Raw genomic sequence first — 72,089 nt, 5'->3', positions numbered from 1 at the left:
TTTACCCGCCATCCAAGTGTCATTTGACCCATAGTGCAAACGTGACCCATTTGCACCATTAACTCTAACACTAGGTCGGGATTATGTCAAGCCCTTATCATAAATTCGATCATGGTCTTAATACACCTTTTAACACAAGGTCATCGTATTCTCGCACACATTAACCCATTTAGGTCATTAAAGACTCATTTCAAGGTTAACACACTCATTTCGGTCACCATCATACCCAAATACACCCATTCAATTTAACCATTAAGTGTGCTAGTGATTTACTAAACATTTAAGACCCGTAAATTCGTTCATCATTTCAAAACCCTAGGTTTGACATCTTTGAGTCCTCATGACTCAATCTTACCCAAAAACCCCCAAATCGCTATCAAATGGGTTTTATGTTCATCACTTACCTAAACCCTAACCCTTATTACTAATCAAGCAAAGAAATTAGGTTTAGAACTTACCACCACAATCACCACATAGCTAGTGACTAGATGAACAACTTTAAAACTCGAGCTTAGACCCGAAACAAGCTCCTTCCTTCTCGATTTGAGCTTTCTCACATAAGGAATCTCTCTCTCTCTCTAACTTGAAGTGGAAAAGGATAAGGTAGATGGAAATGGAGTAAAGGCACCCACCAACTGATCTTTGGGGCCTTAAAGTCGTCCTCCATGTTAAATTACCAATTCGCCCCTTTAAAATATCTAAAATCCAACAGCTGGCCCGTCAGTACATCTGGACGGCGTCCAGCAATTTGGACGGCGTCCAGTCTTACACAATGGGACGGCGTCCCACCCCTTTGGACGGCGTCTTGTACAACTGGAAAACAGGGTCTTACATATAGCTTCCTTTACCCATATTTTTTATTTTGTGAATTTGATTCTAAAACTATGATTTATTGTTAAGTTGTGTATGATACATATTTTGGTTATATATATATATATATATATATATATATATATATATATATATATATATATATATATATATATATATATATATATATATATATTTTGGATTCTCTCAAGATTTAAAGTTTATAACTCTCATTCTTTACAATCTCCATTATTACAAGGCAAATGTGTGAATTTCATTACGTGTGTTAGAATTCGATGAATTCGCAATCGAACGCAACAAACGCAGCAGAAAAGATAGGAAGGAGGTTGAATCAAATGATTTAACCCTAATCCATCTTCCAAATATTAAAATCGTGATGATAAAACCATGAATTCCAAAAGAAGAAAAATCCTAGTTATCTTTAATATCAGTCAGCTTACTCAAAATACCGTCAACTACCGTAAATTGTTGCCATAGTTTTTGTAATTTGTTTAAAACAGAAGTTGGGGTTTATCTTGTCAGTCAGCTCACTCAAAATACCATCAGCTACCGTAAATTGTTTTCATAATTTTTGTAATTTGTTAAAAACATAAGTTGAGGGATTGTTATTATAAAGTTTAAAGTCTCTGGCCTCACAAAATTAGATTTTGACGTTCATTTTCCACATTACAGAGTCTTTTTTTCTGTCAAAGCATTTGTTTTTTTTTTTTTTGGACATCAGTTTGGGTCACCCGGGGGACTACACCACCAATATGTTCATCTCCCGTAGTTGCATAACCCACCCCCAACTACTGCCCTGGAGAAAACATGGACCAATCCGAGAACATGGCAGGTAAAATACTCCCTCCCCGCTGCCCTCGCACTAAGCGAAAGGCGACCTGTGTGGATACTTCATGTCACGGATAACATTGAGTGCAATGTTACAGCTTAGCAGAGTCGAACTCGTGACTTATTGCTAAGAGAGGTAGGCTACTACTAGTTAAGCTATAACTAAATGTTAGCGAAAGGCGACATGGTTGATATTTCAGGCCAAAGGATTTGTATTTGTATTACTATAATAATATATACAAATGTACATGTGGATACCACCGGCCTTCCAGCTGAGTGGTATCGAGTCTTAGTAGGGCGAGACCGCTATTAGTGCCATGCAATCCGGGTTCGATTCCGAGGAGGGGGAGGTTTCTTCAGGATTCTCGCGATTCAAGCAACCTGAGACCCGCAACTAGTTGCCAAGAAACCCGAGATCGATCCTTGGAGTTTTCTACCTTGCGGGCATGGGTGCAAATGAGAGCATTCGATGACTCTCAAACCGTTAAAAAAAACATGTGGATCAGGATATGGATTGAGGGGTAGCACATAGTTAGTTAGTTGCTGCTCAACCAAAACATATTACAACGAAAATTAGCTTGAGACGACACAATTGAAAAACATTTTAGGCAAAAAATTTAACGCGACATTATATGGGTTTTTTTGCCACAATCACGTCATCATGGGGCAACATGGTGGCGTGATGGAAGCAAAATTTTGCTGGCGCGATCGCTCCATCTCACACAGAAGATAAGCGTGAAGGTAGATGCGGCCAATTCTTATTCATTTAAAACATTTTTAACCGTTGAAAAAAAAAATCCTAATGGCTAGTTTAATAATAAATTTAATTTATTAAATATAAAATATAAACGTTTATACACAATTTATACATTTCTCACCACTCTCTCTACATTTTATTAACCATCTCATAAACATTCTATAATTTTCTCATCATTCTTTTTATCACCATGGATCCGATTAATGTTTCGGTCGACGCACATTACGGAGGTAAATCAGCGTCCGACTGAAGACATATGTTGGCAGTGAAAAAAACATTTGATGTTTCGACATTACTGACTTTGATATATCAAAGTTGAACAGTTTCCTCGAAAAAGAAATACCGATCGAATTTTAGGATATTGTGTATTTCGACGACGACAAAAAAATTGTTGTTCCTGTTTGCGGATATTGTATGTGATGCTCAAAAGGAACGAGGCAAGGCATACTAGTCGAATTCAGTTGTATCTTTTACAAATGGGACAATCGAGTTATAATCGAGTCACTTCAACCTATAACACACTACAAAGCCTTCAAATAGTCGAACTTCTAAAGTGAAAAAGTCGAAAAGTGGTATTTTAAAAAAGGAGAGAAATAATATACTCAAATTCTTTATTTCTGTTTTTAATTATTGTATCTTTTATTCAGTTATATCTTTTATGTAATCGTCGTAATTTTTATGTTTTTAATTATTGTAATCTTCTATTTTTAAGACGTTTTAATATTTCTATTTTTAAGACTTTATTAAATTTTAGTCATTAGAAATGGGATTACATTAGCCGGGTTCGATCAGATTGATTAGTTATTGATGCCAATCTAGCCGAATTTTCTTCAACCTATAACACACTACAAAGCCTTGAAATAGTCTAACTTTTAAAGTGAAAAAAGTCACTATTTTAAAAAAGGAGAGAAATAATATACTCAAATTTTTTATTTCTTCCTTTATTTTCTTCATCGTCAACCTTGGATTGAGCTATATAAGGTTTTCATTTGATTGTTGTGATTGTGAAAAGTTATATCTATGTCTTTCGATAAATTTGGTATAAATTGTTACTAGTGTTAATGGAATAAGATTAAAAGGGCACTATTAGAGTGAGGAAATAACCTAACTTAAAAGAGCCTTTACACAAATTTGTTGATATTTTTTTTATGTAAAATTTGAACTGACAAAGTTATTTCATAAGTAAACTTGTTATGAATATTTGGTAAAACGAAATAATTAAATTGTATGTACTTTTTATGAAATGAAGAGGACTCGTGAACTAATAAGTGAAATTAAGAGCAAAATGGTGAACGAAGTAAGTTGAAGAAAGTCCTACTCCCTCCGTCCCAAATCTATTGTCCCCAGACAAAAAACACGCAGTTTTAGAAAATTCCAGTAACTTCATTCTCCACCAATAATATATCTTATCTCTCCAGATTAATCTCTTTTAATTGGTTGAAAAGGAATCTGGACAATTAATTTGGGACATCCCAAAATGGAAAAATAGACAATAGATTTGGGACGGAGGGAGTATAAGTTTTGATAACTATCAATTGATACATAAAAGTGGTTAGTGGTGTAGGAGGTTTGACTTTAAAAGTCACTTCATCCTAAAGTATTTCTCTCCTAGTTCACTTCTTTCCCGCCCATCTCCCCCGACTAGATTTACTGTCTTCGGTCACTGGCATTAGCTAGTGGCCGGGGTCTATCCTTCCTCACTTCTTTTCAGTCCGACCCTTACTTTTCATCTTCTTTTTTCTATCGTGTTTTTAAGTTTTTTCTGTTGTATTTTGTATTTATTAGCTACCATCATCTATAAGGTGTGCCAAATTTCAATCTCTAGTTGGTTTTTTCCGTTATTTTCTTGTTTGCTTGCTTCCTTTGTTAATTCGTTATCCGTTTAGTGTTCATTGAAAGCTTTTGAAACGTCTTTTCTTTTTTCCGATGCCGGTTAATAGGTGGAGAGTGCTCTTTTGCACTATGGTGAGCCGTGTGGTGGAGTTGGTGGTTGTCACATTACTTTTGGTGTATGTTGGTTGATTTTTGCGGTTTTTAGTTTTTCTGGTCGGTTATGACTCACCAGAATTCTTTTATAGCATGTTTCGTGATGGGGAACCTTTTTCTTTGAACAATTTGTATATATGTTTCATGTAGTGGTAGTGGTAGTGGTAGTGGTAGTGGTAGTGGTGTATGCGAGTTTGTCTTTTAAAAAAACAAGGTAAATATTCATGATTGTCGAGTTTATTGCTTTGGACAAATCATGTGATGCCCCGTACAAAACCATCGTGTACGAATCATCAACAACAGGATCATTACAAGGTTAAGTACTATATGCTGTAATTATAGAAGTTGCATTCACGATAAAAAGGTGATGTCATAACCGACATCAAATGTTTTACATTTCAAAAGCATGCTTCACTAAGTAGAAGCAAATAAATAAGTGTACGTGACCCCAAAGGTCGTTACATAACATAGTTTCAAAAGTAAATAAGTTTGAATGCAAGATAAGTAGTCATGCGATAACAACTCTAAGCAGCGGGTTCTACAGCACGACAAGTAAGACAGCGGAAGCAACCTCAAGCACCTGAGAAATACATGCTTAAAAACGTCAACACAACGGTTGGTGAGCTATAGTTTAAGTATAACAGTATGTAAGGTAGGCCACGAGATTTCAGTGCTACAAAGAGCGTTTCAAAACAGTATGATAAAGTATATGATAACCGTGGGCACTTGGTAACTAACTTAACGTTTAAAATACCCCCTGAAAGTACACTTGGCGAGTGCGTATGTTTACGAAGTATTAAACACTCGTTGACTGCTAGCGCGACTAGCCCGAGTGGGGATGTCAAACCCTATGGATCCATATCTAAGATTCGCGTTCACGGTTCATAAACCAATGATTAAACGTTACCGAGCTAAAGGGAATCTTTATGCCGTTGTATAACCCACACATATATAAGTTTAAGTACTCGTGCCTAGTATGTAAACATAAAATCCGCATGTATTCTCAGTTCCCAAAATAAGTCAAAGTAAAAACGGAATGCTATAACTCACAATGATATGTAGCGGTAAAGTAGTAGTCGGGAAAGGTGTGCAAGTAAATGGTCCGAAGTCCTCAACCTAAGTCAAATAGTACTAAGTCAGTAAATCGTCTTAATAGGTTTAAAAGTATGTATTTAAGGTCTTAAGGGTCATCATCAATCATCATTAAACAAAAGGCGTAAAGTAAGTTTCGTTTATGAAAGTAGTTTTCAATAAAGTCTGACTTCAGTCAGTCACCACGGCCTCTACCCTTACTGAATTAAGGTGAGACCAGTGGCCATGGCTCCGTCTATGAGTCCCTTAAGTGTGGTAAAATTTACAGAAGCAAACTCGTCTTGTTTTGACCGTGGCGACGGTCTAAGTGCGAGTAGGTCAGAAATTTCTGCACAACGTTAAAGGACATAGTGACGATCGGAGGGCCATAAATCCTAAACCGTAACTCGGATTAAGACGAGTCCTATATGAAAAGTTATCTACACGAACTGAGCTATCTGAAAATCAAGGTTACAGTAGCCCAGGTGTACTGGTCTGTTACAGAAACCAGAAAAACAGAAACTGTACACAGAAAACAGAAAAGTAAATGGACATAGTGACGCTCGGAGGGCCGTAGACTCTAAACCGTAACTCGGATTAAGACGAGTCTTATATGAAAAGTTATCTACTCGAAAAGTTCTATCTAAAAATCAAGGTTAGAACAGCCCAGGTCTACTGGTATGTTCCATAAGCATCAGGTCAGTAGGTTTTGGACAGAACAGTGAGTTTTTAAGGGTTCCGGTGGTCTTGGTGCTTGATGTTCATCATGGCTCTCATCCTTGATGCATATAGCTTCAAGTGTACAACTCATTGATGTATCTACATCATCTTAACCAAGTCTTGACCATCATAACTGATGTTATGCGAGGTGTATACGAAATAGTTTATATTTTACTAGGAAAAACTATTAAATACGATACAATTTTACACAAGATATTTATTTATTTATAGAATGGATATACTTAAACCTTGCTACAACACTTATAGGTAGTGTACCTAATCGTAAAGTAGTGTAGTTTTTAGTAAGTCCGGTTCGTTCCACAGGGAAATCTTTAAACAAAGCTTAACGCTATATTAGTTTACTTTTATAAAAATACAAACATATATATAAGTAATATTATTATTATAAAGGGGGGTTTTTACCGTTTAATGACCGGTTTGTCGATTTTAAGACTTTAGTCGCAGTTAAAACCTAATGTAAAATATAAAATAAATACAAGACTTAAATTAAAGCGTAAAGTAAATAAAGATAATGAAATTGCGAATAATAAAAGTGCGATAAAATAAACTTGCGATAATTAAAAAGTACGATAATTAAAAGTGCGATTAAATAACAATAAATAAAAGTGCGATAATTAGAAGTGCAATTAAATATAAAATAAAGGAAATTAAATATGAAATAAAATAATTATGCTTATTTAAACTTCCGTAATCATGATGTTTGACGTGTTGATTTTAGTTTTATGCCCATGGGTTAATTGTCCTTTGTCCTGAATTATTTAATATGTCCGTCTGGTTTTTGTCCATAACAGTCCATCAGTCATAAATATAAAGTGCGAGTGTCCTCGTCAAATTATTATTATACCCGAAGTTAAATATTCCAACTAATTGGGGATTCGAATTGTAACAAGGTTTTAATACTTTGTTTAATGAATACACCAGGTTATCGACTGCGTGTAAACCAAGGTTTTACTACTTTGTTAACAATTACACCAATTACCCTTGAATGTAATTTCACCCCTGTTTTAATTATTCTAGTGGCTATTAATCCATTCCCGTGTCCGGTTAAATGAACGATTATTCGTACATATAAATACCCCGCCCATCGTGTCCGATCGAGTGTATATGGTAATTTATAGGGACGCCCAATTGTAAATCTTTATATTAACATTAACAAACTATCATTTAGTTAAATAAATATAAAGCCCTTTAATAGCCCATAGTCTAATTTCCACAAGTGTCGTTCTTTTGTCCAAACCCCAATTATGGTACAAAGCCCAATTACCCAATTTTAGTAATTAGCCCAACATCATGATTACTTCGTTTTAAATAAGCATAATAATAACTTAGCTACGAGACATTAATGTAAAAAGGTTGAACATAACTTACAATGATTAAAAATAGCGTAGCGTTACACGGACAGAATTTCGACTTACACCCTTACAATATTCGCTAACATACCCTTATTATTAGAATTAAAATTAAATTTAAAATATAAATTATATATATATATATATCGTTTACGTATGATCAGAGAAGAAAAAGATTATCAATTGTGATCAGAATTCGGTTGGCTTTATAGGGATTTTCGAAATTTGGGGCTCCGCGACTCGCGGTGAATTTTGCCTTCAAACTCCGCGAGTCGCGGAGGTTACTTTTACAGCTCAGAGGAGTTTGGCTCTTTGTTTACCGACGGTTTATAATATATATATAATATATATATAATTAATATAATTAATTATATATTATATTATATTTATATACATAGTTAACTTGTAATTTTTAGTCCGTTGCGTCGAGCGTTAAGAGTTGACTCTGGTCCCGGTTCCGGATTTTCGAACGTCCTTGCGTACAATTTTATATTTTGTACTTTGCGTTTTGAATCTTGTACTTTTGTAATTTCGAGACGTTTCTTATCAATAATTGGAACCTCTTTGATTGTCTTTTGTACTTTTGAGCTTTTTGGTCGTTTGCGTCTTCAATTCGTCGAATCTGTCTTTTGTCTTCACCTTTTATTATTTAAACGAATATCACTTGTAAATAGAACAATTGCAACTAAAAGCTTGTCTTTCTTGAGGAATAATGCTATGAAATATATGTTCGTTTTTAGCATTATCAAATATTCCCACACTTGAGCGTTGCTTGTCCTCAAGCAATATCGTCTTGAAATACTAGAATCACTTCTTTATTCTTCACACTTTGTACATCAGTGATTTTCTATACGGCGGTATAAACAATGGTAGTAACGATATGGTTTACAGTCCCACATGACTATAAAAATTTAGATCCATTAAGGAAATTGGATCTTTATGAAAACATTTGATCTTTTGAAATCTAGTTTTTACCCTAGATAAGTTTTCCGGAACAACCCTTTACCGGTATTTGCAAAATATTTTTGTGGGTTTGGTGGGTTTCAGATTTGAAAATTTTAGCTCAACACTTATGGTTTTGTGTTACCCACTTGCTAACCTTGTATTTGGAAAGCAACACGTCCAGTTTACTTGTCCCGTATATTACCTTTCGGTAAACTACCGTCCGGTTGTAAAGGAAAGCGTTGAACAAGCAACTGTTAAGGCAATGTCCCCTGACATGCTTTTAATTATGGTCTATAACGTGTCGGACGCAATTACTATCCTTGGTAGGAGCAATAGTAAAGCTCACCCTTATAATTTTTCGGTCTGGCACAAGGTCCTGTCTTTGACCACTATGCAACCACCGTTCTTACGGTTGACACCTGATTTAGTTCAGGTGACCTAATGAATTCCAGGTGAATTCCTAGGATTTTACGTTCAATGGTAATGAACGCATTGAAAATAGGGTTTTCAGAAAACAAATCGATTTGTAATTTTGATCAAAATATTTTCTCGTTCAAGCTCGAGTTTAGATATCATTGAATCCCATGAGTTTGAATTCTCAATCTTTAAGGTCAATCTCTAGGATTGAGTAATATCAGTCTTAAAAGCTGATTTTTAATCTTTAAGGAGATTATCCTTTCTGGGGATCTGATTCATTAGTCTTATCCAGCTAATTTGCATGGTGCCCCCTCATTGTACAAGATAAATCCTTCTCATGGTTAGGATAAATCTGACCACATGGCGACCCTGTTTAATGCTTAGGTCCGTGGATTTCCTGCTGATTTTAGTGATGACTTTTCTAGATTTTTCGTCAACCTACAGCTGGTCTGGACGACAACTTCATGACCTAAATCAAGAAGCGCGTGTCTTTTTCGGAAGACTTTACTTCCTTTTAATGATGGAATTGATTCATCGTGTAGATCCATCTCTTCTTTTCTTTCATTGGGTAAAACAGTTTAGTTTAGTCCAAAGTAAAAGTATTTTCAGTTATTTGTTACAGATATATGTGACATATGTTTAAGATAACTTGGTAAATTTTCCCACACTTGGCTTTTATTTTCCTTTTTATCGTCCTCTATTCCATTTTAAATGAATTTTAACATTTTAGTTTGTTTCTCAATTTATGTTCTTTCTGAGGTAACAATAATTTCGGTGTTAAAACCTAGTTTTATCGTTCATAAATATGTATAAACATGATTTTGAATTCATTTAATTGAAAATTTTGAAAAATTTTACTAGAATTGGGTAGTCAGTATATAAGACTAGGGCTGTTCTTTTTTATCAGAGAGCACTAGATTCTAATACAACTACTGCTTTACTAGTATTTTTAATTGTAACCAAGTGTATAAAGTAAAAAATTTTAAAATCCGAAAGAATTTAACCCCTTCCCACACTTAAGATCTTGCAATGCCCTCATTTGCAAGAAATCAGTAACAATTTAAATTATTGAGGGTGATTTGTGTGAAAATGATTAAATTTTTACCAAAGTTTCCAAATATATTGGCGTTTGTTTGCTGAATGATAAATGGTGCACATCATTTGTTCATTCCGTCTTGTTGTTATTTCACATATATTTTGCATCTTGTCGTCAAAATTAGTTGCTTTTGCTGAACTTAATGCCAGTCTTTGAAAATGCGTTGTTTTACCCTGTTGTGTACATAAGATAAACTGCAAACATATATACATATTTTTGAAGTTTGGTATATTACCCCACATTCAAAAATTATTAAAATCTAAGAATAAAAGTTGGATAATTATAAAAATGATTACAATATTAACAAAAGTATTAAACGTATCAATAATTACAAATTACAAAATAATAAAAAATAATAAGTAAACTAAGGATGATATTGGTACCAATAGGGGTTCCAGGCATAACCATAGGTGCTATAGAATGCTTCGGCAGGGTCATACGTAGGATATGGTGGCTGCATCTCTATAGACCAAGGAGGGAAGATGGGTTTCGGTGTAGGAATATAGTTTCTACCTATATGTTGGCAATGAGCTATGATCTGGTTCTGATGAACTTGCCAATCTTCAAATGCTCTCTGTCTAGCATTTTCGTATTCCTGAGAAGCTATAAACCTATGCATTTGTTGCATCTCATTCCCCCCTCCTACATTACCTTGTTGCTGGTTTCTCTCCACCTGTGGATGTCTACCATGGTATCGTACTGCGGCGTTATTTCGCCTCTTCAAAACTTTCGCACCATGGTATACATTTAAACCTATAGTATCGCGGGGTTCCGGCTCTTCTAGTAATAAACCCCCCCGACTTATATCCACACCGAGATATTCACCAATCAAAGTAATAAAAATACCACCTCCTATTATGCTATGTGGTCGCATCCCCCGAACCATAGCTGATAAATAATAACCCACACAATATGGTATACTTACAGCGCTTTGTGGGTCTCGAATACACATATGGTAAAACAAATCTTGTTCATTTACCGTTTCTTTGTTTTTACCCCTTTGTGTAATCGAATTAGCTAAAAACCTATGTATCACTCTTAATTCGGCTCTATCTATATCCAAATAAGAGTAATTTCCCCCTTTGAAACGGTGATGGCTTGTCATTTGACTCCACACACCGTGTGTATCAAAATTTTCATCTATCTTTCTACCGTTTAGTATCAATCCTCTACAATCGGCAGACGCTAACTCCTCAGGCGTATATATACGTAAAGCCTGAGCCATGTCCAGTAAAGACATGTGGCGCATCGAACCGCCTAACAAAAATCTAATAAAAGAACGATCGGTTAAACTAGCTACCCGATCATTCAACTCTATACTACATAACAATTCTTCACACCATACTTTATATACAGGTCTACGTATGGTGAATAAATGTACCCAGTCATTAAAAGAAGAATTACCATACCTCTGTACAAGTAATTCCCTAATTGGCCCGGCCAATTCTACAGCTTCTAAGGGTCCCCATTCTATGACCCTCGGTACCTCAACAACCTTAGAATGAAGAGTATGCAAACCCCGTTGATATTTTGGATAATCTATCCAAAGTCTGTCAAATCTCAGGTTCGGGTGCAAGTCTTCCAAGTGCATATCGGAAAAGGTCATGACTGGATGAGGTATATCCTGCTTGTAGTAGTTATCCACCTCCTGTTGTTCCAAATTCTCAGCAGGAGCATTGCGGGCTTGGGATGAAGATTCACCCCTTTCATTCTGCAAAACACATCAAACACAATTTTTGTGCATCCAAATATGCATTAGTGTCAGCAAAATCATCAATAAAAATAATTACAATGACATTATCAATTTATATCAAACTTAAGCTCATTTTCACATTTTTATCAAATCTACACTTTTTCAAATAAGCATATACGAAAATGTTCGCCAAGTTCATAAGCATTCAACTCAAATAACATGTCAAAATAATCATTACTAGCAATTAAACAAGTCTCAAATGGCATTATCTTTCAAAAATCAAGTTCATGAATTTTAGACTTGAAAAAGTCCACTTTAATTCTCAAAATCATGTTTAGGCTCAAAGTTTGGATCATTTAACTACCTAGACATGTTACACTACTCAATTTAGCAACAATTCATGACAAAAATCGGCCATAACCTGTTTATATCAAAAAGCCCCAAATTTGCTCAAGAACACAAACCCTAGATTACTCAAAATTTGAAGTTCAAGGCTTCTAATCATGTTAAACAGCATCAATCTAGGTTATACAAGCATAATATATAAACAATTTAAGCATAATTACACTAAAAAGCATCAAAATCAAATTGGGAAAAAAATTGCTCAAGAACATCAAATTTCGAATTAAATGGTGTTTAGGTGTAGAAATTTACCGTTTTTCTTGAGTAATTCTTAGATAGCATCCTTCTCAACATGATTTTAGCAAAAAATTTGGTGATTAACGGTTAAAAATTGGGATTTTTGGGGGTGTTTTTCGGGTTTTTCGGAGTATTTCGCAGCAGTTTTTTTTGAGTTTGTGGAGTGTGAAACTGAGCTGTTGCAGCTCTTATTTTTTTTCTGTAATCCGGTCCTCCCGCGAGTCGCGGCGAAATGCACTCCAAACTCCGCGACTCGCGGAGTTTGGTAATTTTTTTTTTTTTTTTTATAATCATTAACTTATTAAAACAATTAAGTAATTAATTTTAAAATTTTGTTTCCCTTGTTATTTAGGACGAGGTTGTTTCGGATCGATGTCCTAGTCCGTCCCTCGACAAAATTTTAAAATTTGTCTTTTTGTAGCGATTGTTTTAAAAGCTAAGATTTTTGGGGTTTTTCAATTTTTTTTGGCATACTTTAATTCAATAAGATTAAAAATAATGATATTAAAAGTTCTCGTCCCTTCCTTGGGTAAAGCAATTTCGGTTCAAAGACCTAGTCTTCAACTTACGACGAATTTTAAAAATCATATTCTTAACTTAATGAGATAAAGTAAATTTTTGTTTTTAAATTCACACAACTTAAATATAAAATTCAAAATTTATATTAAAAATTCACACCAAAATTAAAATTTAAAATGCATAAAATTAAAAATTTATATTTTAAAAATTAAAAGTTCACACCAATCTTAATTTAAAAATTCATATTATAAATTCACACCAAACTTATATTAATTTTTCAAATATTTACAATTTTAAATATATTGTTTCTACAAAGTTTACAATATTAATTTAAGATTTAAATATTAATTTTAAAAACATGGTAAAAATAAATTTAAAAATCTTTTTTTTTTATCCCACTTTAATCAATCAAATATTATCAAAAATATGCGCCCCTCTTTTCGGTAAAGTAATTTCGGTTCCAAGACCTAATTTAACTCATGACGAATTTTTGAAATATTTTGGTTTGATTGATTAAAGATATTTATACCTTAAGAATAAACGTTAAATTTCGCAGTGATGTAATAAATTTTTGAATGATATCAATAATTTCGGTCGCCAAACCTAATTTTATTCAATACCAATTTAATACTTTTTAGCGAACAAATTAGCGTTTATTATCAAAAGGTTAAAAATAAAAATAAAAATAAAAACTGTACAGACATACCTGTGAAATAGATTTCTTAGTTATATGATCTATCCCATTCATAAGATAGTCGGTTTAATTGGTTTTCCATGGCTACATAGGCGTAACCTCGAGCATTCAGTGTCTTTTCTTCTAAACATATGAACGGTCCGTCTCTGCATAAAGTAACAAATTCGGTATTTGAATAGGTTTGATTATTTGAACATTTACCTCCATGTGACCATTTTCCGCATTTGTGACATCTTTCTAGGTGTCGTGCTCTTCTTTTCGCTGCGGATTTTGATTTTCCTTTACCAAATTGTAACTTATTATCTTCGCATCTGGATTCTTTTCTAACTCCGTCCATTCTTTCTCTGATTACTGATACTATTTCACTCGGGAGTATGTCATTATTACGTTTAGTGATCAAAGCGTGTAGCATTAGACCATGGTTTAGTTCACAGGCAGTCTTCATTTTGTAAAAACCTAAAAAAAATAAAAATTCAGAATGGGGGGAGAAGACTAGTTCTTTAGGGTCTGCTAGGGAAAGACCATTCGGGTTCCATTTTCGAGAACTACACGAAAACAGACAATCTAACTCTAACATAAATACATATTATCCTTTAAAGACTTGATTCTCCCCACACTTAGTTAGCTGTGGTGTCGAAATTGTGATTAACTTCGTTGTCGACTTCCATCGGACCATGTATGTAATGTTTAACTCTGTGACCATTAACTTTAAATTCAATCCCATTTGAATTTATTAATTCTATCGTTCCGTATGGGAAAACTCTTTTGACTATGAATGGTCCAGACCATCTTGATTTCAATTTTCCAGGAAATAGCTTGAATCGTGAATTGAAAAGAAGAACTCTGTCTCCTTCTTTAAATTCTTTTGAACTTCTGATTCTTTTATCATGCCATTTCTTCGTTCTTTCTTTATAGATTAACGAATTTTCGTATGCTTCATGTCTTAATTCTTCTAATTCGTTTAGTTGACTTAATCGTAGACGTCCGGCTTCATGTAAATCAAGATTACATGTCTTCAAAGCCCAAAATGCTTTGTGTTCAATTTCTACTGGAAGATGACATGCTTTTCCATAAACAAGTCTAAAAGGTGTGGTTCCAATTGGAGTTTTGTAGGCTGTTCTAAAAGCCCAGAGTGCATCCTCCAATTTAATGGACCATTCCTTCGGATTTGATCCTACGGTTTTCTCTAGAATACGTTTTAAAGCTCGGTTGGTATTTTCAACTTGTCCACTTGTTTGTGGATGATATGCGGTGGAGATTTTATGAGTTACTCCATATCTTTTAAGAACTTTCTCAAGTTGATTATTACAGAAATGAGTACCCCGATCACTTATTAAAGCTTTCGGTGTTCCAAACCTTGCAAAAAGACGTTTTAAAAAGTTGACTACAACTCGTGCATCGTTAGTTGGGAGAGCTTGTGCTTCCGCCCATTTAGATACATAATCAATGGCTACGAGTATATATAGATTATTATTAGATTTTGGAAATGGACCCATAAAGTTAATACCCCAAATGTCAAATACTTCACATACTTGGATGACATTTTGTGGCATTTCATCACGTTGACTTATTTTTCCGGCCCTTTGACATGCATCACAGGATTTGCAAAGAAGGTATGCGTCTTTGTAAATTGTAGGCCAATAGAATCCAGCTTCATAAACTTTTCTTGCTGTTAGTTGAGGCCCATAATGCCCTCCTGTTGGTCCTGTGTGACAATGGTTTAAAATTTTACTAGCTTCATCTCCAAATACACATCGGCGTATTATTCCATCGGGACAACTTTTAAACAGATGTGGATCTTCCCAGAAATAGTGTTTTATATCACTGAAGAATTTCTTTCGTCTTTGGTACGATAATCCTTTTTCAAGGAATCCACAAACTAAGTAGTTTGCATAGTCTGCAAACCATGGGATTTCTTTATAATCTATCTTCAATAGATATTCATCAGGGAAGTTGTCTTGTATGGCCGATTCATTCAGAACTTCTAATTCGGGATTTTCAAGACGAGAAAGATGATCAGCGGCGAGATTTTCTGCTCCTCTTTTATCTCGGATTTCAATATCAAACTCTTGTAAGAGTAAGATCCAACGGATTAATCTTGGTTTAGCATCTTGTTTTGAAAATAGGTATCTAAGAGCAGAATGGTCGGTATAGACCACCGTTTTTGCTAGAACGAGATATGAACGAAATTTGTCAAAAGCAAAGACAATAGCAAGGAGTTCTTTTTCAGTAGTTGTATAGTTCGTTTGTGCTCCTTGTAACGTCTTACTAGCATAATATATAGGTTGAAATCGTTTTTCAATCCTTTGTCCTAAAACGGCTCCCATTGCAAAATCACTTGCATCGCACATTAGTTCAAATGGTAGATTCCAATTTGGTGTTATCATGATTGGTGCATTAGTGAGTTTCTCTTTAAGAATATTAAAAGATTTGATACACTCATCTGAAAAGATGAATGGCGCATCCTTTTCTAGGAGTTTATTCATAGGAGTGGCAATTTTTGAAAAATCTTTTATGAAACGTCGGTAAAAACCGGCATGCCCTAGAAAACTCCTAACTCCTCTAACATTGGTGGGATGTGGAAGTTTAGCAATTACATCTACTTTAGCTCTATCCACTTCAATTCCTTCTTTTGAAATTTTATGTCCAAGAACGATGCCTTCTTTAACCATGAAATGGCATTTCTCCAAATTAAGTATTAGATTTGATTTTTCGCATCTAATTAGCATTCGTTCCAGATTAACTAGACATGATTTAAATGTATCACCGAAGACTGAAAAGTCATCCATGAAAACTTCCATGCATTCTTCTATCATGTCGTGAAAAATCGCCATCATACACCTTTGAAAGGTTGCAGGGGCGTTGCAAAGTCCAAATGGCATGCGTTTGTAAGCAAAAGTACCATAAGGGCACGTGAATGTGGTTTTCTCTTGGTCCTCGGGTGCTATTGGAATTTGAAAATATCCGGAAAATCCATCTAGAAAACAATAGTAACTATTTCCGGCTAATCTTTCCAACATTTGATCTATGAAAGGTAAGGGAAAGTGATCTTTTCTGGTGGCGTCATTTAATTTTCTATAATCAATACATACACGCCATCCTGTTACAGTCCTAGTAGGAATAAGCTCATTTTTCTCATTTGTAATGACAGTCATGCCACCTTTCTTAGGTACGCATTGAACTGGGCTTACCCATGGACTATCAGAAATTGGATATATCAAACCTGCATCTAGCAGTTTAATAATCTCTTTCTTAACTACATCTTGTATATTAGGATTTAGTCTTCGTTGGCGTTGCACATACGTTTTATGACCTTCTTCCATAAGGATTTTATGTGTGCAATACGAAGGACTTATTCCTTTAATATCATGAATCTTCCATGCAATGGCTGGTTTATGAGCTTTCAACACAGAAATGAGTTGTGATTTCTCATTTTCAGTAAGAGAAGACGATATTATTACAGGTAATTCAGATTCACCATGTAAATAAGCGTATTCCAAATGGTTTGGAAGTGGCTTTAACTCTAATTTCGGAGGTTCTTCTATCGATGATTTATATCGATATCTGTCTTCTTCTTTTAGCATTTGAATTTCTTCTGTTGTTGGTTCATATCCATTAGCTATAAGTGTAGCTAACATTTCAGCTTCATCAATTGGTTCATTACCTTCTCCTAAAGAACATTCTCCTGTTCCTTGTAATTCTAGAAATTCTTTTAATAATTCTGCATGTGCATCTATAGTTTGAATATAATAACATGTATCATCTGCAGATTGTGGTTGTTGCATTGCTCTATCAACTGAAAAGGTAACACTCTCATCCTCTATACTTAGGGTCAGTTTCTTACCGAACACGTCTATCATTGCTTTAGCCGTGTTTAAGAATGGTCTTCCTAATATGAGAGGAACTTGAGAATCTTCTTCCATGTCCAAAACAACAAAATCTACTGGAAATACTAAATTACCAACTTTAACTAGCATGTTCTCCATTATCCCTCTAGGATATTTTATTGATCTATCGGCTAGTTGTATGCTTATTCTGGTTGGTTTCAATTCTCCAAGGTCTAGTTTAGCGTATAGTGAATACGGCATTAGATTTATACTAGCACCTAAGTCTGCCAATGCTTCTATTGAACTAAGACTACCCAGAAAACATGGAATTGTGAAACTTCCTGGATCAGATAGTTTTTCTGGTATCTTATTCAACAGCACTACTGAACAATTAGCATTCATAGTAACAGCCGAGAGTTCTTCCATTTTCTTTCTATTTGAGATTAGATCTTTGAAGAATTTAGCATATCTTGGCATTCCTGAAATCACATCAATGAAAGGAAGATTTACATTTATCTGTTTAAACATATCCAAAAATTTGGAGTGCTCGGCTTCAAGTTTCTCTTTCTTCATTTTACTCGGGTAAGGAAGTGGTGGTTGATATGGTTTAACATAAGGTTTATCCTTAACTGTGTTATCTTCATTAACCTTTTCAACTACCGGTTCTTTTTCCTTATCTTGATCAGGTTGTGGTTCTTGTGGAGTAGGAATAGTTTCATCAGAAGTTACAGGTATTTCAGGTGGTTTAAGTGTTGTACCACTTCTTGTGGTAATGGCTTTAGCTGTTTCATTCCGGGGGTTAGCATTTGTATCACTAGGTAGACTTCCCGGTTTTCTTTCACCTATTAACCTTGCTAGGTTACTCACTTCTTGTTCCAGATTTTGAATAGAAGCTTGTTGATTTCTAAATGCTTGAGCATTTTGTTCATTAGTTTGTTTTTGAGATGTGAAAAACTGCGTTTGAGTTTCAACTAGCTTCGTCATCATATCTTCTAAATTCGGCTTTTTATCATCGGTTTGTTGTGGTGGTTTGTTTTGAAAATTTGGTCTTTGCTGATTATAAGTATTATTGAATACTTGTTGATTGCTAGGACCTTGTTGGTTGTTGTATGGAATATTTCGGTTATAATTCTGGTTTTGATTGTAAATCGGTCTTGGCGGTTGATAATTATTCTGATAATTATTTCCAGGCCTTTGGTTTATGTATGAAATATTCTCTCTTTGTTCCATTGTTAATTCAATACTGAGACAATCTTTTGTCAAATGTGGTCCTCCACACTGCTCACAACTAATTCGTATTGAGTGAATATCTTTAGTCATCTTTTCCATTCGTCTCTCCACAGCATCTATCTTTGCGGAAATGGAATCTAAGTCATGGCTAGAATCGGCTCTAGCTGCTTTAGATGATCTAATGATATCTTTTTCTTGGTGCCACTCATGTGAGTGGGAAGCAGTATTATCAATAATTTTGTAAGCATCAGTTTCGGTTTTCTTCATAATAGAACCACCAGCTGCTATATCTATGTCTTTCCTTATAGTGATGTCGCATCCTTGGTAGAATATTTGTACTATTTGACAGGTGTCTAAACCATGTTGCGGACATCCTCTTAATAACTTTCCATATCTTGTCCACGCCTCATATAGAGTTTCATTTGGCTTCTGTGTGAACGTAACAATTTCTGCTTGAAGTCTTACGGCTTTAGATGCAGGAAAGAATTGTTTAAGAAATTTGTCAACTAAAACGTCCCATGTATCGATCGCCCCTTCAGGTAACGATTCCAACCAATCTTTGGCTTCTCCCTTTAAAGTCCAGGGAAATAACATGATATATATCTGTTCATCCTCCACTTCTCGGATTTTAAATAGTGTGCAGATCCTATTAAAGATACGTAGATGTTCATTTGGATCTTCCTTAGGCGCACCACTAAATTGGCATTGATTAGTCACCATGTGTAGAATTTGTCCTTTGATTTCATAATCTGGCGCATTAATGTCTGGATGAGTAATTGCGTGACCTTGGCCAGTGCGTTTAGCTCTCATTCGGTCTTCCATACTTAAAGGTTCCAGATTCTCCATAATTGAATTTGTTGAATCGGTATCACTAGATGATTCTGATTTAATGGTTCGTTCCTCAACAATCTCTGTTTGAATGATTGGTGGCTCCGGAGGAAAGTTTAATGGTTCAGGATCTACGAACCGTTCCTGAATATTCTCCGGATTCTCAATTGTGAGGTCGGGTTCAAAAAATGGATTATCGGAAATTTGAACTGAAGTACTTGGTCGACTGGATGACGATTCTAAAGAAAAATCAACGGCGGTTATATTTGCTAAATGTCTTGATCTAGTTACAGGTGGTGAACGTACAAAAGGTGATGAACGTCTTGCTCGGTGCATTCACTGAATATCCTATTAGTTTTTAAAAGGAAAGAAAAATTATAATAAGTTATCCAATCAATAGACTTTTCTGATTTTGCCCACGTTTCGAATAGCCAAAAGATGCAGCAGAGGGGCAGGATTCGTTTGGTCTCAATATAATTGAGGACTGTTTGGCTCCAATAACCCGGTCCACGTACAAATCCAACTATTACTACGAACCAGAAAATTTTGATGTCTATTAATTTAACCACTTAAAATAAATTTTCGTAATTTTAAGAAATTTAGATAAGAAGTAGAATAAAAATCTATGTCCTAAAAACTAGAATAGCGAGAAAAAGAGAGAAAAAGAGTTCGTCGAAAAAGGTCGAAAAAGAAAAAATGGTTGAAAAATAAAAGGTGACGGAAAAATAAAAGAAACTTATAAAAACTTAAAAATACTTGACTAACCTAACCTTATTACTACAACTAACTTAAAATTATAATTGCAAATTGAAATTACTAATTGGAATGATAATTGATACATAGTAAAAGGTCTAAAAATATTAAAGCTTACAGGAAAAACTAAATCCCAAATGGAAATAACTTAAAAAGAAACTAAAACTTAAAAAGGCGTCGCAAAATTCTAAAGCACCTAAATCTTAGTCTAAAGAAAAAGCACTTAAGGAATTCTACGGCAAAGCCTAAAAATCTAGGAGTAAAAATGACTATAGCAAAAACTAAGTTTAAAATTAAATATGAGCTAAAAATACAAAAGTTACGCTAAAACGATTAAAAAGGAACAAAATATAAAAATATACAAAAAGTTGTAAAAAGTACAATTTTTATAAAAATATTATTTTTATATTATTTATTTTATTAAACTATTAATTTTACAATTTAACTAAACTAATTTAACTAAAATATATAAATTAAATAAAAAGTAAAAGTAATTATAATAATAATAATTAGTTAGGGTTTAATAATAATTAATTAATAATTACCGTAATAAATGCTGAATTAGGGCTTCTGTCCGTGTGTCAGGTACCCTCCGCGAGTCGCGGTAATTTAATAAGAAAACCCCGCGAGTCGCGGGGTTCAGAATTTCAGATCTGGAGCAGTTTGAAATTTTACGCGTTTTTTTTTTCTTTATTTATTTATTTTTTTTTATTTTCTGTTTTCTGTTTTTTCTATAAATAAAAGATATTTAATAAAACTTATATTTTTATAAATTAAAATAAAAATAAAGAAACTTATAAAACTTAAATATTTAACAAAATCTTAAAAAAAATACTTATATTTTTGTTTTTCTTTTTATATTTTTGAATAATTAAAACGTATTTTTACAAAAGCGACTTTTAATAGAAGTAAACTAAAATTTTTTTTTTTTTTTTTTTTTATTATTAGCGTTGCGCTTCCGGCGTTTAGAAATTTCCCCGGCAGCGGCGCCACAAATACTTGATGTTATGCGAGGTGTATACGAAATAGTTTATATTTTACTAGGAAAAACTATTAAATACGATACAATTTTACACAAGATATTTATTTATTTATAGAATGGATATACTTAAACCTTGCTACAACACTTATAGGCAGTGTACCTAATCGTAAAGTAGTGTAGTTTTTAGTAAGTCCGGTTCGTTCCACAGGGAAATCTTTAAACAAAGCTTAACGCTATATTAGTTTACTTTTATAAAAATACAAACATATATATAAGTAATATTATTATTATAAAGGGGGGTTTTTACCGTTTAATGACCGGTTTGTCGATTTTAAGACTTTAGTCGCAGTTAAAACCTAATGTAAAATATAAAATAAATACAAGACTTAAATTAAAGCGTAAAGTAAATAAAGATAATGAAATTGCGAATAATAAAAGTGCGATAAAATAAACTTGCGATAATTAAAAAGTACGATAATTAAAAGTGCGATTAAATAACAATAAATAAAAGTGCGATAATTAGAAGTGCAATTAAATATAAAATAAAGGAAATTAAATATGAAATAAAAGAATTATGCTTATTTAAACTTCCGTAATCATGATGTTTGACGTGTTGATTTTAGTTTTATGCCCATGGGTTAATTGTCCTTTGTCCTGGATTATTTAATATGTCCGTCTGGTTTTTGTCCATAACAGTCCATCAGTCATAAATATAAAGTGCGAGTGTCCTCGTCAAATTATTATTATACCCGAAGTTAAATATTCCAACTAATTGGGGATTCGAATTGTAACAAGGTTTTAATACTTTGTTTAATGAATACACCAGGTTATCGACTGCGTGTAAACCAAGGTTTTACTACTTTGTTAACAATTACACCAATTACCCTTGAATGTAATTTCACCCCTGTTTTAATTATTCTAGTGGCTATTAATCCATTCCCGTGTCCGGTTAAATGAACGATTATTCGTACATATAAATACCCCGCCCATCGTGTCCGATCGAGTGTATATGGTAATTTATAGGGACGCCCAATTGTAAATCTTTATATTAACATTAACAAACTATCATTTAGTTAAATAAATATAAAGCCCTTTAATAGCCCATAGTCTAATTTCCACAAGTGTCGTTCTTTTGTCCAAACCCCAATTACCCAATTTTAGTAATTAGCCCAACATCATGATTACTTCGTTTTAAATAAGCATAATAATAACTTAGCTACGAGACATTAATGTAAAAAGGTTGAACATAACTTACAATGATTAAAAATAGCGTAGCGTTACACGGACAGAATTTTGACTTACACCCTTACAATATTCGCTAACATACCCTTATTATTAGAATTAAAATTAAATTTAAAATATAAATTATATATATATATATCGTTTACGTATGATCAGAGAAGAAAAAGATTATCAATTGTGATCAGAATTCGGTTGGCTTTATAGGGATTTTCGAAATTTGGGGCTCCGCGACTCGCGGTGAATTTTGCCTTCAAACTCCGCGAGTCGCGGAGGTTACTTTTACAGCTCAGAGGAGTTTGGCTCTTTGTTTACCGACGGTTTATAATATATATATAATATATATATAATTAATATAATTAATTATATATTATATTATATTTATATACATAGTTAACTTGTAATTTTTAGTCCGTTGCGTCGAGCGTTAAGAGTTGACTCTGGTCCCGGTTCCGGATTTTCGAACGTCCTTGCGTACAATTTTATATTTTGTACTTTGCGTTTTGAATCTTGTACTTTTGTAATTTCGAGACGTTTCTTATCAATAATTGGAACCTCTTTGATTGTCTTTTGTTCTTTTGAGCTTTTTGGTCGTTTGCGTCTTCAATTCGTCGAATCTGTCTTTTGTCTTCACCTTTTATTATTTAAACGAATATCACTTGTAAATAGAACAATTGCAACTAAAAGCTTGTCTTTCTTGAGGAATAATGCTATGAAATATATGTTCGTTTTTAGCATTATCAATAACCCATGTGCAAGTCTAAGACATGAAGCACAACTCACTTAAGAGTTGTATGAAGTTTGATGAACCAAAGTTACATCAAAGTCTTAGATCTAACACATACATGAACTATAAACTTGAAAGTTAACTAACTAATCAAGATCATAAGTAGTAGAACATAGTTCTTAGTTTGATCTTGAAGATCCAAGACTCAAAAGTCTAGATCCAAAGTTACATTTAAAGAAAACTTGTTTGTGTGTTCTTGAACTTCCAAGGTTAACTTGATTTGTTCAAGAGATATGAGATCAAGACTAACTTGTAGTACTTGACCATATAAACTAACTACATGAAATTAAAGTGTATAAAATAAAGAAACAAGTTAATTAAACAAGTAATTAGTTCAAGGGTTGCTCATACTTTAAAGATTCAACCAAAGTTGATCTTTAAGTAAAGTAAACTTTAAGTTTACTTCCATGACTTACAAGCATGATTTCAACAACAATGAACTTATAATCTTTGAAACATTATATGTAGAACCTAAACTAGAGAGTTTAGTTCTTGATTGTTCTTGTTAAAACAAGATAAAGGATGAATCAAACTAGAAAGTTAGATTCTTGAAACATGTAAGTAAATAACAACAAGTAATTAACTAATCAAAGACTAGTAACAATAAACAAAAGATGATGATGATTATGTTCATGTAGAAATCAGTTTTTACCAACAAAAGAAAAGAAGAAAAGAAGTTGTTTCAAACACTTACAAGTATGAGAGAAAAGAGAAGAAAGTTTGAGGGAATTTGCAAGTAAAGTGTGTGTGTTTTTGAGAGAGCATACAAGTGAGAGTAATGAAGGAAAAATGAAATCAAAACACCACTAATATGACACCATGGTTTCGGCATTCAGCAGAAAAAGAAGGGGGGATGGGTTGGTTCATTGGTTACTAGCTTGTAAAGATGACAAAAGTTGGATATTAAGGTGTTAGTGCATGGGGATGATGTGTAACAAGATTCCAAGTCTTCCTAAACTAACTAGTTGCATGTTAAATGGTATTTACAAGTTGCAAGAGTGGGCTAAAGGTTCATTAATAAATGTAGGGTGGGCTTATAAGCCCAAGCTCAAGAGTCCATTAGCTTAAAACACGCCCAAGTTCCAATTATAACAAGTTAAGCCAAATAAAGCCCAAGTTACTAACTAATAGCCTTAGTTAAATAAAATGATTAATAAATTTAATCATGAATGTAAATAATATCTAAAAATATTATTCGTGAAAGTTCCGGGTGTCACGAAGACGTTTCAGGCCCTTAAAAGTTAAGTACGGGCAATCATGGCAACATGTAAATGTAATAACGTACATTCGTTTAAACACGCGTATTAATAATAGCAATTATTAATAAATAAATGTTGGAAATTCCAGGGTCGTTACATTACCCACCTGTTAAAGAAAATTTCGTCCCGAAATTTAAGCTGAGGTAGATGGAGGAGTCGGGAAAAGGTGAGGATACTTTCGCATCATTTGATCCTCTCGTTCCCAAGTAAACTCAGGTCCTCGTTTGGCATTCCATCGTACCCGTACAATCGGAATCTTGTTGCGTTTCAAAGTTTTGATCTCACGATCCATAATTTCGACAGGTTCTTCCACAAAGTGGAGTTTGTCGTCAATAGTAAGTTCTTCCAATGGTATGATAAGTTCAGGTGCAGCAAGACACTTCTTCAAGTTTGACACATGGAAGGTAGGATGAACTGAGCTCAATTGTGCTGGTAGATCCAAACGGTATGCAACGGGTCCAACACGTTCCAATATTTCAAAAGGACCAATGTATCGTGGGTTTAACTTTCCACGTTTTCCAAAACGTATCACACCTTTCCAAGGTGCAACCTTCAACATTACACGATCACCAACGTTGAATTCAAAGTCTTTACGTTTAAGATCGGCATAACTCTTTTGGCGATCACGGGCAGTCTTAAGTCTAGCTTGGATCTGAGCAATCTTCTCCGTGGTTTCGTGGACTACCTCGGGTCCGGTGATTTGCTTTTCGCCTACTTCGGCCCAACAAATAGGAGATCGGCACTTACGACCATACAATGCTTCAAAAGGTGCAGCATTAATGCTAGAGTGATAACTGTTGTTGTACGAGAATTCGGCGAGTGGCAAATGCCTTTCCCAGGCCTTTCCAAAATCAATGACACATGCACGCAGCATGTCCTCCAAGGTCTGAATCGTTCGTTCACTTTGCCCGTCAGTCTGAGGATGATAAGCAGTACTCATGTCAAGACGAGTCCCCATGGCTTCTTGCAAAGAACGCCAAAATCTGGAAGCAAAACGGGGATCGCGATCGGAGATGATCGATAAAGGTACACCATGGCGAGATACAACCTCTTTGATGTACAGCTGAGCAAGTCTTTCCATTGTATCAGTTTCCTTCATCGCTAGGAAGTGTGCAGATTTGGTGAGGCGGTCAACAATAACCCAAATAGTATCGCATCCGCCCACCGTCTTCGGCAGCTTAGTAATGAAATCCATTGTGATCCTTTCCCACTTCCATTGTGGGATTTCCGGCTGTTGAAGTAACCCAGAAGGTCTCTGATGTTCGGCCTTAACTTTCGAACAAGTCAAACACTTCCCAACATAAGTTGCAACGTCCTTCTTAAGATTCGGCCACCAATACTGTTCTTTAAGGTTGTGGTACATTTTACCCGCTCCAGGATGAATCGAATATCTCGACTTGTGTGCTTCATCAAGTATCAGGTTCCGTAGATCTCCATAAAGAGGTACCCAAATTCTTCCGGCATAACATCGGAGTCCAGACTCCCTAACCTCGAATCGAGAGACAAGTATGTTCAAATGTTCGTGAGATATGTTCTCCTCTTTGAGAGCCTCATCTTGGGCTACTCTGATCTGGCTGTTGAGGTTCGAATGGATGGTGATGTTCAGAGCCCTAACACGGAGAGGTGTCGTCCTCTCCTTTCGGCTTAAAGCGTCAGCTACAACATTGGCCTTGCCAGGGTGATAACGGAGTTCACAATCGTAGTCGTTGAGCGTCTCGATCCATCGACGCTGTCTCATATTCAGTTGCTTCTGATCAAAGATGTGCTGGAGACTCTTGTGGTCGGTGAAGATAGTGCTCTTAGTTCCATATAAATAATGTCTCCACAATTTGAGTGCAAAGACAACGGCTCCAAGTTCAAGATCATGTGTAGTGTAGTTCCGCTCGTGAATCTTCAATTGGCGGGAGGCATAGGCAATAACCTTTGATCGTTGCATCAGTACACAACCAAAACCACTCTTCGATGCATCGCAATAAACAACAAAGTCGTCACTGCCTTCAGGAAGTGATAGGATAGGTGCGGAGGTTAACTTCTTCTTCAAAGTTTGGAATGCTGATTCGTGTGCGGGTTCCCAAATGAACTTCTTGCCCTTGTGAGTCAGTGCGGTCAAAGGACGCGCAATCAGAGAAAATCCTTCGATAAACCTTCGATAATAACCGGCGAGACCTAGGAATTGGCGAATATGCGTTGGAGTAGTGGGGGTCTCCCACTTGCTGATGGCTTCAATCTTGGCGGGATCAACTTTGATACCCTGGTCGCTCACAACATGACCCAAAAACTGTACTTCCTTCAACCAAAATTCGCACTTGGAGAATTTGGCGTAAAGTTTCTCTTGTCTTAAGAGTTCAAGCACTAATCGGAGGTGTTGCTCATGTTCTTCTTCACTCTTAGAGTAGATGAGGATATCATCTATGAAGACGATAACAAACTTGTTCAAGTAAGGCTTGCAGACACGATTCATGAGGTCCATGAACACGGCAGGTGCATTTGTCAAACCGAATGGCATCACGAGAAACTCATAATGACCATAACGGGTTCTGAATGCAGTTTTCATCACGTCACTTTCCTTCACCCTCAACTGGTGATAACCGGATCGCAAATCGATCTTTGAGTAGACACTCGATCCTTGTAGTTGGTCAAAAAGATCGTCAATTCGTGGAAGGGGATACCGATTCTTGATAGTCAGTTTGTTGAGTTCACGGTAGTCGATACACATACGAAAGGATCCATCCTTCTTCTTCACAAACAGAACAGGTGCGCCCCAAGGCGAGAAACTTGGTTGGATAAATCCTCGGTCAAGTAGCTCTTGTAGTTGACTCTGTAATTCTTGCATCTCGGAAGGTGCAAGTCTATAAGGTGCGCGAGCTACAGGTGCAGCTCCTGGCACTAAGTCAATCTGAAACTCTACGGCTCTCTGCGGCGACAATCCAGACAATTCCTCTGGGAAGACATCGGAAAATTCGTTCACAATTCGAACGTCGTTCACGCTCTTCATCTCAGTTTCTACCGCTTTCACATGTGCTAGAACAGCAAAGCGTATTCTTCATAATCTTTTGCGCTTTCACGCAACTAATGAGGTTCAACTTCGAGGTACATCTCTCTCCATAGATAACCAATGGTTCGCCATCTCCTTGTGGTATGCGAAGTGCTTTATCTCCACAGATAACATCGGCCTTTATCTTGCTCAACCAATCCATACCGATGATCACGTCAAAACTTCCCAGTTTGATAGGTATCAAATCAATTTCGAAATCTGCACCAGCTATGTTGATAATAGCTCCACGACTAATATGGTCAACCTTTTCAAGTTTTCCATTGGCGACCTCGACAAGCATACTCTCTTTTAACGGGACTAATGACCAATTAATCTTATCGCAAAAATGTCTACATACATAACTTCTATCCGCACCAGTATCAAACAAGACAGAAGCTAAAAGATTATTGATTGTGAATATACCTGTCACCAAGTCGGGGTTATCGCGTGCATCCCTTGCATTAACATTAAAAGCTCTAGCACGCGGTGGTCCGCCATCCTTTCGTTTGTTCGGGCACTCGTTTCTGAAATGGCCCGTCTGCCCGCATTCGTAACACTTTTTCGGCCCGTTGGTGTTCGGCCTCCCTGTCATCGTGGTAGTCTTGCAGTCTCTACCGATGTGCCCGCTCTTCTTGCACTTCTCACAAACAGCATTACAATACCCGGTGTGGTGCTTGTAGCACCTCTTGCATTGTGGTAGCGTGCCCTTGTAGTTCGGGTTGGAGTTGTTGTTGTTGGGGTTGGGGTTGTTGTTGTTTTGCCTGAACCCTTCATGTCGCTTCGCCGGGTTTTGATCATAGTTTCTACCCCTGTTGTTGTTATTGTTGTTGTGGTTGTTGTGGTTGTTGTGGTTGTTATCCCATTTCCTCTTTTTGCTACTACCAGCTTCAAACTTAGCCTTCTTCGGCTCATCAATAAGGATCTGATTCATGAGAGTATGTGCCATGCGCATTGCTTCGGGAACATTCGGTGGTTTGGATGAGGTGACATTTCCTTTGATGGACTTAGGAAGTCCCGAGAAGTATTTCTCCATGCGCTTGAATTCGGGGGTGACCATGGTCGGACACATAAGTGCCAACTCCAAAAACCTACGGTTGTAACTGTTAAGGTCGTTCCTACGGCCTTTAACTGCATAAATTCGATTTCCATCTTCTGAATTTCAGTTCTTGGACAATACTCATCAATCATAGCACACTTAAACTCTTCCCAAGGCGTAGCATACGCCTCATCAATCCCTTTTACTTGAGCTAACGTGTTCCACCACGTTAGCGCGCCGTCAGATAGCGTGCAAGATGCAAATTTGGTCTTATTATCCTCCGAACAGTTGCTAACTCGGAATACTGATTCAAGTTTCTCGAACCATCTGGTGAGACCAACTGGTCCCTCGGTGCCGCTGAAGTTATGCGGTTTGCAGCTCTGGAATTCCTTGTATGTACACCCATTTCGAACGGGTGGGATAACTGGTGGTGGTGGCGGTGGAGCTTGGAGATTTCTTTCTGCTAGGGCTGCAGCGACCCGTTCGCTGATCATGTCCTCAATCTGGGCGGCGGTAGGTGTGGTTCTTCCGTTAGCCATGGTATTCTAAACAAAAATTTTGACCCAAGTCAAAATCCAGCATGCAAGTAGTAATAATACAGTATATAGTGACCAATCATGGAATCAAACATCACATGTTATTAAATAATGCATCTAGGTACAAATACCACAGAATCATCGTACAGCAATGTAAATAGAACATCGTGCAAGAATTAAATAACGCAAAGTTCCATTCATTAATAATAATAAGTTTCATACATCTGAATAAGTTCGTACAATACATATGAAATACATGAAACTATATCTAGATTACATCATGAAATCTAAATACAAAGTCCTACGGTGAAGGCGGGTGAACTGCTCCTCGAGCTAACTGCTCCTCGAGCTCAGTGACTCGAGCTCGGAGAGTCTCAATCTCCCTCATCAGTTCCTCGTAAGAGGGAGCTGGTGGGGCAGGCGGTGCAGGTGGGGCGGGTGGTGCGGGTGGTGCCGGTGGTGCTGATGTAGATGGTCCGGCTCCGGATGTAGACGGTACGTCCCTAGATGTAAGTGGTCCGTATCTAAATCTAGGTGGTACGGTTCCAGAAATAGTCAATACGTAACGGGGAACCTTACGTATCTGTGGGTCGGCAGGGTATGGCACAACTCGTTTACGAGCAGTAACCCTACGTCGATGGCCAAAAGCATCAGTAAAAGCACGACCTCCATTCACCCCTGGAATGACGGTGCCGTCGGAACGGTACCGCTTCTTCGGCGGGGTGGAGGGTGCCTGAATAGGTCTATCAGCAGGATCCTCATCATCGCTGGAGTCGTCTGATGATGAAGAATCGGCGGATGATGAGTCATCTGAATCGTGTGGTGGTGACACTGGTGGCTGAGCTGGTAATCCAAAGCGTCCGAAGGCGGCCAACATCTGTCGGTGTCTGCCTGGAGGAATCACGACTAAACGTCCGTCGGGAGTGCGTCGGCAAGGCGTGCGCATGTGGTTACGAAACGGCCCTTCCCCGAACTCCGCGGGGATCTCAATACCACCAATGCGGGGCTGTGACCTCGAGGGTCCGGGAGCAGAAACTGGGGCAGGTGCACTAGTGCCATCTCCGGAAGTGGAAGCGCCGGGATCACTAGTGGGTGTCGGGGCCGGTGTATCGGCAGTAGCAGCAGCAGGTGTAGCAGTAGGTAGGGCAACGGGGTCTGAGTCTGTACTGCCCAAAATGCCAGCAGGTGGAACATCCGACATCTGAACAAGGAAAAATAAATTTTCCATGTCAGTATGTCATAAAGCAAGCAAATAATAGGCCAACAGTTTAAATCATGTATAACAATAAGTAGCATGGCAATATCAGTAATCGTACGAAACTAGCATGCAATCGAAAGCAAGTAATAGCATGCAGTAGTGAAATCACGTAGTAGCACACGGCATATAGCAGTCACAGTAAGCAGCAGCATGCAGTAAGTTCAGCAGAAACATGTAAATTAGCAAGTTGTAGATTAGTCCTATTAGTGAATCCTACTCGGGTCGGTCTTAGACTCACTAATGCAACCTAATTCCCTACAACCAATGCTCTGATACCAAATGTGATGCCCCGTACAAAACCATCGTGTGCTAATCATCAACAACAGGATCATTACAAGGTTAAGTACTATATGCTGTAATTATAGAAGTTGCATTCACGATAAAAAGGTGATGTCATAACCGACATCAAATGTTTTACATTTCAAAAGCATGCTTCACTAAGTAGAAGCAAATAAATAAGTGTACGTGACCCCAAAGGTCGTTACATAACATAGTTTCAAAAGTAAATAAGTTTGAATGCAAGATAAGTAGTCATGCGATAACAACTCTAAGCAGCGGGTTCTACAGCACGACAAGTAAGACAGCGGAAGCAACCTCAAGCACCTGAGAAATACATGCTTAAAAATGTCAACACAACGGTTGGTGAGCTATAATTTAAGTATAACAGTATGTAAGGTAGGCCACGAGATTTCAGTGCTACAAAGAGCGTTTCAAAACAGTATGATAAAGTATATGATAACCGTGGGCACTTGGTAACTAACTTAACGTTTAAAATACCCCCTGAAAGTACACTTGGCGAGTGCGTATGTTTACTAAGTATTAAACACTCGTTGACTGCTAGCGCGACTAGGCCGAGTGGGGATGTCAAACCCTATGGATCCATATCTAAGATTCGCGTTCACGGTTCATAAACCAATGATTAAACGTTACCGAGCTAAAGGGAATCTTTATGCCGTTGTATAACCCACACATATATAAGTTTAAGTACTCGTGCCTAGTATGTAAAACATAAAATCCGCATGTATTCTCAGTTCCCAAAATAAGTCAAAGTAAAAAGGGAATGCTATAACTCACAATGATATGTAGCGGTAAAGTAGTAGTCGGGAAAGGTGTGCAAGTAAATGGTCCGAAGTCCTCAAACTAAGTCAAATAGTACTAAGTCAGTAAATCGTCTTAATAGGTTTAAAAGTATGTATTTAAGGTCTTAAGGGTCATCATCAATCATCATTAAACAAAAGGCGTAAAGTAAGTTTCGTTTATGAAAGTAGTTTTCAATAAAGTCTGACTTCAGTCAGTCACCACGGCCTCTACCCTTACTGAATTAAGGTGAGACCAGTGGCCATGGCTCCGTCTATGAGTCCATTAAGTGTGGTAAAATTTACAGAAGCAAACTCGTCTTGGTTTGACCGTGGCGACGGTCTAAGTGCGAGTAGGTCAGAAATTTCTGCACAACGTTAAAGGACATAGTGACGATCGGAGGGCCATAAATCCTAAACCGTAACTCGGATTAAGACGAGTCCTATATGAAAAGTTATCTACACGAACTGAGCTATCTGAAAATCAAGGTTACAGTAGCCCAGGTGTACTGGTCTGTTACAGAAACCAGAAAAACAGAAACTGTACACAGAAAACAGAAAAGTAAATGGACATAGTGACGCTCGGAGGGCCGTAGACTCTAAACCGTAACTCGGATTAAGACGAGTCTTATATGAAAAGTTATCTACTCGAAAAGTTCTATCTAAAAATAAAGGTTAGAACAGCCCAGGTCTACTGGTCTGTTCCAGAAGCATCAGGTCAGTAGGTTTTGGACAGAACAGTGAGTTTTTAAGGGTTCCGGTGGTCTTGGTGCTTGATGTTCATCATGGCTCTCATCCTTGATGCATATAGCTTCAAGTGTACAACTCATTGATGTATCTACATCATCTTAACCAAGTCTTGACCATCATAACCCATGTGCAAGTCTAAGACATGAAGCACAACTCACTTAAGAGTTGTATGAAGTTTGATGAACCAAAGTTACATCAAAGTCTTAGATCTAACATATACATGAACTATAAACTTGAAAGTTAACTAACTAATCAAGATCATAAGTAGTAGAACATAGTTCTTAGTTTGATCTTGAAGATCCAAGACTCAAAAGTCTAGATCCAAAGTTACATTTAAAGAAAACTTGTTTGTGTGTTCTTGAACTTCCAAGGTTAACTTGATTTGTTCAAGAGATATGAGATCAAGACTAACTTGTAGTACTTGACCATATAAACTAACTACATGAAATTAAAGTGTATAAAATAAAGAAACAAGTTAATTAAACAAGTAATTAGTTCAAGGGTTGCTCATACTTTAAAGATTCAACCAAAGTTGATCTTTAAGTAAAGTAAACTTTAAGTTTACTTCCATGACTTACAAGCATGATTTCAACAACAATGAACTTATAATCTTTGAAACATTATATGTAGAACCTAAACTAGAGAGTTTAGTTCTTGATTGTTCTTGTTAAAACAAGATAAAGGATGAATCAAACTAGAAAGTTAGATTCTTGAAACATGTAAGTAAATAACAACAAGTAATTAACTAATCAAAGACTAGTAACAATAAACAAAAGATGATGATGATTATGTTCATGTAGAAATCAGTTTTTACCAACAAAAGAAAAGAAGAAAAGAAGTTGTTTCAAACACTTACAAGTATGAGAGAAAAGAGAAGAAAGTTTGAGGGAATTTGCAAGTAAAGTGTGTGTGTTTTTGAGAGAGCATACAAGTGAGAGTAATGAAGGAAAAATGAAATCAAAACACCACTAATATGACACCATGCATTCAGCAGAAAAAGAAGGGGGGGGGGGGATGGGTTGGTTCATTGGTTACTAGCTTGTAAAGATGACAAAAGTTGGATATTAAGGTGTTAGTGCATTGGGATGATGTGTAACAAGATTCCAAGTCTTCCTAAACTAACTAGTTGCATGTTAAATGGTATTTACAAGTTGCAAGAGTGGGCTAAAGGTTCATTAATAAATGTAGGGTGGGCTTATAAGCCCAAGCTCAAGAGTCCATTAGCTTAAAACAAGCCCAAGTTCCAATTATAACAAGTTAAGCCAAATAAAGCCCAAATTACTAACTAATAGCCTTAGTTAAATAAAATGATTAATAAATTTAATCATGAATGTAAATAATATCTAAAAATATTATTCGTGAAAGTTCCGGGTGTCACAAAGACGTTTCGGGCCCTTAAAAGTCAAGTACGGGCAATCATGGCAACATGTAAATGTAATAACGTACATTCGTTTAAACACGCGTATTAATAATAGTAATTATTAATAAATAAATGTTGGAAATTCCAGAGTCGTTACAAATCATATTATTTTACTCTTATCTATAGTTCCTATTAAAATGTTATAATGAAGATGTCATTATTAGCCTAATTTATTTGTTAAAAAAAATTAAAAAATAAAAGAAAAAAAAAATCTAAGCAGGGTGGGTGATGTCATTAATTTAAATAATTTTAAATTAAAATTAAAATCTTATTAATTTATTATTATTATTAAATCTTATTAATAATTATTTTAATTATTAAAATTAAATAAATTTGAATTATTTTAATTAATTGTTTTGAATTGAGTACGAGAAAGTATAAAAGCTAGATAGAATGAAACCAATTCTAAATTTATATTTTAATTTATACTAATAAAATAAAATGACAACCAATATTATCTCATGATTGGATGTGGATTGTTTAATATGCATTTTATGTGTTTGATGAAATGTTCAGCTGACGAGTTTCTTAGTCGGACTCTCTGGTTCCACGGGTCGTCAAACTAAATGACTTTAGCATTTACGTTCACTTAATACCTAAAATATATCATTAAACTGTTTCATTTAAACAAACTCGTGGTTCCACGGGTCATTTCAGTAGTTTTAATTAGAGGACAACTTTTTTAAATCAGTTATTCTGGAAGGACTGAAATTGCTTATTTGACAAACACACTATCCAGTGACTAGTTTTTAAGCATTATTTTTGCTTTAGGGTTTCGCTCCTCCGTTCAATCAATCCTCTGCTATGGCAAACCAGCTGTACGGATCAAACAGCTACGGTTACGCCGCAGCTTCCAACCCGGCAAGCATCTTCACATCTAGATCCGTTGTCGATCAGTACGTTCCGACGGACCCCGCGTACCTCAGTTCGTCAAGGTATTACGGTGCAGATCCGTTGTACAGTTACGCATCTATTGGCGCCGGTGGTTACTCTGCAGCTGGTGGTTCGACAGCGTGGTCTGGACCGCCCGGTGTTGAAGGTGATGCTAATGCGGCTTACGCCGGTTTGAAGCGGCCATCCGCTGAAGGTATAATCATTCAAATTGTTAGTCTACTATTTAAAATTAGGGATTCTAGAATTAACATATGTGGAGTTTGTGGATTGCTATTACTTTTACCTTAAGTGAAGGATGACAACTAATCAGATATGAGATCAGAGCCATTTTTAGCATTTATTAAGAATTTGAAAAATGAATTTGATAGTTCTTTGCTCAATAAGTTGTTGGCCATGGTTTATATCTTCTTTGCGAATATCTATTTAACTTCTACAGTTTAAATAACTATATAACTTTCATAACTTAGTAGGGGCTTCTATTTTTTTTTCCTAGCGTCAAGTTTTATACTTTGATAATTCAATTCGAAGTCTCGATCTCTGAAAGTTTGTTTTTTTATGTTACCTTTAATAGTTGAATTTGTCTGTCATCTTTATAGACAGTGATCACCAGTCTCTCATTAGCCGTGCACTGTCTTTCACGTATCATACACGTTAAATATATCTGGTTGTGCATTTCTTACATAATTTAATTAAGTTGGTACCCGTTTTTGTCGGATATGTGTAAGTGGGTTAATTTATTACGTAGTAATATTGATTATATAGGATCGTGTAATATTGCTATTACTATATTACGTAGTACTATATAGCAATGACTGATATATATAGGTTTAGAATGCCAATTTAGGTACCTATGTTCGATATCCAAAGGTGTAAATGAATACAACAAAGACTTAGTATATTATATATTAACTGCATAAGATTTATCATGCTTTTGTTAGTCTCATAAGAATTATCATGCTTTTGTTACTCGCTATTCTCTTGTTCCGCTGCTGTAGTTTGGAATAATATGGACATATTAGTAGAAGTAAAAGCTTGTTAAGACTTGAGTTTTGATGTGCAGTTACTATACCTTTTTATATACTAAGTATGAAATAACTTATTAAATATTATTGGTTTAGTCACAGGTCTGTATCAATTCTCGTATATATACTATGAGTGTACTGCACATCATTGCACCCTCAATGCACTTGAATCAATCTTTTTGTGTCATGCTGGTTGATCCTTGCCTCACATGGTAGAAGTGTCTAGAAGTTTTGTAGTGTCTATATTTATATTCAAACTCACAAAACATTTTTTTTTGTAATAGCATATAAAAGTAATCTTATTTACAATAGAACAACGGTGCAATAGATTTTCATGTGATCAACTGTATATTTATTAGTATCATCGAACTACATAATGTTATTCTTTCTTTATATGTATAACATACTCTACTTTGGTTTATCTAACGCGTTATTATTATATTAATATAGCTTACACATTATTTTGCTGATAACCAGAAATGCTGATACTTCTATACTTCTTTATTACAAATCTTATGTTATTTTCTATGTATATGAAAATTATCTTTTTAATAGCATAAATATTTATACTTAACGACGTATTTATGTACTATCTATCGTAGCATTATATCATCAGTCTCTTCTTGGTACACATAATACAATTGGGCAAAGTGAAGATTGGTATTCTACCGACCCGTTAACCAAGCGCCCTAGATTTGCGAGCAGTTTGCCTGTTTACCCGCAAAGGCCTGGAGAAAAGGACTGTGCTCATTACATGCTTACAAGAACCTGTAAATATGGAGATACCTGCAAGTTTGACCATCCTTTGTGGGTCCCTGAGGGTGGAATCCCTGATTGGAAAGAGGTGACCTTTTATTGCTGTTTTCACTATGTACACAGTTATATTTTATGAATATGAATACATTATGAATAACAGTATGAAGTATAATTATACGTTATGAATAACTGTATAAAGTATAATTATACATTATTATGAATAGCAGTATATACACAGTTATACATACATAATGAATATGAATACACTCCTTTAAAAGTACAACATATTTATAATTTGTCTGAGCACTTGTTACTTATCTTATACTTAGACGGTTATACCTGTTTACAGCGTACTATTTTACATATATGTCCATGTTTTAAGGCTGACACCTTACGGCCTGCAGATATTTTATTGAATTACTAATTATATAATTTAGAAATGTTGATTTTAAGCTGGGAGTTTGTAGTGTTGAGTTAGGATATTATGACTACAAGTTCCTTGTTAGTGATGCATATATAAGGTTTCTTGTATTTTGTTTATTGACCTTTTGTGTCGACCTATCGTCTCTCAAGTTCGATTTATAACAAGTTATTGTAGGCTTTTAGTTTATATACTGAAGCATCAAAACATCTGTGCAAAGCTAAACGATCTTGTTATATCATAGAGTATAGTTGTTGTATCTGTGTATAATTAATATAATTTGTAAGTATCCAAATGCTTGTTATTTATGCCTTTCTATGCTATATATAGAGTTACTTAGTCCTGTGCTTCCACCAATAACAAATTTTTTGAGATTAAACGGGAAATTTGTGAGATGTCTTGTTAACTTTATAAACTTGGACCTTAGTTGTTCATATCAGTACATAATCTATGCATCTCTTTTACTTTTTGTTTTATATCTAAATGTCATCAGTGAAGCTAGTGCATAGTTATTAGATAAGGTTTCTCTCATGTGATATATTTGAAAATAGAGTATCATCTGATTATACAGAACAATTTATAATCAGATGGAGCTAAATTAATGAAAAGTTCACATTCTATTCTATGTTTATCAAAACACGTGGGTGGGCTAGTTTCCATTTGATCCCAAAATCCCATTATAATGAATAACCTATGATTTTTCCATTCTACTCATCAGTCGAATCCTTTGAAATGTTTTTTATTTCAAATAGAACACACCTTTAGTTGTAAAAATCTCTGCTGTACTACTGTTATTTACTAATACAGTTTTTTGTATCTGCTGTTAAACTATGAAGGATGACACAAATACGGAATACCTTTACTTGTATTGTCTTTGTGTTATTTTTTCTTTTTATGGTCACAGTAATATATATGGTATCTATTTATGTTCTTTTTTTTTTTTTTTCATTTTTTTTTTTTGCATATCAGTAATCTTTAACTTTACTACCAGGTGCCAATCAGTGTTGCAAGTGAATCCCTTCCTGAGAGACCTGAAGCACCAGATTGCCCGGTATGGCTTTCTTGTAACCAGTTCTTGTTGATACTTTATGATCTTGCACGCATTAAGTGTTATGGTATAAATAAGCTGATATTATGATAATAGTTTATATTTCATTAAATAAGTCCTTGAACAGGGTAAAGTTTTATCTGTATTTGCATGCCCCAGTCATTTTAATTTGCAATGGTAGGCACATTTTTGGACTGCCAGAGGTCATATATGCTCTCCATTCAAAATCTTTTCTTTTCAATAATTTTGACATAAAAAATCTTCTTCATGAAAGTTCTCAAATGACAACTTAAAAACTAATCTTTTGTTTTTCTACTTATCGATATGATCTTTCTTATGAAATGCGAATAGTGTTTTGGTTCAATCCGGTTACTCTTTGATGCAGTATTACTTGAAGACTCAGACATGCAAGTTTGGTCCCAGGTGCAAATTCAATCATCCAAAAGATAAAGTTGCTTCATTGGTAGGTTTATTTGCACTGTGATATTTTGGTTTCATTCTTATTCATTCTCTTACTAATTACTGGCTTGTTGATGCACCTGCAGTCCGAAAATGCGTTACCAGATAGACCATCTGAGCCCCCATGTGTGGTATGAATTCTGTTAATATTAGTTATATCTTTCATCATGCATATAACATATCTAAAATCTCAATATGCAATCAGTTTTATATGAAGACTGGCAAATGCAAGTTTGGTGCAACTTGCAAATTTCATCACCCAAAGGACGTCTCAATACCAACTGCAGAGGTGGAAAAGGGTAATGGTGCACAGATCGTAGCAACTTCGGGTGGGGTGAATGGAAACTCGACGCCTTCTTTTACACCTGCAATGTTGCATAACTCAAAAGGCCTTCCAATTAGACCGGTATAACACTTGTATACGTATCATCATTTAAACGTGAGGCTTTTCAAAAATATGGTTTTTAGAGTTGCTAAATGCATCAATTTTCTTTGGTGCCATTCTTTGTTTATTGTCTAAAAACAGGGGGAGCCGGACTGCCCATTTTACTTAAAAACTTTCAGGTTAGTATATTGACTTATAGATTATGCGTCTCTCTAACATCATTACGGATTATAAACAATAATGATAAACAGATCATCATCTGTAAATTACATATTGAAGTTTTGCTTTCTATATTTCAGTTGCAAATATGGTCCCACATGTCGTTATAATCATCCAGAGAGATATGGTAGGTGTTGAGGAAATTTGTTTTAATACCTTTAATCCTTGTTGATTAGCCCACCAATTCTTAAAATTTCAGATTGAATTCTTGATGATTTGTTTATAACGTTTCATGCAGCAATGGATCCATCTAGCGTCATTGTATCTACTCCTGTTGTTCCTTTGAACATTGGTTATGCCAACCCAACTCACCCTGTACTGCAGACCACCGTTGACCCCCGAATTGCTCACCCAACGGTAATTAAGAAAAAAGTATTTGAAGCAAATTTTAGATATGTTTAGGCGGTTCTTTTTGTTATCTACTATCCCGTTCCTTTTTTTTATTTTTTATTTTTTTATTTTCTTGTTAACTGATTAATGATTTGTTTGTTGCAGCTGGCTTTGGGTCCAACTATCCACCCTCAAAGACCTGGTCAGCCGGAATGCGACGTGCGTATATATTTATATTCAAACATGCTATTAAACACACATACACCATCAATCAGAAAATCATATGTCGGTTTGTTCTTGTCTCCTGCTTATATATATTTTGTGTTTTGTTACAGTACTATATGAAATCTGGGGAGTGCATGTTTGGGGAGAGATGCAGATTTCATCACCCGCTTGACAGGTCATCACATGCACAGTCAGCAAAAGATGGGCAAGCAAACGGTGTCAAGCTCACTCTCGCTGGTCTTCCAAGGAGAGAGGTATACATTATCTTGCATCTTGTAGTATTAGTTTAACTTGTCCCCTTTTTGGTTAACCCTTTCTTGTTTGACCCATTAGTGAACTGTTTTGTACTGTGTATTTATACAGGGTGCTGTACACTGTCCATACTACATGAAAACCGGGGCTTGCAAGTATGGTGCAACATGCAAGTTTGACCACCCGCCTCCTGGGGAGGTAATTGCGGCTTCAACATCACAAGGAGCAGCCACGACCACCGGTGAGGAAGTGAAAGAGGGTTAAACGGAGAATGAAACCTAACAAGCATGGTATATTTGCTTTGGTACTACTCCGTCCTTAAGAATGTTTCTTTAGGAAATTTGATCTGGGATGTCGTTTGTTTTCGTTTAGAATTATGTAGTGTCATTTGTTGAACTAGTCAACACATCATATCAATACTGAATATGTTTTCGAAGTTTGTATGATTTGATATACTTTACCTGACATATGTATGTGTCTTGGTTGGTACCATAATCCATATATTCCTGAAAAATCATTAGTTTTTAATTTAATAAACCGTTCCAGAATTTAGTTTTTGAAAAATCGTTGGTTTTGCCCTTTTTGCATACCACCCCATTTTTTTTGGTTACAAATAGATTACTAGCCTACACAGGTGGCAGAATGCTACGAGTATATTTTTGTACAGTAGTGTTATGATATTTTTACAAAAAGTCCCATGTTTAAAAGGTCTCTTGACTCTTGTATTAGTTTGGGAGGTTTTCTACGGTAGCACCATGAATAGCGCAAAGCAACGTTCAATACACCGGCAACTCCCATCATATGAAATGGGTTCAATGTCTAGTAGTTATGAGGTCCTTAAGAAAAGAGGATAAATCGAAATATAGCCGCTACACTAAAACTTGGCGCAAAGAACCAACCAGACCTAGTGGATAAATCAGAAATACAGAAACAAAAACGACAATTGGACCAGAGAAGACGATTGCATTATAAGGTCGCAATTGAACAGATCGAGCAAGTTTGAATTAACATAACATAAAAACCTATTAGTCCGAAAGCATCGTAGAGAGCAACAAAAGTCCATAGACCAACTAATTGACACCACCGAGTAAAATCTCCTTGTGCTTCAAGACTCCATAGTAATCACACATCATTATTTAGTCCATACACACCAACTTACTATTATACCCTTACCTTTACTTATAATAATGTAAGTTTAACTTTTACATTAATATAGGGATAAAATTATAAGTTTATTATACAAAAGTGCGTTTGAATTAAAAATTGGTGTATGTGAATCACTCCCCGTTTGTTTGAATTCAATTCGTGAGATGGCCATCTTGATCATATATATCTTGACACCCTTATTTTCGTCTCTCATTTTCGAATGATTTTTCTATTCCATTTTTGTCCATTTTGTTATTCTCAAGTTCAATGAGAAAAGTATTATCTAGAATTTGTATTTGCTGTTAGACTAGCAATAGACGCTTCCCTCTTTTTAGTGACGTTCCTGGTGGGCCTATATTTTTACATAAGGTCCTATGTTTAGATTTTACGATTTGAATATCTAAGGGTAACTAGAGAAAGATTTTACAATTTGAATATTTAAGGGCACTTTTGTAGAAAACCCGATTACTGACCGATTAATCCCCGATTACTTGTTTTTATGTGTCGTCCGTTCCGATTATTCAACATTCGTTTAATTAATCGGTAACGTCGATTGATGGGTCAAAATTGAATTTGGTAATCAAAGTCGGTCAAAATCAAAGTTGGTTAACATTTTAACAAGAATTTAAACTAGAACATTAAAGTTTTTGAATAAAATGAACAATTTTAGACAATTTTTTTTTTGACAGCTGTTAGGATCACCCCCTGGGACTTAACCACCCACGCGTTCATCTCCTACACAGTTATACCCGCCCCCTAATTGCGTGCCCAAGAGGAAACCCGCACCAATCCCATACGGGACATGTACGTTAAACACCCCCCCCCCCCCCCAACGCAATGTGGGAAAGGTGCACATGGGTGGAACTTCATGACATGGATGAAATTGTGGGTTAATATGTAGCCAACGAGGCTCTAACTCCCGAGCTCTCCCAAAGGAGTCAGGTCACCAACCGCTAGACCACATTACAACTTCAACAATTTTAGACAATTATCTTATAGTTTATGTTTATGTTTATGTTTATGATTTTTTTTTATATTTACACATATCATTTTAAAATTTTCAAGTTTTAATGTTTAAATGTATAAAGCTAATTTTGCAACTTGTCTAAGGGTAACTAGAGAAATAACCGAAAACAATTAAAATAATACTCATTATCTTTGACTAACATAAACAGTAAAAATCTCTTAATTGACGTACTGTTTATATATTTTCTTCTTAATTCATATAACTTTCTTATTTCTTATTCTTAATACGGAGTATACAAATAAGGAAACAAAAACAAAATCCATCTATCTTCTATCTATCTATAATATAATATATAATATAATATAATAATAATAATAATAATAATAATAATAATAATAATAATAATAATAATATAATAATATAATAATAATAATAATAATAATAATAATAATAATAATAACATCTTATAAATCGTGAAAGTAAATCGTATGCGTCAATCTCTAATGACCCTTAAATCATTTTTGCTGATGTGGCATCCCTAATTACTTTGTTATCACCCCTAATTAGTCCTTAATACATTCTACGCTGGCTTTTTATACTCGAACGGCAAGAAACCGCAGGAAAAAACCCAAAATACTTCAATCTGCCTCTAACCTTAATTAGGATTTTAATCTCCAAAATTTACAAACTGACTCATCCTATTGATGCTGTCGATGGGCAAATCGATGCTTTTCATGCCCAAACAGCCGGAGGTTTGTGGTGATTTTAACCGATGTGGTGGTTTTAATCCATGATTCAATTGATTGGTTGCGTTCTATACTCGATGGATTCGTAATCGATGGTTTCGATGGCAAGAAAATCGAGGGTTTCCGGTTGTTTTAGCCGCTGCGGTGGTTTCCGGTGGATCTGACCGTTGGCTTGCGGCGGTATAAACAGGTGCGTTTAATTTATTAATATGGTATGTAATCTGTTTGTTAATTTCCATCAGGTCTGTAATTTGTTTTTTAATTTATAAATATTCCATAAAATTGATCTAGGGTTTTAATTTCTGTAGTGAGTGATTTAATTCTATATATACACAGATTAAACGGATGTGGGTACGTTCATGATTTACTGAAACTTCAATTCACGTAATTTGATTAACTGTTGCAACTACCATTAGCAATTCTCACAATATGTCTTTCAATTACAATTAAAACGATCGATTATGGGCTTAAATTTGACGTTTAGTAAGGTTTGTTTGATGAATAAAGATGTTTTGATTGAATAATAATTATATTTTTGCACTCCAAGTGTTCGCTTAAATGCTTGAATGAAAGACTTTATGCTTTGTTCATTAATAATAACGTATTGTTGATAAAATTTATGCTATATTTTGTTGATTGCATACATGTGTTTTAGTTTAGCTTATAGAAAGATTTTATGTTTATCTGGAGACGTCTATTTTGTCAGCACACTGATTTGATGAACAACTGAGTTGCTCTGGATGCATTTTCGATCATGCTCAGAAGCTCATTATATATGCTGTTTATTATGGTCAGGTCTTAACTCTTCAGGCTCCAAATTTGTCAAATGAGGATATAAGGCTAACATTGCTTGCTCCATCTTCACTTACTTCTTCTTCTGTGGTCTCATTAGCTTCTTCACTGATGAGCACGTCTGATGATCAGAGACAATGTGATTATCGTGACCACACGTCTATCTTCGATGTACATGTACTATTAAATTTGACAAAAATGATGTCATGGTCAACCCTACCCAATAGGACATGTACAATGAAATACCCTTTTAACCCAATGGGACCTCCACCTGAGTACCCGACACATCACCACCTCCAAAATTTTGTCCCTGAAAACTGGTATTTTTGACATTGTAACAGTCTAATGGAAGTATTTATGTGTTTGTCAAACACATAAATTATTACTGTATTTAAAGACAAATAAAATGGCTGAGAGTATGACCCAAACCAATAATATCGTTTTTTTGCACATTTTCGATATCTTCACTCATGCATATTTGTTTAATTTGGTTTAACCAGCACAAAGATGCTTACCCGCGACACATCAGAAAGCACTTTGGTATAGTGGTAAGTAGAGAAAAAGGTCCATCTCTGCAATCACTTCATGATCTCCCAGAAAGAGATGACATGGAGAAACAATATTTATATTGCTATACGTATATTGTTTCTGTTAGCCAGATCAGCTTATATTGCAGTATCGAATTTGGTAACTTGTAAGTTGGTAAAAGTATGTTGGGTTGACCTACCAGCAAATATACTGCTGATTAATATTCTCCATTTGCTTCATTTTGACAGACTATACAACGCAAAAATCAAGATATATCATTGTCGATCAAGTATTCAGGTTTCTATTTACGTGTACAGGCTGACTGTTGATACTATGATATGCAAACCGGTCTCCATCACACAGGTTGTTTCTTTGGCAAATTATGTTTTTAATCAGCAGCAAATATTGTATAGGGTTTATCATTGTTATAATCCCTCGAATCAAAGAGATTTAGAAATGTTTGAATAAAGGTATGCCAATTACATACACACCTGCTTCCAATTTTCAATTCGCTGATGCATTTTCAGGTTCAATTGTATAGGGTTTATCATTGTTATTACGATTTTGATTGCTAAATATGTCAATATGCTTATTACATTTTCCTGTGACTTGATTCCACTCATGATAAGATTATGCGGTCACTCACCCCGTGTCTTATTACAGGTTCAATTGATTCCACTCACTCCAGTGTCTTTAATTCACAGTATTTTTTATTGTTTTATCTCCGTTGTTATGATTTGATTTCCTTTTACGATTGATTTTAATTTGGGTTTTCATATAGGATAAAAGGAACTATTTTTTTGGCAATTTTGGATGATTTCTGGTGGGAACAGAGATTAGAGAAAGGGTTTGAGTTTGGTGTATGGTTTTGAAGGTGAAAATATAGAATTTGAGACTGCAAATTGAAGAAGGGGAAGCTTATGATTTACCAATTGATTCCTTTACTACCTATATGTTGCAAGTATTTGATATCTTTATGTATCATATCCCTATAATGTTTCAGATCAATTGCAACTCTAGCAATTGATTCCTTATGTACTCTATTTATATTTTTTTGAGTAATATTTACATCAGTTGCAACTCTTATATGATATGGTAAATGTTCGATAACTAATATGATACGGTAAACGTTCTTATATATGAATATATTTACTATTGGTTGGATATTTACTAATTGTTACACGTTTATATTATTCGTCTTTAATTACTATTGGCTGGATATACCACCCAGATGATTTTGAAGCTTCTTTGCAGTTTCTCTGTGGTTTTGATACATATATCACCCAGTAAGTAAATGAAATTTAAGGTATTTTTTACACTTTCAGCATGTTCATTTTAGAATTCTGGACTACAAAGTAAATGAGTTATAGTATCAACATGAATTGACCTATACTACTTTCACTTTTAGCCAACTATACAGGGTTGTTAAGAGATTAGTAGATTACATAGTAAGTCGGTCAGATGGACTGCATAACGGGTCACAATATGTAGTTGTTATTCTGGTTGAGTGGGTTGGGCCAGGTTGGATTGACCCTAGATTTTTTTTTCTGCCCAGATTCACATTTAATTATAATTTACTCATTTGGCTAAATGAGTCCAAACTTTGTGTACATAGGCTACCAATTACTATTGTATGTTATTGAATGTCTTAATTATCCATATGTGGTACATAGCTTAACAATTACTATTGTACGTAGGCATCAACGTTGATTCTTGCAAGTAATTTGTTTTATTCAAATTTACATAGGCTACCAACTATTATTGAGCATAGGCTACAACCTTGAGCGCATATAGTGTAAAGCAACTAACTATAGGGTGTTTAGAGCGTGTATGGTATGGTTTACGATCCAAGAGTTACAACGCACGGGCTCTTATATCAGGTCCTATTTATTTTCGTGAATCTATGTGTTATGTCTAAAACAAAGTTTAAGTTATCCAACTCTTGGTGATGTGTTTTGTTTAAAAAAGAAAAAAAAAAATACTTAACTAATTCACCAACAAAAGTACTCGTGACACTTTCCGTATAATATCGTTAATTGATATATCATTTTCAGATTCAAGATTGTTTGCGGAAGAGTCCCCGTGCAACGCACGGGCTCTTAAATCTAGTAAATAATATAACACTAACATGAAAGGACAATTTAGTAAACTGTATAACATTTTATATTTTATAATAGAATATAAAAAAAATGCAAATTTTAACAACATGTTAATCATCCTATCCAGTGGCGAATCCAGAATTAAAACTAAATGGGATCCTGAAATTTTTTTCACAACTAATTATTTTTTACGGGTACTTTAACAGTTGTTTACCTCTAAATAACTACATATTCTAAAAATATACGGTGCCCTGTAATCAAATTTAGTGGTGTCCTGTACGATTTGAAGAGTACTTCGTAAAAAACTTTTTAAAACTAGTGGGGTCATAGGACCCCACTGCTCAATGCCTAGCCTAGCCATTGATCATATCCACTACAAGAAAAGCGACCATTCTCGACAACATACGTCGTCGGATCGTCGGCATTAATACCGGGGATTATAGCCAAAATGCCCATTCCCAGCAAGTTTCTTGCGCTAGAGCCCAAAAAAAAAAATGCCAGGTTGCCCTCGCAAGACGCAAGGTGCCTTGCGAGTTGCCCTCGTGTGATGACCCGAAAAATTTCGACTAATTTAAACTAATTCTCTATACGATTTATTATTTTGGCACGTTAAACAAAATCTGTTAGATTGAGTCTCAAAATTTTAGAACTGTTTCATATATACAATTACCTTTGACTACTCTCAACGATTCATGAACAATTATATGTATGTATATATATATATGTACAAGTAAAAACGACTTTCCTACAGTAAAACCCTAGTTGCTACAGTAAAAATTACTTTGCTACAGTAAAACACTATTTGCTACAGTAAAACACTATTTGCTACAGTGAAACCGTATTTTGCTACAGTACTACAGTGAAAACGACTTTGCTACAGTGATTTGCTACAGTAAACACTATTTGCTACGGTAAACACTATTTGCTACAGTGAAACCAGAAATTCCGCAGTGGAAATGGGAAAGAATAACTATGGATTTCATTACGAAATTGCCAAGGACTGCAAGTAGTCATGATACTATTTGGGTGATAGTTGATCGTCTAACTAAATCAGCTCACTTTCTACCAATAAAGGAGACAGATAGTATGGAGAAATTAGCACGCCTATATTTGAAGGAAGTAGTTTTCAGGCATGGTGTACCCATCTCTATCATATCTGATCGCGACACCCGATTCACATCACGTTTCTGGCAGTCATTACAAAAAGCATTGGGAACTCGATTAGATATGAGCACCGCTTATCACCCACAGACAGATGGTCAAAGTGAAAGAACAATACAAACATTGGAAGACATGTTACGGGCATGCGTGATTGACTTTGGAACCAGTTGGGATCGACACTTACCGTTGGCAGAATTTTCATACAATAACAGCTATCATACGAGCATCAACGCAGCGCCATTTGAAGCACTTTACGGTAGAAAGTGCAGATCTCCTATCTGTTGGAGTGAAGTAGGAGAAAGACAACTTACTGGACCAGAAATTATTCATGAAACCACCGAAAAGATCATTCAAATACAACAGCGATTGAAAACGGCCATGAGTCGCCAAAAGAGTTATGCTGATGTAAGAAGAAAACCGCTAGAATTTCAAGTGGCCGACAAAGTCATGTTGAAAGTGTCACCCTGGAAAGGCGTTGTACGATTCGGTAAACGAGGAAAGCTAAGTCCTAGGTACGTAGGACCCTTTGAAATCACCGAAAGAATTGAAACAGTTGCTTATCGATTAAAGCTACCGCAAGAACTTAGTAGTGTTCACAACACATTTCACGTGTCAAATTTGAAGAAATGTTTAACTGAAGAGGATGTCGTAATTCCTCTTGACGAAATACGAATCAATGATAAACTCCATTTTATCGAAGAACCTGTTGAAATCATGGACCGTGAGGTCAAACAATTAAAACAAAGCAAAATACCGATAGTTAGAGTTCATTGGAACGCAAGACGAGGACCCGAGTTCACTTGGGAACGTGAAGATCAAATTAAGCAAAAGTATCCACATTTGTTCACTGATATCGCTCATGAAACAGGTACTACTCAAAATTTCGGGACGAAATTTTCTTTAACGGGGAGGTACTGTGATGACCCGAAAAATTTCGACTAATTTAAACTAATTCTCTATACGATTTATTATTTTGGCACGTTAAACAAAATCTGTTAGATTGAGTCTCAAAATTTTAGAACTGTTTCATATATACAATTACCTTTGACTACTCTCAACGATTCATGAACAATTATATGTATGTATATATATATATGTACAAGTAAAAACGACTTTCCTACAGTAAAACCCTAGTTGCTACAGTAAAAATTACTTTGCTACAGTAAAACACTATTTGCTACAGTAAAACACTATTTGCTACAGTGAAACCGTATTTTGCTACAGTACTACAGTGAAAACGACTTTGCTACAGTGATTTGCTACAGTAAACACTATTTGCTACAGTGAAACACTATTTGCTACAGTAAACACTATTTTCTACAGTAAACACTATTTGATGTCGACGAACTTGCAAACAAAAATGGAAAAGGCGGCCATGCGATCGCATGGCAAAAACACTGAAAACTCATGCGATCGCATGAGCTACAGTAAATCGAAAAGTAATATAAATACGCAGTTTGTTCGACGAAATTTTTTCACATCTATCTCTCAATATTTAAATTTATATTATAATTTTAATTTTAAATTTAAGTTTAATAATAATAAGGTATATACGAGGGTGTTTTTAATTCGGGTTTCAAACCGCTTTAAGCTAAGGAAATATTGGGTATTATTCGGGGTATTGTTCTTGAATCCAAGGCCAACCATACAGTCGTCTACCATCATTACGTCTACGCAATTTGCCTACAATATTGAATCGCAATATTGAACTGTGAGTTATAGTCTCCCTTTTTAAATACTTTAAATATTTTGGGCTGAGAATACATGCAATTTATTTTAAACGTGATAAGACACAAGTACATACTAAATTCTACACTGAGTTAAACCGGAAATCCCTTAGCTTTGGTAACTAGTAGCTGCCAGTACATAGGATATGGACTGGTGGGCGCGAATAATTGCATATGGATCCATAGGGCTTGACATCCCCGTCCGAGCTAGAGCGCTAGCCTTTTAACGGACGTATGTTATTTGAGTTTAAGACACGTTGGTTTGCGTGTATTAAAACGAATGGGGTAATTATCACTATAGCGTTAAGTTTAGTTACCAGGGTGCTCTGTTACGTAGAATCTATTGATAAACTTTTGATGAAATCTTGTGGTCTATCTTTATACATGTTTATGACTCGAGCAATTAAACCTATAACTCACCAACATTCGTGTTGACTTTTTAGCATGTTTTATTCTCAGGTCCTTAGAATGCTTCCGCTGTGATGTGCTTGTTGCCTGCATGGAGTCTCTCATGCTTTGTACAAAGTTTATTGCATTCAAAATAAAACTGCGTTGTGTAATAAATAATTGGACTGTGATGTCAACCTGTAAATTAAATACTTATGTATTTCGGGGTTTTTCTTATACCTAAGCACTCGCCCACATGTTTATAACTTTCTATGTTTAGAAAGTCACTTATTTTAATGAATGCAATATTTTATCAAAACGTATCATATAGAGGTCAAAACCTCACTGTGGAATCAATGATTAACGTGCCGCGTCAATAGCGATTTTGACGGGTCGTTACACCTCGCAAGGCGAAAGCTTGCGTCCTTGCGTCTTGCGAGCTTGCGACCTTATCTGATCAGATGTTGGATTTTCAGATAAGATTCAGTAAGATTTATTAGATTTTTGTCGGATAAGATTTTACTCTATTTATAGTATGACCCTGGAACTTTGATTTCACAGTCTCATAAAAATTTCATCCTTGTGCAATTCATTGATTAAAGGCACTTTAAGGTACTAATTTAAGCATTTTTCTTCACTAATTATAGTATTTATTATTTGTTTGTATGATGATTATTTTTAATTAGTTTGTTATTTACAGTTAATCTCAGTTAATATCCATGGACAGAAGAGCTAGAGCTTCACACCGACCATCACAAGGAGAGTCATCACAACAAGTTGCTGAAAGACGACGACTATTAGCCGACCGTCCCATTCTTCCTGGTTTTTCTGCGTACTGGCAGGGAATAGATGCCGGAGCTTTTCTATATCGTCGAGTTAATGAGTACTATCCCAGACTTGCTAGGGAATTCTATGCTAACTATGTGTTTGATCCACGTAAATTGAAATGTGTTCACGTGAACATGTTTGGTTATTCCTACGATTGGACGTTGGAGGAGTTTGCTGAGATTCTGGATATTCCAGATGGAGATTTCAAGTTTTTCAGTCTTAGCAAGGATGTGAAAAATGCCCCGAGGAGGTCAGCTACAGGAAATTCATTCTCAGCTTCTGGGTTTGTTTCGGGACTATGTAAACCTGGTTTTGACATGCCAAACAGTGGTCCTGTCATTATCAGGGAGGAAGATATTCAGGACCAGTATCAACAGATGATGAATGTCATCAAGAAGAATGTCATGTTTCGAGATGATGCTGATGTGGAGCTATATGTAACTGAAGTTTTGATTTTGATGTGTTTGCTCGAACAAATCCCAATTAATCTGGCATATGTGGTTGCTAATCGGATGGCAGGATTGCCTGCAGCTGGTGGGAGAGGATTGCCCTATGACATGTTGTTGAACAACTTCTTTGCTGATGAAGACGAGTTGGTGTATCCTTCTGATCGAGAGGTGTTGAATGCTCAGATTATGTATGCTGCTCCAATTTAATTAATCTTGGTTGATCATGTAATAAAGTAGGTCGTAGGGCCTTTTGTACTACTTAGTTTGTGTGTTTGTAGTATGTCATTCTGGTTAATGAAATGGTATTTTAATTTTAGCCTATCTGTTTTATTGGTCATTTTAATTTCAGTACAAGTTCAAGGACGACGGTAGTAATTTGGTCAATAACTTTTATAAACTTACACTTAAGCAGTAGATAAATATTTGTAAACACAGATGGACATATACATTAACAGAAGTTAAACAAATAAAAAAAACTCAAACAACAGCAACATAAAATATTAATCATACCATACGCAAAGACGCAAATCAAATTTTGCGACTGGACGCACGACGCAAACTTTTTGGATCTTGCGTGCTTGCGTCTTTGCGTCTTGCGTTTGTTATTATTAGGTTATAAACCTAATAATAACATTCACTTGACACACACTTACTTCCCCAGACGCAGAGAAGCAAATTACGTGAAACCTAGCCAAACGCAAATACGCAAACCTCCATCATCTTCTCTCTCGTTCGAACAGTAGATCGTAACCACCATCACCACCTGCACTACCACCAGTTCATCCATCGTATTCACCACCACCACCACGTACCAGCGTCTACCTCACCAACTACGTCACCATCGTCTTCGTCTGCTTCATTTTAACTTCGAAAGAAATCAAGAAATCAACCTAATAACAATGGCAAATCCGCAGGTTAGTTCTTCTTTCACTATATATGTTAGTTATATGGGAGTTGTATATCAATTTCATATGTTTATATATAAAAGTGAAAATGTGCACACCAACTGTTCGATGAAATGTCTCTATGATAATCATCATTATTTAACCGTATTCTTGCTTTTTTTTTTTTTAATAATGGGGTATATTATCTCTTGTTTTGTATAGTTTTTTGGTGAAACAACAATTTGTTGCTGGTCAAATTAACTTGACTGTCCAGGCGCAAGGGTCATTTTGCGTCCTTGCGTTCCGGACACAATATGGTCGCATGACCAAATTTGCGACCTTGCGTACCTATAGTTTAGGACGCAAGACCAATCTTGCGTATTTGCGTATCATATGCTGATGTTGTTATTGTTAATTTTACAGGGATGGGTTGAAGGTAAACTGACGATGAAGAATAAAATAAGTATTATATGTGATGTGAAGAAAGTAATGACCGAAAATCAAATAAAAATATTTAAAGAAACGTGTTTTGGTGTATGGTTAGATCTTGAATAGATGGAAAACGATCCCGGACTTGTACATGCAATGCTCCAACGTAAAACTGTACGGCCGGAAAGATTTGATGATGATAAGTACCCAGAGGAGCAAGATGACATATGGTTTAGATTTAATCCTAATTTTTCTATTAGATTTGGTCGCCGTGAATTTTGTCTAGTAACGGGGTTTTTGTTTGGTACCCGTACGGAAATAGCACATTACATCCCTAAAAATTATGAAAAAGAGACGGCTCCAATTAGACAACGTTTATTTCCGTCCATTAAAGAGAGCACAAACATTTTGATTGGTGATATTGAAAAGAAGCTACTAAAAAGTAGTCGGGTTGGTGTTTCGGACGATGATGTGGTTCGACTAGCAATCATATTAGTTGTAGAGAGAGCTTTTATGGGTAAACAATCTGCCCATGTGGTGAACAAGAAGTTCTTATATTTAGTTGAAATTTTTTTGTGATGACCCGGAAAATTTCGACTAATTTAAACCGATTCTCTATATGATTTAATACTATGTAAATATACATATATATATGTATGTATGTATATATATATATATATATATATATATATATATATATATGTACAAGTAAAAATGACTTTGCTACAGTAAAAATGACTTTGCTACAGTAAAACACTATTTGCTACAGTGAAACCGTATTTTGCTACAGTGCTACAGTGCTACCGTAAAACACTATTTTGCTACAGTGATTTGCTACAGTAAAACACTATTTGCTACAGTACACTATTTGCTACAGTAAACACTATTTGATGTCGACGAACTAGCAAACAAAAACGGAAAAGACGGTCATGCGATCGCATGGCAAAAACACTGAAAACCCATGCGATCATATGGGCTACAGTAAACACTATTTGATGTCGACAAACTAGCAAACAAAAGGGTTCAGGCGGCCATGCGATCGCATGGCAAAAGCACTGAAAACCCATGCGATCGCATGGGGACCAAAATCAGGAAACATGCCTATAAAAGGCCAGTTTACTCGACGAATTAATTACATTTTTTTTTCTTTAATCAATATTTATATTTATATTATAATTATAATTTTAAATTTAAGTTTAATAATAATAAGGTATATACAAGGGTGTTTTTAATTCGGGTTTCAAACCGCTTTAAGCTAAGGAAGTATTGGGTATTGTTCGGGGTATTGTTCTTGAATCCAAGGCCAACTATACAGTCGTCTATCATCATTACGTCTACGCAATTTGCCTACAATATTGAGTCTCAATATTGAACCGTGAGTTATAGTCTCCCTTTTTAAATACTTTAAATATTTTTGGGCTGAGAATACATGCAATTTATTTTAAACGCAATAAGACACAAGTACATACAAAATTCTACACTGAGTTAAATCGAAAATCCCTTAGCTTTGGTAACTAGTAGCTGCCAGTACATAGGATATGGACTGGTGGGCGCGAATAATTGTATATGGATCCATAGGGCTTGACATCCCCGTCCGAGCTAGAGTGCTAGCCTTTTAACGGACGTATGTTATTTGAGTTTAAGACACGTTGGTTTGCGTGTATTAAAACGAATGGGGTAATTATCACTATAGCGTTAAGTTTAGTTACCAGGGTGCTCTGTTACGTAGAATCTATTGATAAACTTTTGATGAAATCTTGTGGTCTATCTTTATATATGTTTATGACTCGAGCAATTAAACCTATAACTCACCAACATTCGTGTTGACTTTTTAGCATGTTTTATTCTCAGGTCCTTAGAATGCTTCCGCTGTGATGTGCTTGTTGCCTGCATGGAGTCTCTCATGCTTTGTACAAAGTTTATTGCATTCAAAATAAAACTGCGTTGTGTAATAAATAATTGGACTGTGAAGTCAACCTGTAAATTAAAGACTTATGTATTTTGGGGTTTTGCTTATACCTAAGCACTCGCCCACATGTTTATAACTTTCTATGTTTAGAAAGTCACTTATTTTAATGAATGCAATATTTTATCAAAACGTATCATATAGAGGTCAAAACCTCACTGTGGAATCAATGATTAACGTGCTGCGTCAATAGCGATTTTGACGGGTCGTTACATTTTTCAAGTGTTAATAAGTACCCATGGGGGTCTCGTATATGGGAACCGACTTACGAAGCGGTTAGTGAAGGGTTTGGTGTTCGGGAAAGCCAATTAGAGAGCGGCAAGGCGTACACTTTGGCGGGATTTATGTGGGCATTTAAGGTAACAACATGTTTGATTTCAAATACTTTTATTATTTAAAGATAATATATATATTGATATTGTTAAAACAAATGATTTGTAGATTTGGATCCTCGAGGCTTACCGTCGTACCATTAAATCCTTTGCTACAAAAACGGACAAGAATGGAGTACCGAGGGCTCTTTTTTGGAAGCGTACAACAGCGAAGACTTTTAGAATCTCTGATTACATTAAACTCTTAGATATTCAGGTCAGTTGCATTTAATATTTGGAATTACCATTGATTGGTAATTGACTGTTGAAACAGAGAGGAAATGGTAAGGACTCAAGACCATTCCTGCGTCCTTGCGTCTTTCTTAAGCTTGGACGCAAGGTAGTACTTGCAGCTTTGCGTACGTGCTACATTGGAGACGCAAAGCTTTGTTTGCGTCCTTGCGTCTGTTTGACCAGAAAAGTTCCAAGTATTTTTTGTTATCTTGTGTATAAAGTCGTGTTTGATTATGCAGGATGATTGTCCCAAGAACAAGAAACCTCTACGTGGTCTCTTCCCCACTGATACAGAGAAGGAGTGTCAATGGTGGATTGATAGTGACGCATTATTTCTTGGAACTTTAGTTGAACAGGAGATCCAGCAAAAAGAAACCCCAATAATTGCAGAAACTGTAGAGCAGACACAGACACAGACACAGACACAGACACCAACACATCAAAATACCGAGGTACAAGAATTACATCGTGTGGCAGCGTTGTTGACCGAGCGGGTAGACAAAAGTGAAAAAGAATTTAAAGAGCGGTTGGACAAAGTTGAAAATGAATTAAGTGAATGTAAAAGGAAATTGTCGGAATACGAAGAAAACCCTTTTCCAGAGCAAGAGTATCCGGTATATTAAAATTTATTAATTATTTTTATTTTTTGCATTTGAATATTTGTTCTCATCTGAATTTATATAATTTTTATTTTTTATTTGTTGCTTGCTTAAGACGATACGTATTATGAGAAATCTTTCTCTGACAATGAGATTGTCAACCCTTCTCCGATGCAAATACGACGTGGAATAAGAGAAAGACGGCCCACGCGTGCATTAAGGTCCCCGTTTACTTCACCTGGATATAGAAAACCAATTGAGAAGGTAAATTGCTGCATTATAATATTATAATTGTGTTTTTTTTTTTTTAAAAAAAATTCATAAATATTTGTTGTTCTTGCTTCACTGATGTGGACGCAAGGTTAATCTTGCGTCCTTGCGCTTAGTGGACGCAAAGTTAGTCTTGCGTCCTTGCACTATATGGACGCAATGTTATTATTGCGACCTTGCTCTGTGTTTTTTATTAACCAGATTTCCTGTTTTGCACAGTTGTCCAGACATGTCATTGAGAAAGTGGAAAACATGAATGTGGTCAACCTAGATACAGAAGAGCAATTTGTTGATGAGCAAATGGTTGATCAGAAAGCTGTTGATGGACAACCTGATGCTATGGTAGTTGATAACGTTGCACCTGGTGAAACAGAAGGACCAAAGAATGTAAGTCGTAAGTATGTGAAGATGTGTTTTAAGAGAAAAAGGAAGGAAAAGGACTGGGCTACTGAAGAAGAAATCTGGGCCATGATCGACAGACTTATCAATGATCAAGGTTGTCTTAAACCACCATCCACTGGAGCATGGAGAGATCGGAGAAAGCATGCACCCCCTGCAAAAGATCCCACGACAATTATACAAAGCAAGCAAGAGACCCGTTGCATGTTCATCTTTCAAAGTGATCAGTTCATTTACCTTAGTACAGAGTTTTGGATTCGCTTGCTGGGGTTAGGAGAGGCAGGATATTTGGAGAACTTGGTGAGTGATCTTCTTAATGTTTTGTTTATGACATGAATTAATTTGTGTTAATATCCTAACCTGTCTTCTTAATTTGTAGCACATTGATGGCTAGGCTACATTTCTTTTAAGATATCGTCAGAGATTTCTCCCCAGAGCAAGCCAGATTTTTAACACTCCTGAGTTTCCACGAGGTGGTTAAAGCAAGTTCTCGATGGACAATTATGCCATCTGGATTCCTGGCTCAGCTTGCAAACTTTAAAGAATTTTGGGGATTAAGTCAGAAGGAGAAGGAGGAGAGGTTGAAGCAAAAGGAGAAGAAGTTGAAGCAGGACAAGGCCAAATGAAATGTCCCGTTCTTATTGATTAAAAATGTTCCATATTAATTGATTTCATTGCGAGGTTTTGACCTCTATATGAGACGTTTTTCAAAGACTGCATTCATTTTAAAAGAAACCATAACCTTTATTTCATCAATAAAGGTTTAAAAAGCTTTACGTAGATTATCAAATAATGATAATCTAAAATATCCTGTTTACACACGACCATTACATAATGGTTTACAATACAAATATGTTACAACAAAATAAGTTTCTTGAATGCAGTTTTTACACAATATCATACAAGCATGGACTCCAAATCTCTTCCTTATTTAAGTATGCGATAGCGGAAGCTCTTAATAATCACCTGAGAATAAACATGCTTAAAACGTCAACAAAAATGTTGGTGAGTTATAGGTTTAACCTATATATATCAAATCATAATAATAGACCACAAGATTTCATATTTCAATACACATCCCATACATAGAGATAAAAATCATTCATATGGTGAACACCTGGTAACCGACATTAACAAGATGCATATATAAGAATATCCCCATCATTCCGGGACACCCTTCGGATATGATATAAATTTCGAAGTACTAAAGCATCCGGTACTTTGGATGGGGTTTGTTAGGCCCAATAGATCTATATTTAGGATTCGCGTCAATTAGGGTGTCTGTTCCCTAATTCTTAGATTACCAGACTTAATAAAAAGGGGCATATTTGATTTCGATAATTCAACCATAGAATGTAGTTTCACGTACTTGTGTCTATTTTGTAAATCATTTATAAAACCTGCATGTATTCTCATCCCAAAAATATTAGATTTTAAAAGTGGGACTATAACTCACTTTCACAGATTTTTACTTCGTCGGGAAGTAAGACTTGGCCACTGGTTGATTCACGAACCTATAACAATATATACATATATATCAAAGTATGTTCAAAATATATTTACAACACTTTTAATATATTTTGATGTTTTAAGTTTATTAAGTCAGCTGTCCTCTTTAGTAACCTACAACTAGTTGTCCACAGTTAGATGTACAGAAATAAATCGATAAATATTATCTTGAATCAATCCACGACCCAGTGTATACGTATCTCAGTATTGATCACAACTCAAACTATATATATTTTGGAATCAACCTCAACCCTGTATAGCTAACTCCAACATTCACATATAGAGTGTCTATGGTTGTTCCGAAATATATATAGATGTGTCGACATGATAGGTCGAAACATTGTATACGTGTCTATGGTATCTAAAGATTACATAATATACAATATAAGTTGATTAAGTTATGGTTGGAATAGATTTGTTACCAATTTTCACGTAGCTAAAATGAGAAAAATTATCCAATCTTGTTTTACCCATAACTTCTTCATTTTAAATCCGTTTTGAGTGAATCAAATTGCTATGGTTTCATATTGAACTCTATTTTATGAATCTAAATAGAAAAAATATAGGTTTATAGTCGGAAAAATAAGTTACAAGTCATTTTTGTAAAGGTAGTCATTTCAGTCGAAAGAACGACGTCTAGATGACCATTTTAGAAAACATACTTCCACTTTGAGTTTAACCATAATTTTTGGATATAGTTTCATGTTCATAATAAAAATCATTTTCTCAGAATAACAACTTTTAAATCAAAGTTTATCATAGTTTTTAATTAACTAACCCAAAACAGCCCGCGGTGTTACTACGACGGCGTAAATCCGTTTTTACGGTGTTTTTCGTGTTTCCAGGTTTTAAATCATTAAGTTAGCATATCATATCGATATAGAACATGTGCTTAGTTGATTTTAAAAGTCAAGTTAGAAGGATTAACTTTTGTTTGTTAACAAGTTTAGAATTAACTAAACTATGTTCTAGTGATTACAAGTTTAAACCTTCGAATAAGATAGCTTTATATGTATGAATCGAATGATGTTATGAACATCATTACTACCTTAAGTTCCTTGGATAAACCTACTAGAAAAGAGAAAAATGGATCTAGCTTCAACGGATCCTTGGATGGCTCGAAGTTCTTGAAGCAGAATCATGACACGAAAACAAGTTCAAGTAAGATCATCACTTGAAATAAGATTGTTATAGTTATAGAAATTGAACCAAAGTTTGAATATGATTATTACCTTGTATTAGAATGATAACCTACTGTAAGAAACAAAGATTTCTTGAGGTTGGATGATCACCTTACAAGATTGGAAGTGAGCTAGCAAACTTGAAAGTATTCTTGATTTTATGTAACTAGAACTTGTAGAATTTATGAAGAACATTTAGAACTTGAAGATAGAACTTGAGAGAGATCAATTAAATGAAGAAAATTGAAGAATGAAAGTGTTTTTAGGTGTTTTTGGTCATTGGTGTATGGATTAGATATAAAGGATATGTAATTTTGTTTTCATGTAAATAAGTCATGAATGATTACTCATATTTTTGTAATTTTATGAGATATTTCATGCTAGTTGCCAAATGATGGTTCCCACATGTGTTAGGTGACTCACATGGTCTGCTAAGAGCTGATCATTGGAGTGTATATACCAATAGTACATACATCTAAAAGCTGTGTATTGTACGAGTACGAATACGGGTGCATACGAGTAGAATTGTTGATGAAACTGAACGAGGATGTAATTGTAAGCATTTTTGTTAAGTAGAAGTATTTTGATAAGTGTATTGAAGTCCTTAAAAAGTGTATAAATACATATTAAAACACTACATGTATATACATTTTAACTGAGTCGTTAAGTCATCGTTAGTCGTTACATGTAAGTGTTGTTTTGAAACCTTTAGGTTAACGATCTTGTTAAATGTTGTTAACCCAATGTTTATAATATCAAATGAGATTTTAAATTATTATATTATCATGATATTATCATGTATGAATATCTCTTAATATGATATATATACATTAAATGTCTTTACAACGATAATCGTTACATATATGTCTCGTTTAAAAATCATTAAGTTAGTAGTCTTGTTTTTACATATGTAGTTCATTGTTAATATACTTAATGATATGTTTACTTATCATAATATCATGTTAACTATATATATATATATCCATATATATGTCATCATATAGTTTTTACAAGTTTTAACGTTCGTGAATCACCGGTCAACTTAGGTGGTCAATTGTCTATATGAAACATATTTCAATTAATCAAGTCTTACCAAGTTTGTTTGCTTAACATGTTGAAAACATTTAATCATGTAAATATCAATCTCAATTAATATATATATACATGGAAAAGTTCAGGTCACTACAGTACCTACCCGTTAAATAAATTTCGTCCCGAAATTTTAAGCTGTTGAAGGTGTTGACGAATATTCTGGAAATGGATGCGGGTATTTCTTTTTCATCTGATCTTCACGCTCCCAGGTGAACTCGGGTCCTCTACGAGCATTCCATCATACCTTAACAATTGGTATCTTGTTTTGCTTAAGTCTTTTAACCTCACGATCCATTATTTCGACGGGTTCTTCGATGAATTGAAGTTTTTCGTTGATTTGGATTTCATCTAACGGAATAGTGAGATCTTCTTTAGTAAAACATTTCTTCAAATTCGAGACGTGGAAAGTGTTATTTACAGCCGCGAGTTGTTGAGGTAACTCAAGTCGGTAAGCTACTGGTCCGACACGATCAATAATCTTGAATGGTCCAATATACCTTGGATTTAATTTCCCTCATTTACCAAATCGAACAACGCCTTTCCAAGGTGCAACTTTAAGCATGACCATCTCTCCAATTTCAAATTCTATATCTTTTCTTTTAATGTCAGCGTAGCTCTTTTGTCGACTTTGGGCGGTTTTCAACCGTTGTTGAATTTGGATGATCTTCTCGGTAGTTTCTTGTATAATCTCCGGACCCGTAATCTGTCTATCCCCCACTTCACTCCAACAAATTAGAGACCTGCACTTTCTACCATAAAGTGCTTCAAATGGCGCCATCTCAATGCTTGAATGGTAGCTGTTGTTGTAGAAAAATTCTGCTAACGGTAGATGTCGATCCCAACTGTTTCCGAAATCAATAACACATGCTCGTAGCATGTCTTCAAGCGTTTGTATCGTCCTTTCACTCTGCCCATCAGTTTGTGGATGATAGGCAGTATTCATGTCTAGACGAGTTCCTAATGCTTGCTGTAATGTCTGCCAGAATCTTGAAATAAATCTGCCATCCCTATCAGAGATAATAGAGATTGGTATTCCATGTCTGGAGACGACTTCCTTGAAATACAGTCGTGCTAACTTCTCCATCTTGTCATCTTCTCTTATTGGCAGGAAGTGTGCTGATTTGGTGAGACGATCAACTATTACCCAAATAGTATCAAAACCACTTGCAGTCCTTGGCAATTTAGTGATGAAATCCATGGTAATGTTTTCCCATTTCCATTCCGGGATTTCGGGTTGTTGAAGTAGACCTGATGGTTTCTGATGCTCAGCTTTGACCTTAGAACACGTCAAACATTCTCCTACATATTTAGCAACATCGGCTTTCATACCCGGCCACCAAAAATGTTTCTTGAGATCCTTGTACATCTTCCCCGTTCCAGGATGTATTGAGTGTCTGGTTTTACGAACTTCTCTAAGTACCATTTCTCTCATATCTCCAAATTTTGGTACCCAAATCCTTTCAGCCCTATACCGGGTTCCGTCTTCCCGAATATTAAGATGCTTCTCCGATCCTTTGAGTATTTCATCCATTAAATTTCTCTCTTTTAAAACTCCTTATTGCGCCTCCTTTATTTGAGTAGTAAGGTTATTGTGAATCATTATATTCATAGATTTTACTCGAATGGGTTCTCTGTCCTTCCTGCTCAAGGCGTCGGCTACCACATTTGCCTTCCCCGGGTGGTAACGAATCTCAAATTCGTAATCATTCAACAATTCAATCCACCTACGCTGCCTCATATTCAGTTGTTTCTGATTAAATATGTGTTGAAGACTTTTGTGGTCGGTATATATAATACTTTTGACCCCATATAAGTAGTGCCTCCAAGTCTTTAATGCAAAAACAACCGCGCCTAATTCCAAATCATGCGTCGTATAATTTTGTTCGTGAATCTTCAATTGTCTAGACGCATAAGCAATCACCTTCGTTCGTTGCATTAATACACAACCGAGACCTTGCTTTGATGCGTCACAATAAATCACAAAATCATCATTCCCTTCAGGCAATGACAATATAGGTGCCGTAGTTAGCTTTTTCTTCAATAACTGAAACGCTTTCTCTTGTTCATCATTCCATTCAAATTTCTTCCCTTTATGCGTTAATGCAGTCAAGGGTTTTGCTATTCTGGAAATTCTTGGATGAACCTTCTGTAGTAACCAGCTAGTCCTAAAAACTGACGTATGTGTTTCGGAGTTTTCGGGGTTTCCCACTTTTCAACAGTTTCTATCTTTGCCGGATCCACCTTAATACCTTCTTTGTTCACTATGTGACCGAGGAATTGAAATTCTTTCAACCAAAATGCACACTTTGAAAAATTAGCGTACAATTCTTCCTTCCTCAATACTTCTAACACCTTTCTCAAATGTTCACCGTGTTCTTGGTCATTCTTTGAGTAAATAAGTATGTCATCAATGAAAACAATGACAAACTTGTCAAGGTATGGTCCACACACTCGGTTCATAAGGTCCATGAACACAACTGGTGCATTAGTTAAACCAAACGGCATGACCATAAACTCGTAATGACCGTAACGTGTTCTGAAAGCAGTCTTTGAAATATCATCTTCTTTCACCCGCATTTGATGATACCCGGAACGTAAGTCAATCTTTGAATAAACAGACGAGCCTTGTAGTTGATCAAATAAGTCGTCGATTCTCGGTAGTGGGTAGCGGTTCTTGATGGTAAGTTTGTTCAACTCTCGGTAGTCGATACACAACCTGAATGTACCATCTTTCTTCTTGACAAACAAAACAGGAGCTCCCCACGGTGATTTGCTTGGTCGAATGAAACCACGCTCTAAAAGTTCTTGTAATTGGCTTTGCAGTTCTTTCATCTCGCTGGGTGCGAGTCTGTAAGGAGCACGAGCTATTGGTGCAGCTCCTGGTACAAGATCTATTTGAAATTCAACGGATCGATGTGGAGGTAATCCCGGTAATTTTTTCGGAAATACATCGGGAAATTCTTTTGCAATGGGAACATCATTGATGCTCTTTTCTTCAGTTTGTACTTTCTCGACGTGTGCTAGAACAGCATAGCAACCTTTTCTTATTAGTTTTTTTTGCCTTAAAATTACTAATAAGATGTAGCTTCGTGTTGCCCTTTTCTCCGTACACCATTAAGGGTTTTCCTTTTTCTCGTATAATGCGAATTGCATTTTTGTAACAAACGATCTCTGCTTTCACTTCTTTCAACCAGTCCATACCGATTATCACATCAAAACTCCCTAACTCTACTGGTATCAAATCAATCTTAAATGTTTCGCTAACCAGTTTAATTTCTCGATTCCGACATATATTATCTGCTGAAATTAATTTACCATTTGCTAATTCGAGTAAAAATTTACTATCCAAAGGCGTCAATGGACAACTTAATTTAGCACAAAAATCTCTACTCATATAGCTTCTATCCGCACCCGAATCAAATAAAACGTAAGCAGATTTATTGTCAATAAGAAACGTACCCGTAACAAGCTCCGGGTCTTCATGTGCCTCTGCCGCATTAATATTGAAAACTCTTCCGCGGCCTTGTCCATTCGTGTTCTCCTGAATCGGGCAATTTCTAATAATGTGGCCCGGTTTTCCACATTTATAACAAACTACATTGGCATAACTTGCTCCGACACTACTTGCTCCGCCATTACTCGTTCCGACACCATTTGTTCCTTTCGTTCTATTAACCCCTGGTCCGTAGACCTCACACTTCGCCGCGCTATGACCATTTCTTTTACACTTGTTGCAAAATTTGGTGCAGAACCCCGAGTGATACTTTTCACACCTTTGGCATAGCTGCTTCTGATTGTTGTTGTTGTTGTTGCGGTTATTATTGTTGTTGGGATGATTGTTGTTATTGTTGTTGTTGTTGTTGTTGTTGTTGTTGGGCCGTTTGTTGTAGTTGCGATTGATGTTGCGATTGTTGGGATAATTGTTGCGATTATTGTTGTAATTGCTGTTGTTGTTGTATTGGTGATTCTTATCACCGTTTTCCTCCCACTTTCTTTTGACTTGCTTCACATTGGCCTCTTCAGCAGTCTGTTCTTTAATTCTTTCTTCAATCTGGTTCACTAGTTTGTGAGCCATTCTACATGCCTGTTGTATGGAGGCGGGCTCGTGTGAACTTATATCTTCTTGGATTCTTTCCGGTAATCCTTTCACAAACGCGTCGATCTTCTCTTCCTCATCTTCGAATGCTCCCGGACACAATAGGCACAATTCTGTGAATCGTCTTTCGTACGTGGTAATATCAAATCCTTGGGTTCGTAACCCTCTAAGTTCTGTCTTGAGCTTATTGACCTCGGTTCTGGGACGGTACTTCTCGTTCATCAAGTGCTTGAATGATGACCACGGTAGTGCGTACGCATCGTCTTGTCCCACTTGCTCTAGATAGGTATTCCACCATGTTAACGCAGAACCTGTGAAGGTATGCGTAGCGTACTTCACTTTGTCCTCTTCAGTACACTTACTTATGGCAAACACCGATTCGACCTTCTCGGTCCACCGTTTCAATCCGATCGGTCCTTCGGTTCCATCAAATTCCAAAGGTTTGCAGGCAGTGAATTCTTTGTAGGTACATCCTATACGATTTCCTGTACTGCTAGATCCAAGGTTATTGTTGGTATGTAGCGCAGCCTGTACTGCGGCTATGTTTGAAGTTAGAAAAGTACGGAATTCCTCTTCATTCATATTCACGGTGTGTCGAGTAGTCGGTGCCATTTCCTTCAAAATAGTCAAATGGAACAAGTTAATCATACAGAATATTAAGAGTAGTTAATAGTATTTCGTAGCATAATATGAACTCATTTATAAAAGCTTTTTCTTCATATTAGCGTTTTATAAGTTTAAATTCGGATAGTACCTACCCGTTAAGTTCATACTTAGTAGTTAATATACAATTCAACTACTACAATTCTATATGAAAAACTGATTATAATAATATTTCGCGTTCAAACTTTTATACAATATTTTACAAACTTACAATACCGCTTATTTTACATAAAGCATGAAATATAGCACACAATAACTTTGATACAAGATAGTTGAGAAGATAATTCTAGCTAGTACACAAGTCATTCAGCAAAGGCAATAAAGACACGTAATTCATACGTCCAGAAACAAGTCATGCATTCTGGTTTTACTAGGACTACTTCCCATCCTTGGTCTTGTGGAACATAACCGTTATGGCCGTTGATAAGACAGCGTGTTGTAACGTCGTCAAAGGGACGAGGGTTACGTAATGTCTAACAGTCCCGTAACAATCTAAAAACCTCATTTCTTACCCCAATTACCGACTCCGTCACTTGTGGGAACATTTTGTTTAATAGTTGTAGCCCGATGTTCTTGTTCTCACTTTGGTGAGAAGCGAACATTACTAATCCGTAAGCATAACATGCTTCTTCATGTTGCATGTTAGCCGCTTTTTCTAAATCACGAAGTCCAATATTCGGATATATTGAGTCAAAATAATTTCTTAACCCATTGCGTAAAATAGCATTTGGGTTCCCCGCAATATATGCGTCAAAGTAAACACATCGTAATTTATGGATTTCCCAATGTGATATCCCCCATCTTTCGAATGAAAGCCTTTTATAAACCAAGGCATTCTTGGAACGTTCTTTGAATGTCTTACAAACTGATCTCGCCTTAAATAGTTGTGCCGAAGAATTCTAACCGACTCTAGACAAGATTTCATCAATCATGTCTCCGGGTAGGTCTCTTAAAATATTGGGTTGTCTATCCATTTTGTGTTTTTATACTGTAAAATAGACAAGAGTTAGATTCATAAAAAAAATACTTATTAATACAAGCAATTTTTACATATATCATAAAGCATAAGCACACTATATTACATATATTACACCACACGAATACAACTATCTTATTCCGACTCGCTTGTTTCTTCTTCTTCGGTTTTGGTTCGTTTTGCCAAGTTTCTAGGGATATATGATGTTCCCCTAATACGAGCCATCGTTTTCCACATTGGTTTAGAAAAACCTGGTGGTTTAGAGGTTCTCGGGTCATTGTTACAACTTAAGGACTTCGGGGGTTGACGATACATATAAAGTTCATCGGGGTTGGAATTAGATTTCTCTATTTTTATGCCCTTTCCCTTATTATTTTCTTTTGCCTTTTTAAATTCAGTTGGGGTAATTTCTATAACATCATCTGAATTCTCGTCGGTATTCGATTCATCGGAGAATTGGTAATCCTCCCAATATTTTGCTTCCTTGGCGAAAACACCATTGACCATAATTAACCTTGGTCGGTTGGTTGAGGATTTTCTTTTACTTAACCATTTTATTATTTCCCCCACCGGTTCTATTTCTTCATCCGGTTCTGATTCTTCTTCCGGTTCCGATTCTTCTTCCGGTTCCGACTCTTCTTCCGGTTCCTCTTCGGGAACTTGTGAATCAGTCCACGAATCATTCCAATTTACATTTGACTCTTCATTATTATTAGGTGAGTCAATGGGACTTGTTCTAGAGGTAGACATCTATCACATAATATCAAACGCGTTAAGAGATTAATATATCACATAATATTCACATGTTAAAAATATATAGTTTTCAACAAAATTTGTTAAGCAATCATTTTTCAAGTAAACACGGTCGAAGTCCAGACTCACTAATGCATCCTAACAAACTCGATAAGACACACTAATGCAAAATTCTGGTTCTCTAAGACCAACGCTCGGATACCAACTGAAATGTCCCGTTCTTATTGATTAAAAACGTTCCATATTAATTGATTTCATTGCGAGGTTTTGACCTCTATATGAGACGTTTTTCAAAGACTGCATTCATTTTAAAACAAACCATAACCTTTATTTCATCAATAAAGGTTTAAAAAGCTTTACGTAGATTATCAAATAATGATAATCTAAAATATCCTGTTTACACACGACCATTACATAATGGTTTACAATACAAATATGTTACAACAAATTAAGTTTCTTGAATGCATTTTTTACACAATATCATACAAGCATGGACTCCAAATCTCGTCCTTATTTAAGTATGCGACAGCGGAAGCTCTTAATAATCACCTGAGAATAAACATGCTTAAAACGTCAACAAAAATGTTGGTGAGTTATAGGTTTAACCTATATATATCAAATCATAATAATAGACCACAAGATTTCATATTTCAATACACATCCCATACATAGAGATAAAAATCATTCATATGGTGAACACCTGGTAACCGACATTAACAAGATGCATATATAAGAATATCTCCATCATTCCGGGACACCCTTCGGATATGATATAAATTTTGAAGTACTAAAGCATCCGGTACTTTGGATGGGGTTTGTTAGGCCCAATAGATCTATATTTAGGATTCGCGTCAATTAGGGTGTCTGTTCCCTAATTCTTAGATTACCAGACTTAATAAAAAGGGGCATATTCGATTTTGATAATTCAACCATAGAATGTAGTTTCACGTACTTGTGTCTATTTTGTAAATCATTTATAAAACCTGCATGTATTCTCATCCCAGAAATATTAGATTTTAAAAGTGGGACTATAACTCACTTTCACAGATTTTTACTTCGTCGGGAAGTAAGACTTGGCCACTGGTTGATTCACGAACCTATAACAATATATACATATATATCAAAGTATGTTCAAAATATATTTATAACACTTTTAATATATTTTGATGTTTTAAGTTTATTAAGTCAGCTGTCCTCGTTAGTAACCTACAACTAGTTGTCCACAGTTAAATGTACAGAAATAAATCGATAAATATTATCTTGAATCAATCCACGACCCAGTGTATACGTATCTCAGTATTGATCACAACTCAAACTATATATATTTTGGAATCAACCTCAACCCTGTATAGCTAACTCCAACATTCACATATAGAGTGTCTATGATTGTTCCGAAATATATATAGATGTGTCGACATGATAGGTCGAAATATTGTATACGTGTCTATGGTATCTAAAGATTACATAATATACAATATAAGTTGATTAAGTTATGGTTGGAATAGATTTGTTACCAATTTTCACGTAGCTAAAATGAGAAAAATTATCCAATCTTGTTTTACCCATAACTTCTTCATTTTAAATCCGTTTTGAGTGAATCAAATTGCTATGGTTTCATATTGAACTCTATTTTATGAATCTAAATAGAAAAAATATAGGTTTATAGTCGGAAAAATAAGTTACAAGTCATTTTTGTAAAGGTAGTCATTTCAGTCGAAAGAACGACGTCTAGATGACCATTTTAGAAAACATACTTCCACTTTGAGTTTAACCATAATTTTTGGATATAGTTTCATGTTCATAATAAAAATCATTTTCTCAGAATAACAACTTTTAAATCAAAGTTTATCATAGTTTTTAATTAACTAACCCAAAACAGCCCGCGGTGTTACTACGACGGCGTAAATCCGGTTTTACGGTGTTTTTCGTGTTTCCAGGTTTTAAATCATTAAGTTAGCATATCATATAGATATAGAACATGTGCTTAGTTGATTTTAAAAGTCAAGTTAGAAGGATTAACTTTTGTTTGCGAACAAGTTTAGAATTAACTAAACTATGTTCTAGTGATTACAAGTTTAAACCTTCGAATAAGATAACTTTATATGTATGAATCGAATGATGTTATGAATATCATTACTACCTTAAGTTCCTTGGATAAACCTACTGAAAAATAGAAAAATAGATCTAGCTTCAACGGATCCTTGGATGGCTCGAAGTTCTTGAAGCAGAATCATGACACGAAAACAAGTTCAAGTAAGATCATCACTTGAAATAAGATTGTTATAGTTATAGAAATTGAACCAAAGTTTGAATATGATTATTACCTTGTATTAGAATGATAACCTACTGTAAGAAACAAAGATTTCTTGAGGTTGGATGATCACCTTACAAGATTGGAAGTGAGCTAGCAAACTTGAAAGTATTCTTGATTTTATGTAACTAGAACTTGTAGAATTTATGAAGAACATTTAGAACTTGAAGATAGAACTTGAGAGAGATTAATTAGATGAAGAAAATTGAAGAATGAAAGTGTTTGTAGGTGTTTTTGGTCGTTGGTGTATGGATTAGATATAAAGGATATGTAATTTTGTTTTCATGTAAATAAGTCATGAATGATTACTCATATTTTTGTAATTTTATGAGATATTTCATGCTAGTTGCCAAATGATGGTTCCTACATGTGTTAGGTGACTCACATGGGCTGCTAAGAGCTGATCATTGGAGTGTATATACCAATAGTACATACATCTAAAAGCTGTGTATTGTACGAGTACGAATACGGGTGCATACGAGTAGAATTGTTGATGAAACTGAACGAGGATGTAATTGTAAGCATTTTTGTTAAGTAAAAGTATTTTGATAAGTGTATTGAAGTCTTTAAAAAGTGTATAAATACATATTAAAACACTACATGTATATACATTTTAACTGAGTCGTTAAGTCATCGTTAGTCGTTACATGTAAGTGTTGTTTTGAAACCTTTAGGTTAACGATCTTGTTAAATGTTGTTAACCCAATGTTTATAATATAAAATGAGATTTTAAATTATTATATTATCATGATATTATCATGTATGAATATCTCTTAATATGATATATATACATTAAATGTCTTTACAACGATAATCGTTACATATATGTCTCGTTTAAAAATCATTAAGTTAGTAGTCTTGTTTTTACATATGTAGTTCATTGTTAATATACTTAATGATATGTTTACTTATCATAATATCATGTTAACTATATATATATATCCATATATATATGTCATCATATAGTTTTTACAAGTTTTAACGTTCGTGAATCACCGGTCAACTTGGGTGGTCAATTGTCTATATGAAACGTATTTCAATTAATCAAGTCTTAACAAGTTTGATTGCTTAACATGTTGAAAACATTTAATCATGTAAATATCAATCTCAATTAATATATATATACATGGAAAAGTTCGGGTCACTACACCAAAGATCCTAATTTCAAAGATAATAAAGGAATCACTGTCTTTAGGGAACCAAATTACACGTATATAATTGCTCTTGGGGATGGTAGTGATGAAATGTATCCAGCTTGGTCTTCATGTGATCAGGTAAACATTCTAATTATCAATCTGGTGTTGTTTATAATTAGTAATCACAACATGTTTTTTGTAAACTGGAACAGGCGCAAGGTAAATATTGCGAGCTTGCGTCTGGAAATGTACTTGGACGTAAGGTTAGTCTTGAGACCTTGCGTCTGGTAATGTGCTTGGACGCAAGGTAAGTCTTGCGACCTTGCGTCTTCGTGTAATTTGGACGCAAGGTTCTTTTTGCGTCCTTGCGTATGGATGGTTTTCTGACTAAACGTTCTTTCTGTTTCAGATCTTGATCCCAGTACACTTTAGACAACCAGAACATTTCTTGCTGCTATCATTAAAGTTAGAAGAAATGAAAGTTTATGTGTACGACAGTTTACCCGGTCTTGCAAGTGAACAGCTACAACATGTTATCACAATGTTGTGTGAAAACTTGCCCGTCTACTTGCACGCGATTGACTACTATAACAAGATGCCAGAATCACAGCTTGAAGATTACTACCAAAACAATAAGAGTATGGAGTTTATGATTGATACTGGGCATAATGTGCCAGTGCAGGCAGGTGAAACCGGTGAATGTGGTGTTTGGGTGTGCATCCATATGGAGAGACTGGTGCTTGCACAGGAGGGGCTTGATGACATTGGAGATCCAAAAAAGGCTGCGCAGGAATATAGGAACAGAATGGCAAGGACGTTCTTCCGTGTACGTTTTGATACACTACCGCCACCACCAGAGAAAAAAGATGCGACAAAGGATGCTAAAAAGGCTGCACAGGTTGTATGATTGTACCCTTGTTGATATGTATATGTGTTGTTGAACTTGTTGTTTTTTGAAATTCTGCTATTTTGAAGGTTGTAATTATATGATACAAGTACTTACTAGTAGGTCTATATAAATGTGACTCAGATTGGAAAGAATAGACTGTAAGAGTAGCAGCATGCAGAGGTTGTGTAGAGAGGGAGTTAGACATAAAGGAAGGGTATAAACTTGTGATTTGACCAGGGTTTGGAAGAAAGATGGACTATCTTGCGACCTTGCGTATGTGTTGATGAGGTTGCAAGGTCTATCTTGCGACCTTCCGTATATGTTAATGAAGTCGCAAGGTCTATCTTGCGTCCTTGCGTATGTGTTAATGAAGTCGCAAGGTCTATCTTGCGACCTTGCGTACGTATTAATGAGGTCGCAAGGTCTATCTTGCGACCTTACGTATCTGTACATGGTTGGACTCAAGGTTTAATGATAGCATAGATAAACCAAAATATAGATTATCACACATAACATAGATAAACTTCGAGAATTTATTACAACCATCGATATGACATAAAAAAAATACAATAGGAAAATAAACAGAAACTTGGAGATTGGTTTACTAATTATCGCTCGCTAGATTGCACGTTGCATAAAACTGAGTCTGATAAGCATGAAACGCTTCTTTGTCAGTGAGTTTCTCCTTACCCTTCTTCGACTTTGAAGTTGAGGCCGATGTTTTTACTACCCTTTTCGTGGTTGGTTCACCAGTTCGATCAACTGAAGATTTGCACGTATCCCTACCATGACCTGGTTCTTTGCAACGAGTACATGTTCTTACTGTTTTTTCAGTGTCTTCACCCGTTGACGAATGACGTTTTGTTGATTTTGGGCGTCCGGGAGCTCTTTTCGGCTTAATGGGAGGGTTTCAATTGGTAGGACGTTGGGCCCCGGATCCGACCATTCAGACCGATGGGGCAAAGGAATGATGTGTTCCATATACGTACTTATATAAGTTTCTGTCGTGAACCAATGAGATACAAATTGATTAACATCAGCTACTCCAAACAGTCGTGCTGCTGCAATAACATGTCCGCAAGGTATGCCTGATCCCTGCCACTGCCCACATGAACAAACTTTATCTGCTAGATTAACGAGGCCATTTTTTCGTCCATCGCGCACTTCTACTAGATTGTTTGTCGATGGAATTGCTTGCCATCTTCTTGACTTTTTCGTCCTCTTGGCTAGTTTATGTTCAGCATATGGAGTAACAGTTGAAGTAAGACTAACCGATTGGTTGCGATGTTTGAAATACCATTCTTGTACCGAAGCGCGAAAAAATTCTAATAACATGCAAACAGGTAGTTTTCGAGCATGTACGGATAGTGCATTAACAGACTCTACACTGTTGCTAGTAAGGTATGAATACCTAACATGTTCCGCTCTACTTCTAGACCATTTGTGGAACCCGACATCACTTAAAATTTTGTAAGACGCTTTCAATCTTCTTCAAAATTCATTAAGATGATCCTCAAAATCTGACGCACGATAAGCTTTGACCATTTTCCAATAATGCCATTCAAAATATCTGAATTTGTTGGATTTACTTTTAATGCTTGCAAACAAATGACGAGCGCAGAAACAGTGAAACGCTTCGGGGAACACGGTTGAAACACCATGTGCTATTGGCAAACCTCGATCCGAAATAAAAGTAAGCTCTGACATACGATCACCCATTCCCCAAGTCATCAAATGGTCTCTTAGGTTGACTAAAAACCAATCCAAAGACTCATTTGTCTCGCCGCCAGCAATTCCATAAGCCAATGACAAAATTCCATTATTGCCATCCATCGCAACAGCAACTAAATTTGTACCCAAATATCCTGCCTTCAAATGCGCTCCATCGACGATGATTATCGGGCGACAA

At 35.6% G+C, this 72,089-nt stretch overlaps 2 protein-coding genes across 5 annotated transcripts; both read left to right on the top strand.

Annotated features, from left to right (window-relative positions):
* The first annotated feature begins 34,365 nt into the window (after positions 1–34,365).
* Positions 34,366–40,059, top strand: LOC139885935 (zinc finger CCCH domain-containing protein 37). Its single transcript, XM_071869683.1, has 12 exons — positions 34,366–34,668; positions 36,100–36,341; positions 37,666–37,725; positions 38,108–38,185; positions 38,268–38,312; positions 38,387–38,587; positions 38,708–38,745; positions 38,866–38,912; positions 39,024–39,142; positions 39,281–39,334; positions 39,451–39,594; positions 39,704–40,059. Exons 1-12 carry the CDS (start codon positions 34,386–34,388, stop codon positions 39,854–39,856), a joined length of 1,464 nt encoding a protein of 487 aa, XP_071725784.1. The 5' UTR covers positions 34,366–34,385; the 3' UTR covers positions 39,857–40,059.
* A 2,261-nt stretch (positions 40,060–42,320) lies between these two features.
* Positions 42,321–44,846, top strand: LOC139885934 (uncharacterized). 4 transcript variants are annotated; one of them, XR_011772171.1, is made up of 4 exons: positions 42,321–42,641; positions 43,247–43,382; positions 43,744–43,937; positions 44,020–44,846. XR_011772171.1 is itself a non-coding variant. In XM_071869682.1 (4 exons), the coding sequence occupies exons 2-4, from the start codon at positions 43,355–43,357 to the stop codon at positions 44,237–44,239; spliced, it is 474 nt and encodes a 157-aa protein (XP_071725783.1). In that variant the 5' UTR covers positions 42,321–42,641; positions 43,247–43,354; the 3' UTR covers positions 44,240–44,846. The 4 variants fall into 4 exon arrangements, 2 of the variants coding, with proteins under 2 accessions (XP_071725783.1, XP_071725782.1); XM_071869682.1 differs by having other exon boundaries at positions 43,247–43,414; XM_071869681.1 differs by having other exon boundaries at positions 43,247–43,420.
* The last annotated feature ends 27,243 nt before the right edge of the window (positions 44,847–72,089 follow it).

The sequence above is a fragment of the Rutidosis leptorrhynchoides genome, chromosome 1 (assembly GCF_046630445.1).
Source record: "Rutidosis leptorrhynchoides isolate AG116_Rl617_1_P2 chromosome 1, CSIRO_AGI_Rlap_v1, whole genome shotgun sequence".
Taxonomy (NCBI): Eukaryota; Viridiplantae; Streptophyta; class Magnoliopsida; order Asterales; family Asteraceae; genus Rutidosis; species Rutidosis leptorrhynchoides.
This window is presented reverse-complemented; position numbering and strand designations above follow the sequence as displayed.

Coding starts and splice junctions, on each gene's coding strand:
- LOC139885935 (XM_071869683.1), top strand. CDS start 34,386: ATGGCAAACCAGCTGTACGGATCAAACAGCTACGGTTACGCCGCAGCT. Junction 38,588..38,707: donor AAGGCCTTCCAATTAGACCG/GTATAACACTTG, acceptor GTCTAAAAACAG/GGGGAGCCGGACTGCCCATT. Junction 39,143..39,280: donor CCCGAATTGCTCACCCAACG/GTAATTAAGAAA, acceptor TGTTTGTTGCAG/CTGGCTTTGGGTCCAACTAT.
- LOC139885934 (XM_071869681.1), top strand. CDS start 43,355: ATGAGCACGTCTGATGATCAGAGACAATGTGATTATCGTGACCACACG. Junction 43,421..43,743: donor CGTCTATCTTCGATGTACAT/GTACTATTAAAT, acceptor TGGTTTAACCAG/CACAAAGATGCTTACCCGCG. Junction 43,938..44,019: donor AGTATCGAATTTGGTAACTT/GTAAGTTGGTAA, acceptor TCATTTTGACAG/ACTATACAACGCAAAAATCA.